The sequence below is a fragment of the Chenopodium quinoa genome, unplaced genomic scaffold, assembly GCF_001683475.1.
Source record: "Chenopodium quinoa cultivar QQ74 unplaced genomic scaffold, ASM168347v1, whole genome shotgun sequence".
Lineage (NCBI taxonomy): Eukaryota > Viridiplantae > Streptophyta > Magnoliopsida > Caryophyllales > Amaranthaceae > Chenopodium > Chenopodium quinoa.
The window spans coordinates 1-59,910 of NW_018745333.1; the positions used below are offsets into that span (position 1 = coordinate 1).

Sequence of the window (59,910 nt, forward strand, 5' to 3'; positions counted from 1 at the left end):
TTCTGTAATTGCTCGTAGAAAGATTGTAGGGGCGAAGCTTGCTGAATACATCTCAAGCGACGAGGATGAGAAGCCGACAAAGTGTTCTGGGTCTAAAAGGCCTGTTCCGCCATCGGCCTAGATCGGGAGGTTGTTTCCACCAAAGAGGGTGGATCTGCTGTGGTGGCTGTTCCAGCTGCTTCACCACCACTAGACGCCAATTCTGAAACTTGGTCTTCTTTGTTCCAGGAGCTGACTGCTGGGGAAGTCCTTCAGCCACCGTTCCCATCCCATGATGGGTGGGAGTACGTCTGGCCCTAGCGCTGGTACTAAGCGCCTGAGATCCGGCTTACCAAGGGGACAGGATCCAGATGACGTACTGGTGGCTTACCTCCAAATCTACTACCCCCAGTAGTCCTTTCCCCCATACTAATTGGGCAGCGTAATTTCTAATACCCTAATCTTCTTCTTTTGTTCCAATTTGTGGTTAATTATGCTATTGATGAGACCCTTGTTTTTTGTTATGCTATTTCTGCTAGTGTTGGTTGTTTGGGTATGAATTGATGAGTCCCCTGTTATGTTTGGATTTGTTGTTTGGGTATGAATTGTTGGTTGTTTGGGTATGAATTGTTGTTTGGATATGAATTGGTCTATTGGTTGACTTGATTAGTTGTGCTGGTGCGTTGGTGGAATGCTGGTATGATTTTGTTGACGAGTCCCCTTTGTGTGATGCATTGAGTCCCCTCCACACAACTTGCATCGTATTGAAACCCATCCAAAATGATGAAGGGACTCATCTGATAGCTATTTGAGTGTCATGGCTGCTCTAGTTACCTCTGTTTGAGGTTTCTATTGAGGTACCATAACTCATTGATGCCTTGAAAGATAACTGTAACCCTTTCTGATGGATGATTAGTGAGAAAAAAAGGTTATGTTTGCATTAATAACAAAAGGTTGTGTTTTTTACAAAACCAAACTTAAGTAGCATACAAGACTGTCTAAGAATGTGTAACTTAATTATGTACCAAAATACACCTAACCAATACCAACAAAAACAACAAAAAAACATGTTAAGATTGTACTGGTTATGTGTGGCAGTCTTTGCCTTAGCTGGTATGAGTTTGCTTCCATGTATTCTTCAATCTGCATCAACTTCCATTTGGAATTCATTTGCACCAGTACTTGGGATTGTGATTGAATTAAGATAGTTAACAACTTCTGCAATTAGTTCCTTGTCTACCTCTAGCAAATCTGGTAGAATACCTTGCCTGTATAGACTTCTTTTTTCATGTGTGATGGTGTGTAGTTGTTTCCTCCTTTTCTTGTTAATACCTCAATCATGCATGACTGTAGTGTAATCCAACTGTATTTGTTCAACTCTGGATCAAATCCTTTGAATGCTATTTCAACTTCTTTGATAAGATCATCTAAATTCTGAGGGAATGACTGATACTGCAGTGATTGAATGACATTGAAGAGTCCTTAGTCTAAACATTCATATCTGGTGATTGAGCTGGTTGAAAAACAAACTGTATGTTGAATCATATGCTTGACATGCTACTTGAAATTCTGGATCTTGTGGTATTTGGTGAGGCCTAGCATTGTCCCATTGAATAGTTATGTCCTTGGGCAGCTGTGGGGGCCATTGTGCATGTATTGTGGGCAACACATGATTAACTAGCATGTCCCTTATTTCCTCCTTGTTTATACTCTGGATTGCCTTAGCCTCTATGGTCCCCTGGCTTTGTCTCTGTTTTTACTCTTTTTCTTTGCTTCCTCATACTTCATAAAAGGGAATAGACCATACTTCCCATCATGTAAAAGTTGTTTATTTGCATCATACAATGGTTTCCCTATCATGCCCATAAACATAGCCTTCACCTTAAACCTTCTGGACTGTTGTGCTCTGTATGGATTGTCTTCTGTTGGAAGAAGATAGAATGTCCTTGTTTTCTGGGTTTATAAAAAACCACTTCTCATCAATGTGTATCCATTGTTGCATGTCTTCAAATGAAGGGTCCCTTCAGCTGGAATTGAGTGATGTGACTAAGAACCCATTTTAGTCTTGCTATTTTATGATTAACATCACAAAATAGCAAGACTAAAATATTTGCTAAGAAATTAAACATCACAAGATAATATGGCATTCGAATCCCCCTTGTAACATCACTCCTTTTTTTTTGGGGGTGTTTTATTTTAACCATACCACTCGACTACTCCCTTATTCCTATTTCCCAACCAAACCCAAATTACTTGATTGTGTACCCGTTTTTTTAAATAGGTTGATGTTAGTTGAATTATCGAAATTGTCCCCCATTGTCAAATTTCTAGGTCCACCACTGTCCTCTTGGTCTGCAATTCCCACGCACCAAACTCCATAGTTTTTCTTGTTTAAAATTAGGAAAATTTTCAAAAACCACCCAAAAATGTGTTGAATTTCTAACTAACCACCCAAAAAAAAATTTATTTTAAAATACCACCCATTAAATTAATTTTTTTGCTCAGATTCCCACCCAATTTGAAAATCCGGTGGTTTTTTTAGCTTAAGGGGCCCAGTTTAGTTATTTCCCTCTTTTTTTTTTTCCCTTTTCTCTCGACTTCACTGTCTTTCACTCTCTTTCTCATTCAATTCTCCCAACTAACCCTATTCTACAATCAAATTTCACTCCTTTTTTCAGCGAATTCCCCCTTTCTTCATAAATTGCTGTGCATTGTTCAATTCAGAACCCTAAATTCGACATTAAAACCCTAATTGTACTTGCAACAGGAATTAATCTAGAGTAATTGCTTGAAGTGGGGTTGTTTAATTGCAAAAAAGTCGCCATCTTTTGCTGTTTACCGGGGACCAGGAGCTCAGGTGAGGAACCTGACAATAGCTCAGTGCAATGGCGTCGAAAGAGGTAAGCAATTTTGTTGTTTGTGTTTAATGTTGAAGGTTGTTGGTTGTTGATGGTATATTTGCAATTATGTGGAACCCTAATTAATGAATCCCACAAATTCCCCCAATTAACATTTTGCAAGAACCCTAATTTTTCCAGATAATTGAGATTACCTTGTGCGAATTCAAGTGATGTCGTTGCTGCAGATGCAAATGCAATTAGAAGCAATCTTAATTTTGTGTAATTTGGGGAAAAAATTTTGTTTAGGAGCAAAAATTGAATAAGGAATACACTTGTATAGGAAAAATCGGGGAAGAAAATAAATAAAAGCATACACTAGCCGTTAATAGCCGTTATGTGGGCCCCACAAGCTAAAAAACCACCGGATTTTCAAATTGGGTGGGAATCTGAGCAAAAAATTAATTTAATGGGTGGTATTTTAAAATAAATTATTTTTTGGGTGGTTAGTTAGAAATTCAACACATTTTTGGGTTGTTTTTTGAAAATTTTCCTTAAAATTATACTGATTTTCATTCGACCATTTTTGCCATTGTTATGCAGTGTTTCTTCTTTGGCTTCCTTCATGTCTAATCCGCTGAAGTAAGCTGTTTTTAGAAGGGAATTTGTTTATGGTTTTACACTTCTATTTAGTACTGATGAGCTGGTGCCAAATATCTTGCATTATGCCATTATGGACACCCAGATGTTTTCGATAATATAACACGTGATGGTATAAGCAAGGCTTCTCGTGTTATAAATATCAGTGAAGATATATTCTCAGGTAGGTTTTCTAACAAGATTAGATACATTCAAAGATTTCAAACCCTTATCAGGAGTTGTACTTTATGAATCACTAGTTATACTAGTCTATTAGGTTAGGTTTATGTTATTTTTAAGGGTCTCTTACTAATAGCATACTTTTGGTCCATGTGTTTTGTTAAATAACTAGGGTTTGAATTTCAAAACATGTAACTTAATTAATTTTTATATACTCTTAAGACCTGTACCTTCAAAATTTCAAACTCATCATTTGTGTGTGTGATTTGTTCATTAATCAAGGTTTAAAATTCAAATTTGTATATTATCATATACCTTGTACTTTTAGGACGTGTACATTATAGATATAAGAAATGAACTCCTGAATTGTACCAAAATTTGTAATTTATAATTTTATTTATTTATTTATTTATTTATTATTATTATTATTATTATTATTTTGACACATTTACAGAACTACCTTATAATTGTTTGGTATACTTTTAAGATATATATTTTAATTTTATAGTTATGTGTGTGTGTGTGGTGGGACCCTTCCCCGGACCCTCACCTCGCGGGGATGCCAATGTGCACCGGGCTGCCCTTTTGTGTGTGTGTGTGTGTATAATTTGTTTCATAATCAAGGTTCAAAATTTCAAACTTGTACCTTACAACTTTATGATATGTACTTTATAAATTTAATTTTAGTTTATGACATGTAAATTGCAGCTCTATGGTATGTATGCATCTTATGTGGTTTCTATTGGCCTCTTTACTTATTTTGGCTTAGTACTCACTTTTCATGAATCTCCAACTGTCATTCTAATGTTCCATGTCAGATGACCTTTTGCCCTTTCCTCATTGAACTTCTACTGTCAAGTTGTGCAGCAACCTGCTGTTACTGAGTTATCTTTTTCCTTTCATTTTTCTGCAGTTGACGGTGCTGACAGTGTACATCTTTCTTTATCTGGTAGGTTGACAATTCTACTAGTGTCAATACCACATTTACCTGGCAGATATATCATGCTGTGTGTGACTGGCTGGATTTTATATTATAGTGTTTTTATATTAATTTTAAATAATACTTTTGATGGTTTTGTATTTACTTAGGCAACTTTATTTATATCATTTGTCATTATGACATGAATTGTTTTTTTAAAGCTTGAGATGAGGTTATTGATCTAGAAATTTCTTCACTCTTAAGATGGCATTTATAGAAAAACATTATTGTTAGAAAAAACAGTATCAAGCAACTGGGAGGGGTTTTGTTGTCCGGCATATAAAGTTGAGCGAAAGCTACAGGCTTTATTCTCGGAGTCATTTTGTCAAAGGGTATATCCTTTTCTCCTTGTCATGTTGCTCGTATAGTGTCTTGAACAGTCTTTGAGCTGTATGGCTTTCTCATTGCAGGCTTGAAGTTGTGCTTTTGTTGATTGTTTTTTCTTGCTTATGGCTATAATGATGGTGGTGCGATAGGCTACATTCTGCTTTCTATCAGCAGTTGGTTTATGGCCCTCTCTTGGCTATTTGCTCCCTACCTGTTCAATCCATCCGGTTTCGAGTGGCAAAAGTAAGTTGGGGGGTTTGTGACTTAAAAGCTATCTAGCTTTTGTGGACATCAACAACTTTGCTTAATTTAATTATACTAATTCATGTTTCCATTTGTTATGTCTAGGACTGTGGAAGACTTCAGTGATTGGACAGATTGGCTTCTTTATAGAGGTGGAATTGGTGTTAAGGGTGAGGAGAGTTGGGAAGCGTGGTGGGAAGAAGAATTGGTGATTTCTCTACATCTCTAAACTTGCCAAACTACTATTTCTTAAGCTGTATCATCTTAACTGTATACTTTGGCACCTAAACCCCTTTCCAATGGTGTCCATGTCAATTTTGCATAATAATTGAGTCCATGATGGTTAATTTCAATTTAAGCAGAATTCAGGAAGCATAGTGGCAGCCTGAAAGCAACTGATCCATTCTTCAGTACAGGTTGAAAAGTTTGTATGTAGGTTGTTTAGTCTTGAAGCTAGTTGATACGCCAGATATAGAATAATAGATCCAAAAGGTTGAACAAAGACATCTACCATATACCATCAGACCATCACCAATTCACCACCCACCAGACCACCACTTCCACCTCAAACTGAAGCATGGAGAATGGAACATAAAGCAAAGAAAGCTTAGTATGAACCTGAGAGATAGCATCATAACGAGCGATTCCCCAAGCAGCTTCCTTAACTGCCAAAGCAAAAGGTTCACATGGAATACGCCTACATTATCGCATCCAAACAAGCATAAGTCATTTGCAGAACACAGAAAAGTTGCATAATAAGAGAAATATCATATTCTTAATCAGAAAGACGTTTCAGGACATGTAAATGAAGATTAAATATCGCCAACCATTAATCTCATGGAGGCATAGGTCTAGTGGATCTGAGATGGCTTACCATTTTGCAAATCGAGCACCCTGATTATAATACTCAGCAGACCTTGAAGCCAGGCCATCTAACCCTTGGCACCAAGATTCATTGTTTGAGCCTGGCAGAGGAACCAACATCTGCAATGCAAAGAGTGAGGACATAAAATGAGGTCATTGATCAGTATTTACAAGTAACAATCGAATGTGGAAGACGTTCAAACTGTCATACCTTGTCGACCTTGATGACAGGCACGACATTCTCATCAAGTAAGCAGTCGACAATTTCTTGCCATCCGTTGTAGACTGGTAGAGTGTTTCCTCAAACAGAATGACACTAGAAATGTGTTCGCCAAGACCAGGAGTTGTCAGTAAGAGCTGCCTATACATCTGACGATTGTTCTCAGTGTTATCTAAGCCAATTGATGCCAGTCTCTTCCCACAAGTTGCATTCGATTCATCAATGGCAAGAATGCCACGTGCAGGAGAAGCAATAGATTTCTGCGAAGTTAAAATTCAGTATTTAAACATTAAACATGTAGAAGTATACTTGATCATGGAACATGATTAACTATCACATTGTCGATACAATAAAAACTTATGCAACATATATAGGGGATGTATACATCTAGGTGCAACTCTCAAGATCAAATATCACCATCAAATTGATGATACAAGTAAAAAAAAAAAGATATACTTGGTATGTCAGTACTCGAGATCACAAGCACCACCACATATAACCAAACCTAACATAAAGTAACCTTTTAAAGGGGGAGGATCATGCTGTCTAATTCAATAAATGTATAATTCGTTTATTCGTTATCCCCACACCCCGGAAATCACAATCACGAGCATATTGGCTTGTGGTACATTGTATAGTAGTACATTTTTGAACTGCCTTAGGGAATCAAATTTCAGAATCCAAAATTCCAATACCCATTCCGAGCACCAAAACTTATGGTCTGGTGTTCCAAGTGACATTCAACAACCAAACATAGGGACAATAATCTAGACTAGTACTAAAATTCCAGAGTAAGTTTAACAGAACACTGCTATTCAATTGAACCTAAGCTAATTTTGACTAGTATTATATACTCCCTCTACTCCTTGTTGTTCCCGTTTAGATTTGGTCACAAGATTTCAAACAGGAACAACTTTTGGGAACAAAGGGAGTACTTGCGATTGCTACAAGCCATTGCAATACAAATTCACAGTTTCTAATTCAGGCAGTTTTAGTTGGCTAACCAATTAGATATCAGCTACACTAACAGAAAACAATCAAAACAAGATAAACTGCAATTCTTAATGTTTATTTCTTTTTACAATATGATCAAAAGCTTTCATTAAATGAATCCAATTTTCAGGACCAAATTTCCTATATTCTATCACATCCACCATTCATATCTTATATCTTCTATTAAAGATATAGAACAACTTAGACAAATGATCAGTCCAAAATACAACAAAAGTGAAAAACCAAACCATCAAGCTTAAGAAAACAAGCAACAAATGAGATAAAAGCATAGACAACATACAGCAGTGCTAACAAGCTCATCTTAGCTTAGTTAAGTATAGGGAATAAGAAAAAGGCAGAAGAATTTTTGAGAAACTAGTTGCACGCCACGCGATGCGCACCGCGTTTCAACGTCGTTATGCTTAAATGTAATATGATTTTTTAGTAATCGCTCCGTTAGGATGATTATGAGAGAATTAAAGATGATCCTGAATACATAAGCATATAATATGAAGGAGATAGTGATTGTGTAAGGCTAATTATAATTGTGTCATAATATGAATTTGCAAGCAGGATAATAAGATATAGCATGTAGGTAGCATAACAAGTAGCATAAAGATGCTAATATGTCTTTGTGTCACGGTCCGGGAGTTTGGACCCCAAAACGTGCGGCGCGCTCTAGCCTTTTGGCGGCAAGAACGCTAGCCTTGAGCGGAAGAGGGGCTTGTGAGCACAAAGCAACACAAGCGGGCAATAGAATCTCAGGAGCACTCACGTCTATCTGGGCGACGGAGTGCGGGTGGTCGGGGCTTGTGACGGCCGATACTTCAAAGCGGGCACAAGCGGGTCCGAACCACGAGTCCTTAGCGCATCAAGTTGGGTTGGAGGGGAGCTAATATGCAAGTAAGACACAATATCTATAAAGGTCTAACAACAAACAAGCATAAAAGCAAGGCAACACTTGGTAGAAGGCTTTAAGATTTCATTAATCATTCGCCCTCTAAAGAGCTTTAAATGACATACAAAGAGAATCCCTAGTGAACACTGATCTGACAGTAACACAATAATGGGACCTCAAGCAAAGAAAACATAACCTAAACTCTAGGAAAGCACTTAAATGGAATCTAATACATCAAAAGGAGTTGGATTCTAACACTTTGACACGAAAATCTTTCTAGTTACTCATTTCACTATGATATTTTTCAAAAGACATTGAATCCTTATCATTAATCTTTGATTGAATAATCGAATGAACCTATAATTCATCCGGAATTTTGATCACAGCATAATTATAGCTTATACAAATAACATCAGAACAGACCCATCAGAATAGACTCATTCCTAAATTATGATCACAGCATAATAATAGCTTATACAAATATTATTATGACTTGTGCTAGATTCAGACCTTATCACAGACTAGAAAGGCATCACTTCTTTCCATCCACTCTAGAAGGCATGACAATTGAAAATCATGCTCACAATTTGTCAACATTCGAGGGTTTATACAACGCATTACTTTATAATAGAAAATCTAGTACCTTCAAGACAGATAAGACATGTATCCTTTCCTAAGGGACTAACTCATAAGCCTCAGTAGGTTTTGAAATTTCCACATCAGACTTTGACGGTGAGGCAAGCAATATATCAGCAAGAGTTTTTCCTTCAGATTTCCCAACATGATCAATAGGAGTCAATATATCAGAGTTATCGGCAACAACATTTTCAGCAATGCCTGCAGGTTTCAGCTGTTTGGTTGTATCAATTTTATTAGATGCTTGGTTTCCAAGAGTACAGAATGGAGTTTGTGGGAGCCCAAAAAGCACATTGAACGGAATGGGTGCAGGAGGAGATCAGAAAGTATCAGGGCTTGATGTGTCAAGATTTAATCCAACCAGCAGCCCTGTTGACAAACCAGAGGCTGTTCCGTGATATGCTCTCAAGTTTTCCTACTCTTCCAAGGATGGGGGACTCTGCATCAAACAGAATGAACAATGAGCCATCCAAAGTTGTAGTTAAGTGCTCAAACAACCAAAATTGTAACAAAATGATTTTTGAGCTAATTTACATGAATAGTGTTCTATTCAGAAGAAATCCCTGAACCAAAAGCATGATTGCCAGAAAAAATCATGCATATATGTTAATCAATTAAATTTTATAATGCAAGACAAAATTTCCAAAAGCTAGAGATTATAGGTTAAGAAAACGACTACTTAACACCGAGCTATTCGAAACTTGGAAATTTGGAGTATATTGCAGAAGTTGTTCGTGAGATAAAAATATTTAATCAGCTTGATGTACTTTTCTCGGAAGGCTAATGTGTGAAATTTTAGCTGAACGGCTAATTCTGAGCCTGATGAGTGAATGTGAAACTGTCTCAGATTATAGATTGATCACTTGACGATGCTTCTGATGTCTAACAAGCCAAAGGAAGTGATATATATAAGTTCATCATCAACATCAGAAGCATCATATTAAACTACTGTTTCCTTTGGCTTGTTTGACAGACTACAAGCAGTCAAGCAACCTAATTTACCAGAATACAGCTTAGAATTCAGAATCAAATGCATTTTCAACACAGATACATTTAATAGTCACAGATGTCACAGCCATATGTAAAGGGTATGCCATATACATATATACAGCTAAATACACCATCTATTCAAATAGAGACTACATATAGAAGAATTAAAATATAGAGTATATACCTAAAAATCAGAAGAATTCCAAAAATCTAATCACTAAATATTCATTCATCTCAAATATTCATTCATTCCACAAGGAATTGTTTCCAGAGTTGAAACCTTTAGACCATCATACGAAAAGGGTAATCTTAATGGTAACCTATGTAAACTCACCAAGATGGTCAATATTGCAATCATGAACACGAGAAAGCTCCTCCTCCGTGAGATTATGATAATATGAATTTGTCAAATCAATATTATGAAAAAGATTAACCCATCTGATGAAGTAATGGTATAAGTTCGACGCAAAGCATTATAAAGATAGGCATAGGTCATATATATATCAAATTCATAGATTGGGGGCCGATAATAGCAAGCGTATCCGTCTCCGTGAACTGCAATGCTTCAGGAAATGATTCATGTTTGTTTTACGATAAACCAAACTGCAAATTGCATCAACCTGTTTACTAAAAGTCTTGTATATACTAAATATCTAATATATAGTCTCCTATATTTTACTTCCTACAAAGCCATCAATTAAGCTTAATTTAATCAATCTCATCTTGACTCAAGATTTATCAGAATATAAACCAAAAATTATAAATCGATATTTCATGCGTGCAGATACTAATGTGGCTGAGCATGTTAAAAGTTGTTCATATATAATTTTTCCAACCGACTCATCCGCATTCGGTATTATATTCCTAGTAACAATCACATTATAATGCGATATGCCGTTGCTAACTCCAAAAGTCCAAAATGTGAAAGCACAACATTACACACATCTTCTTTAACTGCTATTATAAAGCTTGCTATTCATTAAATTTATAAGGTGTACTTGCTAGTGAAAGCATGTAAAAATACATTTTCGCGTACCTACTTGAATATACCATCTTCAGTTTCGCCCCAAAATGGACGTCTTCCACAGAGCAACATTTAGCCATTTAGGTGATGACACTAATACTCCAGACATCAGACTCTAGGCCTGACTTTCTTTTCAGTACTTCTGGGGCAACATAGTAGGCACTGCCAACAAAATCTTTGAATATTTTCTCTATAGGAAGCAAAATGTTTGTGCCACATTGTCAAACGTTTGCGATAAATCAAATATAAGTCAGGTTGGACAAGAGAAATGTCTACCCACAAGCAGCAAGTGCATATTGACATTCCCCTTTCTACTCACCAGGTTTTATGAAATCTGATAATCCAAAGTCTGTGGCCTTTCAACTTTTCAAGATGAAATCTCTTCAGGCGCTTTGAAAAAAAAAGTTCTACAAACAAGCAGCACATTGGAATAAAACATAAACTTCCATCATAATTCATCTACTGCAATTGAAATGTAAGGTCCATATTTTCAAAAGAAAATCTACCTCGGGCTTCATATCACGGTGCTACCAGACCATGTAAGTGGCAATGAGCAGCAACTTTCAGCAACTGACGGACCACCACAGTTGCATCTTTCTCTGAATATCGGTTATCCTTTCTGATTTTAGTAACATAAGAAATTAGCATTAGCACACATACATATTGTCACATCACCAGGTACAATCATGAATCGCTGGCAGAGTAGATTATTGCTTACTTGGCTAGTATGCAATTCAGCAACACTTCACCTTCACACAACCTGATGACAAATGATTATCAACGTCATATTCAAATAACATGGTGATAAAGGAATTAGGGGTAAACAATTACTCAAATTTTACTTTTATTGAAGATGAACTACCATCAATTTGTGATCCCCAAACTTTTATATATAATAATGAATTATATTTTTAGTGAAGATGAACTACCAAGAGATGTCATTAAAGACAATTCAATTACCAATTTGCTGATAGCATTAACACAAAATAATTACGATACACTCGTAACCTAGCATCTCCTCAAAATAATTATGATACACTTGTAACACAGCATTTCACACTTGATACACTTGTAACAAAGTAATTCAACAAACAAAGATAAATGTGTCCTAGTGGTTAGATATGGGCCTTGAGATGAACAAAGTTGCTAGGAATTAGCTCTCAAATCAGTAAGCAAGCAAGCTAATTAGATAGAAAAGGATAGCTAAGAGGGATAAGTTGTATTATCAAACTGATTGTTCAACAATACAATGCCTTCTTTCGAGAGGAAGGTGCTCTCCAACAAGTCAACAACAGACTTCTTAACTATATTCAACATGATGATTATTCCTCCTAATGAGGTCTATTTATAGAAAATACCCCTAACAAACCTCTAGCTTATTCCCCAAGTTACTACTAATAGACTATGACTAATGTGCCCTTCCCCTAAATATTGATTCCTTGCATTACCCGCCGCTCAAACTTTCACCTTGTCCTCAAGGTGGTTTATAATCGGAACTGGATTCCCGACCTCGGCAACAGTGACTGAGAGTGGGCTGCAATTCTCTCCAGAAATTGATGAAATACAAAGCTGGCTTTTATGGGTTAAAGAGTTGGGCCGTATAAGAAGTGAAGGGATGAGTTGAAAGGCTAGAGAATGGTAGTTGACTAATTGGGTAATAAGTGTTGGAGAAGGAAAGTTGGGCCTTAAGTCAGTAAGCCCATCTTTTGTACTTGGGTTAGTGTGCTGGCCTTTCATCACGTTTGTAGCAGGTGACCAAAGCTGATTTAAATCCTTTGTGTTTGCTATAAGTGGTATTACCAAAATACCCTTACTAGCATATTCCATTTTTGTCTTCCTCTCCAAGCTAGCACATGAATCATCAAGGCATCTCCCATTAACTTATCTTTCTGGGTACTTCTAGAAACCACCGTGAAACCACCTCCATTGCAACTTCCCACCATCAGTTTCACCGCCGGTAAAAAAGCCCAGTCCACCTCCGAACATTATCCCACCACCGGTAAAACCACTAGAAAAATCACCATCCCGTCCTCCAATCATCGAGGGAGACGAATTGATCGTTCCACCGTCTTCTCTTGCGAACCAACAGCCCGGACCACTAGAGCCGCTTGCTCCACACCCGCCCCTCATGAAGACACCTTCCCTGTTCAGGCCACCACCCGCTCCACTCCCTCACTGTGAAAACCACCCGTTCGCCCAAAATATCCACCACCCAGCTCGCCGACAATTTCCCTTGGACCTCCACCTGTAAACCCATCCCCGAAATCGCCAAGCCTTCCCCCATATTATAGTTCCCTTGCAAAACCCTCAACTCCGCAACCCATTTCACCATTAATTTTTCAGGGCCACCCAAAAAATCACCACCACCACTGCTACCAAACACGAATTCACTCAGAGAATGTCCAGATCTACTTGTCTTGGCATCCTTAAACCGAACTTCCGATCTCTCCGGTCCTCCAACTGTCATCACCACAACCGCACCACTGCAACAACCACCAAATAGGCCGTCGGCAGCAGAGCAAAAGTATTGTTCACAGTTGCTCATCTCCAAATCGGCTGTCTCCTCCATCATGATTTCTACATCACCGCTTGGAAGGTCAGTGGTGGTTGACTGCTTCTCATCACTGAGTTCACTTTCTTCCTCCTCAAGCCCTTCTCGAATCAGACTTAGCTCCACTCTAATTCGAGAAAATGCTTCTTCAAATATCTTCACCAGATTTCTTTGAAGGGTATCAACAATTCTCTTCGTGGATTCCTCCATCCTTTCGGAGAATTGCTCAAGTGATTGTGACCAAATCGGAGCTCCGGCGACTTCCATTCTCTCTCTTTTTTTTTTTTTTTTAATGGCTGAAAACAGAATTTCAGAGGCTGAATCTACCAGGACAGAACTGCTCTGATACCATTTGCAAGGAATTAGCTCTCAAATCAGTAAGCAAGCAAGCTAATTAGATAGAAAAGGATAGCTAAGAGGATAAGTTGTATTATCAAACTGATTGTTCAACAATACAATGCCTTCTTTCGAGAGGAAGGTGCTCTCCAACAAGTCAACAACAGACTTCTTAACTATATTCAACATGATGATTATTCCTCCTAATGAGGTCTATTTATAGAAAATACCCCTAACAAACCTCTAGCTTATTCCCCAAGTTACTACTAATAGACTATGACTAATGTGCCCTTCCCCTAAATATTGATTCCTTGCATTATTTCAACAAATTAGGATAATGAAAATACTTCTTAGAGATAAGATTAGATCAGTATGTCATGCTTTACGGGCATTGCTTTCCACGGATAACAAAAGTGACATAAACTTTTATAGAAATCCCAATTTAGCATATCATGGTAATGGAGTCCCAGATATCATGGTATAAACTTTACCCCTAATCCCAATGTAGATTTTAGAAATAGTGAGACTGCTTTAACATCTCTGAACGCTACTAAGTTAACAATATCCATCAAACCATGCATGCATATACATTATATGATCTGTAATTAAGGGAACAGATTCACTGCACTCAAAACATGGTTTATGATGTTTGTGTTGTTTCCATTATCATTATGATAAATATAGAATAATGTTTATGATATATATGGTTTATAATTATCAAGTTTTGATACCAGGCAATTGCTTTCCATCCTTAAGGGTTATAATTTTTATGATGGGTTTCCATAATATCCATTTTGACAATGCCATGATGCGATAAAGTTGTATATGGATACCACCAAACGAAGAAAAGAAGAAAAATATATACGAGTAAGACAAATAACCTCATAGATCATGTTATTTGGATCTATATTGTCATATGCCATTTAGCCTGCTTTGAAGAATTTATAGTCAAGTGAAAACATCCAAGCTTCATAATTTCAAAAGGTATTATTAATTATATGTAGTTAGATTATCTACAATGATGCTTAGAACAGTAGCTCGAAGTTATTTCAATAAATCCTTAAGGAGAAAGGCTCAAGAGCTTTTTAAGGAAATCAAAGGAGACAAAATGCTTTTTAAACTTCTATATAACTTCTTGACAAGTATATTTGATGCAATACGTTTCTGCTCACAGCATTACATACCAGTCTTTCTAGCTAATTATTCTCGTTTGTCCAACTCAAAAACGTTTCTTCTGTTTGTGTTCCCTTATTGCAGATAAGGCAGTTTTAAAAGCAACTACCAAAGGAATATGCAAATAAAGCAACTATCTACATTGTCAGATTTCTCAATCACAATGGAAATTGCATATCAGCACTTATAAGCTATAACTATTGCTAGCTCATGCTCTTCACCACATCTCTTAATTTCTTTTTCCGGGTATGCTAGTCATTTGAGGTTGAGAATAAGAAGCATGATTTGTTGAGAGTTATACAAGAAACTGAAAGGGGGCTCAAAACACCGCCAGGCCAACAATCTTTGATTGAAGAGGCCTTAGTATGTATATACTTTTACTTGGACTTAGTCAAACATTGATGTCTTTCAATATTGTATTTTGCATGGTTAAAATTGAAGTAATTGATTAGTTTGTCAAGCATATTTCATAGAATTAAATAAGATGAATAGTGTGGTGAGTAAATGGTTATACGATGTCAGTTTATATTCAGGTGAGTGCAGAGGGATATGATGCTGGTGAGCCAATTGATTTAGAAAAACTGGATGGTACATGGCGTCTTCAGTATAACTCTGCTTCTGATAATAGAATGTTTTATGCCGCCAATCCTTGAATTATCTTATCTTTAGCAAAATAACAATTTTACCTAACTCCCTCCCTCTCCATATCTTCATAACTTTCAGAAAGCAACTCAGTAAAACCCCAAACATCCACCCAGAACAATCTACGCCCAAACTCAAACATCCAAAACCCTAAACAACAATGAAGAAGAAGACCCAAGCCCAGCGCACCTCAAACATCCAAATAGCAACCAAAGCAACAAAAAAAAGAAAAACAATTGTAAATGAAAGATGACCTGTAAAAACAACAAAACAATGACCCTGAAGAAAAACACTATCAAGATGCAAAAAAAAAAAAGAGAGAAATGAGCAAAAACCAGGAAAATCACAAGAGAAGGGCATAAAGACAAAACCTTTTTAGACCCATCTTGGTTAGGGTTTAGGGTTCACGCATGAGGCTCCAACCACCGCATAAACAGTTCTGACCACTGCCACCACCGTTACCGGAAAAAAAAATGGAGAACATTAACAAAATGCAAATAAGCCACAAGAAAAAGAATAACCGCAATTGAACCCACAACAACAGAAAAAAGAGAAGCAGGAAACATTACCAAGCATCAAAAGCTAGCACTCGCCGCATCGAAAAACCGTGATTTGCTCTTGACAGAAAATTGAGAAGTAAATTCAGTGGGGGATATAGGTAGCCGGAAAAGGAGTGAGAAATGAAGGGAGGAGAGATAGGTAGCAGTAGAAGATGAGAGAGAAACGGAGAGAGGGGAGGTAGGAGCATGCAAAGAGGAGAGAGAAACAAAGGAAAAGAAGGGGAAAGGCAACGGTGTAATAAGGTAGAAGCAGCAAGGGCAAAAAAGGAACAACACTGTAGACATCAACAATTTAAACCCCCTATTGGCTTTTTTTTTTTTTTTTTTTTTTTTGATAGGGATAGATGATTTCATTCACACAATAGCCATCTCGGCATCTACATCATCATTTGAACATAACTGAAGCAGAAACTACACCCACAACACCTAAACTTGTTTCTATTCACGCTCATCTCCATTAAGGTGGTTCCAATCTTGAAACCATGTGAATTCTTCGATGTCATTGCATCTTTCAATAATTCCTTCACCAACGGCGCTGTAGATATTATGGAGTAAGCAACTGCACTACAGATTAGATCTTCTTGAGTCAAACTCATCTTCCCCAACACAACAACCATGAATACCAAACCCACCAAATGAACCAAAACTGAGATCAGGCGGAAACCCACAGTCGAAGCCCTTGGGTCCTTAGTCGGAAACTGCTCTATAAAGCCAGCCCCGTAGGTCCACTCATGGACGACCCGTCTTAAAACATTTGCCGCAGGAAGCGCTCGAACAACAGAGGAAGCAATGGTGGGTGGCTCCATAACTGACCCAAAATGAAAATTATTTATGAACAACTCAGAGATCATCAACTGGGTCTTATTCACCAAACAAAGATTAAACATTGAAAGAAGCATAAAATTAAAAGGACGAACATCCCCAAAAACACGAGTTGTAAAACTCGGTCAGAAGCCAGCGAAATCCAAACAAGCACCAGATCAGACTTAAGGATAACGGCACAAACCTAACCCGTTGCAAAAACCGGCAACCTTAAAACCAATCAACCAAGTCTAGACCTTGACTCGCACGAAACGGATGGATTCAGATCGCGCTTCTTCCGGCCGACAATAAACCGACGTTGATGAGGCCTAGGGTGGGTGACTCACTGGCGCACAAGGAAGGGCTATAACCCGACCTCGGCCGGCGAGCCCCCCCGATAAAACCAGCAGCAGTGAGAGAAAAGGACAGGGAAGGTGGGCGGGAGAAGTAAAGGGCGACAATTGATGAAAAGGCAGAACCAAGAAATGGATTAGGAAGTGGAGAGAAGAGGAAGAGAGAAAAGAGCCCACCCTAAAGGCAAGAAGCTTCGAATCAGAAGCACAAAACCCCTTCCAAGAGAGAAACCCTAGAAGGAACTTCTCTCTCTAGAATAGAGAGGCAGCACATTGAGAAACGCCCCCTATTGGCTTTTATAGTAGTAAAGATAAAGGTAAAGATGTCTTCACTTTTCAAATTTTCCGAGGGACAATTTCCTTATACTTAAATATCTCTATATAATGAGGTGAATTCAACGAGATACTAATTGTTATAGTATTTTTCTTTGTATAAATAATTGTTGCTAGTCAAAGTGAAATTGATTAATAATACTCTTTCAATCATTTAAACAAGTGAACATTTGTGTTTTTCCATTATGTAGTTTCTTATTTGATTCTTTTTTTTTTTTTTTTTTTTTTGACGAGGAAGAAACATTATCATTAATAATAAGCCATACGGCATCTCTACAATAATAACACAAATCTACAAACAATAGAATTAGAGAAAATACACAACTCTTACGGTCAAAACAATTACTAATAAGCCTTCTAAAGCACAACTCATACCCCACTGCTTCAGTCTTGACGTAGGCAGTAATTTTCGATGTCTTTGCATCGATGCAGGTATTCAATTGATGTCTTTACAGCTTTCAAAAATTCCTTCGCAAAATGAGCACAAATTCTTCTGAGCGAAAAGTTGATGAAAAACCCCAATTCTAAATGAATCCAGAGCATTTCCCAATTATTAAAACCCTAAAAAGAAAAGAAAAACTCTTCCATAGATGAAACAACAAGACCTTGAATATAGGAGGAACCCTAATAATAGGGACCAACCCAATCAAATTATTGGGACCAAAACACATTAAAAACACACACACACCAAAAAAAAAAAAAAAAAAAAAAAGATAGAAGAAAAGCGGCGGAAATAGACTATTTCTGCCTTAAAAAGGCTATGAAATTGGAACCCTAGGAGAGAATAAAGAACAGAGAAAGGAGGGAGAGAGAGGGGGCGGCTAAGTTGTTTGATTCATTTTCAATGAGATATATTATTCATCATATTCTAATTTTTAATGTGATGCAACTAAATACATAAATAACACAAAAAATATCTTCCAAGAAGTTACCTTTCTTGACTGAAAAGAGTAAAGAGGGTACATCGGAGCTGAGACAGAGACTTCCCACTGCACCTTCCACTACTTCATCGGCATTTTCTTCTTACCTTTTACTTTCTTCCTGAACTGTAAGAAATGTCAGTAGTAACAAAGAACTGAGTTAGATAAAATCTGAAAGAAGACAGAAGTAAGTCCAAAAGCATCAACAATAGAACATGAATAAAACAAATGTTAGTCTAAAACAATCCATCACAGGATTCTCTACTCTAGTCTGCCTTATAAAAACATTATCCCTAGTTGCATGAAGCAAGATCCTTTCAAATGCCATAGATTTCTCTATGGGTACCAAGCCTGCAAAGAACCCCCAGCTACACAGACTTTGATGGATCAATCGACTTGTCCTAAACACATATTAATTGAAATTTATGAAAAGGTATAAAAAAGGATAGAAGACATGAAAAGTACAACGCATATGACCAAATTAAGTATTCTCTGCATTTTGTTGTTCCAGTTCTCCATACTAAAAAGGCGCACTTCTTTGAGCTGGATAGAAGAATTCTCCAACCTGACGGACATATAAAAACACATAAGTTTCGATATTTGACCTAACCAATATAATTAACATATGAATAGTGATACAAATTAATTTACCTTGTTCCAAAAATAAAGGTGTGTCCAACGACTCTTCATTTTGCTAGAAGCCGCGCTACTTTGAGCTGAATGTAAGAAATCTCCAGCCTGAAGGATAAAAGAAACACACAAATTGACTTAACCAATAAAAATAACACAAGAATAATGATCCAGACTATGTATCCTGATCCTGCAAATTAAATAATTAACATTTTCCAGAAGTTTGCTGCAAAGGATAATAAGATGATGATGATAATACTAGTTTCATTTATCAGATAATCAAGTCTCTTATACTAAAGTCTAACCCCTTGAACTACTTCCTTTTAGATCTACAGACTACAGGATTAATAGACGTTATGTTGTTTGGCTTCAATTTGATCATCACAGTAACACACATGATCCTGCCACTTTAACCACTACACTCATATTTTGGTACTTAATCTATTTTATAAGAAAAAATAAATATAAAAAACCTTATATAAGAACGAGCTAATAGAATCATGATTAACTTACCTCCTGTAGTTTATACTTAGAAAGCTCCTTATAAGTGCACTATAACTTATCATTGCTTAAATTCATCTCAGAAATCACAATGAACAGCTTCTAGCTCGCGCAAGTTTCAACTAAGAACAAAATCAAACCCGCTAGTAGCTCAATTAGCAAAGCTTGTAATATTCCCTTCAAACACAAATGCTACAAGTATTCAAGAGAAGAGTAGAGCCATAAAAATGAATAAGAAGAAAGAAGGTTTCCCAAAATACCTCCAGATAATCCACTTTGATTTCAATATTCCAAGAGAAAGACTTGGTGGAGTCAAAACTTGTTTCTTGAAATATCGCAATCTAAGAGCCATCTCCGCACATCTTTTAATCTGTAGAAAAGAATCACCAAATCCAATCAATCAACATGCAGAAACACTACAATGAAAGTAACACACTTAGATATATTTATTCACCTGGAGCAGTTGGTTCACCAGTTGCCTTTCTGACCAAAGTCCAATAAAAAGACAGAAAGTATTCCCTTCAGCGAACCCGCTTGTAGCTCAATCAGCAAAGCTTGTTATATTCCCTAATACCTCCAGATAATCCACTTCAATTTCATTCCGAATGAAAGACTCAATTTAGTGTTTTGCCCATCTGTTGCAAGCAGCAGGCTGCTGATAAAGAATAAGCTACTGGGAGCATACTATCTGATCTGAAGGAGAACTTATACTTAGCAGCGATGATCTGAATCAGGTGTAAAGTCTGTGGACAGTGAAGAAGAGAGTGTTTCATCCAAGTGAGTTTCACAGCAACTGGACAATGGAACCACCTACTGATTCATTCCTTGGAACACATTGGATCGTCCAGGACTGATAGAGGGCGGCAGAAGACATATAAGAACTCATTCTAGCCAGCACCGGCCAAGAAATTAAATCATGTGCATACTATACACCAGCACACCTGTGTGGAATTGTTCTGTGTCGCTCTACTTACTAGTTACTAATGCCTCCATTTTGGCCTTCTTGAAATGAGAAAAGCAGTAAAATACATTAAGACATCAATCTAATCTCCAATTCCCACATACATTAAATTGTTGAGTACAAAGTGATCAGTAACAACAAATGGGGGAAGAGAAGTACAAATAACTTACATGATGATGTCAATCAAGTCTACATCAAATTGTAAACATTAGGTCCAAGCGACCTGAACAACAATTTTTTAATTTTTTTTTGGGGGGAGGGGGGGGGGGGGGGGGGGGGGGGGAAGGGGGTGAATAATATTTAACTTAAACAGCAACGTCAAATTTGTTGAGTCTCCATATCCACATGCATGTATCCATCGAACTACACAACACTTGCACTTCATTTCTTCAAAGTGATCGCCGTTCCACGTACAACTAGAGATTCTTCAGTGATAGCAAGCTGTTTACGTGAAGATGTGGGAAGTCAAAATATCTTCGCCACCTAGGGGGAGGTGACCAAACACTTCCCGTCTTCCAATTATAACAAACCAACGCAAAGGACATGCTATGCTTGGTTTCCACAAAGCCAAAAAACCAAAACTCCCCAGTTTTCAAGCTCATATAAAGAGGTATAGCGACTCCAAACTTTGAGGGATTGAAATGTCTCTGAAGCGCCAAATACATACCAGCTGCATCGAAATTCATACATCTACCCCAAGGGCCAGTTTTTGGTCCTATCATTTCCCAGACTTTCCAAAACTTACTAGGGTTTTGCCAATATATTATACCTGCACCACCGGTGTCCATTGGTATACAGTAAGTCTTCACCTTGCTGTTGATAACGCTATCTTCTGGCGCTTCGAATTGATACATGGTTTCAGCATCTATATCCAAGGCAAAACCAAGAGAGTGACATATATCAAACCAATAGACATACCCCGCTGCAATAGAAAACGGATGACTCAGTAGTGTCTGCTTTGCCTTGTTACTCATAGTAATGCCTTGACAGTCAATGTCAATAGCCCTCCAAGTTTCATCAACAGCTACTGTCCATACCATAACCTTAACTTCAAATCTGGCAAGATGATCATCATTTTTTTCACGTTGACGATATGGTGAACGTGGATATTTGGGGACGAAACAAGGACAAAAGACTTTGTATCGACCAGAAGAAGGTGCAAATGCTAGAACAGCAGAAGGTTTACGATAAATGCATACCTTTGGCAGGGTGAGGGACAGGGGAGGGAGACTGATGTTGGCTTTAGTTACAAGATTCACTACAGACAATTCTTTTGGAATGAAGGCATTTTGAAGCAAGAGTAGTCCGTTACAAGAAGCCAAAATGAAGGCCTCAAATGGAAGCTTAAGTATACTGACAACACGATCATATGGGTGAACATAATAGGCCTGTTTTAGCTTAGCATCATCCAGGTCATTGTCTTGAATAAGGAAACCAGTAGTAGCAGGAGATGACATGGACTGAAGAAGGTGGGCTCTAATAAAGTGCGGGTCAGAGATTATAGCATTCCACTCCTTGCAAACGAACCTCACAATCTCCTGAAGAAGTGAAGCACGAAGAAATAAAAAGATGTGAAACATAATTTCTCTGGGAATAGACCAAGACCAACTCGGCCTCTTGCTGCAAGGAGCAAGTGTTGGATATTTTCCTGAAACCTGAAAATTTTGATAAATTCACCCATTCAATCATCGATTCGTTCTATGATATAATGTTAGTTTAATTACATTACATGGTTGGATATGGTGGTTGTATATTGCCGTTGCCACATACTCATATGCATGCCTAGTTTCATATTGTGTTATAATTTTACTTTTTAATAATATTAGGATTAATACTCATATGCGGCCTAAATTCACCAGGATATATGAACAATTTAGGCCCCTCCTGCCCGGCCTCAGGGACGGGCCTGTAGATGCTTTTGCTAATATTAATTCAATTGTTCTAGAACCACCCAGTTGAAGCTAAATATTAATCATGTGATTCAGTAGCTTATTGTTATAATACAAAAAGTCAAGATATTCCCATACAATTGAAATCAACCTTGATATTACTTTTATTCTTAAATACAAAAAGAACTCAAATTGAGCAGATAATGTTTATAAAAGAAAGCACTTTCCATTTTGCCAAAGTATTCATTGTGCATCCAAAACAAACCCAAAATTGATCAACATGAATAACAATAAACATGCCAAAAAATACAGATATTCCAAAACACCATTAACATGATACATACCTCCAAAGCCCCAGACCCGGTGGCGCGTTCATTCCCACCGTTAACAAGACGGCCAACAAACACCTGACCAAACCCACCTTTCTTCCTTTCTACTTTATAAATAGGAAAAGCACCCACTTGAACCTACAAAAACAACAGCAAAACCAAAAACATCGATCAAAAAATCACACCATCATTCATATAAAATCGACTCGATTCACAAATTCAATTCAAATCAACATATATCAATCAAAAAACCACAAAATCATTATTCAAAATCAACTCATTTAACAAAATCAAATGAAATTCGTTTTAAAAAAGATTACCCTTTCAGGAAAAGGGGATTTATTTCCATCATCATCATGTCCAGTTCCCTTATTATTAGCACTTAAACCACCACTATCATCTCCCAACATTTCTTCTCTGACTTCTGATTCTCTCTCGTTTAACTCACTTTCCTTCTCCGATATCACAACCACTGGTACAACCTTATCAACAACCTTCTTCTTCTTTCCACTATTATTCTTAGTATTATTGATTACCCTTTTGTTGTTGTTTGTTGTTTGTTCCTTAAATTTGCCCTTTTTCACAGCTAACCTAGTTCTCGGAGGATCCTTAACAACTTTTTCTCTCTCCTCTTCAACAACACCAACTACTGCTACTGCTTCTGCTTCTCTCGCAACAGCTGCGCGAGTTCGAATGTAGTTACCAACCAAATGAGTCGATTTCTTCTGATTATTATCAACGATATTCTTCTGCTTCTTATTCGTCGTCGTTTTGACTGAATTTCCACGTTGAAGCTCTGGCATTTTCGTCTTCCCATACAATCGAAATTTTTGTGATTCTGTGTTTTCGCTAGTGTTACCCATCATTCGATCTATTACCTCAAATTTGAATAGGATTCCGATTGCTTTTTTTTTTGAGTTCGATTCGAAATTTCGATTGAAAAACGAAAATGTAGGGTTTTGAAGAGTGATTTGGGGGAAAAGAAGTTTCGAATTGGAATTGGAATCGGAATTTGGGAGATTTAATGAAAGGGTGAGTTTTTGCTAATTAGGGTTTGTACTTTGTAAGTTCGAGTGTGTACGATGATGAGAGAGAACGGAGATGAAGTCTGATTTTTCTTTTTTCTTTAATTATTATATACTACCTCCGGTTCATTTTACTTGCAACAATTTTCATTTTGGGTGGTTCAAATTACCTACAACAAATTTTTTGTTTTCCCTTATTTGGTAACTTTTGGGTTGTAAAATGACATATATGCCCTTACTTTTTTCCTAATCTATCTTATTAACACTCCTAATTTCATTTGCTTAGGGTTTGTTTGGCATCATTTTTAGTTTTCAGTTTCCTGTTTTTTTTTTAAACTAAAAACCAAAAACAGGAAATAAGAAAAAGGTGTTTCCACTTTTCTGTTGTCAGTTTTCAAAATTATCATGATTTTAATAAGTCTAAATATTTTTTGATTCATTATGTGACATATATAATATACTTTTAAAATACAAAAAAACCAAAAAAACAGAAAACCACAGCGATGCCAAACGAACCCTTAGTTTTATGTTTTAATTAATTAACCTAACTATTCCCACCAAATTTACCCATTCTCCTTTAAATTCCTTCATCACTCAACTACCTTCATTGAATCTGCATTCAATTTAGATTAAAAATGGTTGAGTCAATTAAATTCTGGAATTTTTTTCCAGAAACCCCACCTCCCCAAACCCTACCTTTTTAAATTTGTCACTCTCTTACTCTCTCTCCTCTTCGCCTCCTCTTTCTCCTCAAAAATTCTGGGTTTTTTCCTCTTTCTCTCTCTTCGTTTTCTAGGTTTTCAACTACGATTCACCTTAATTCACCCTTAAAATGTCTTCTTCTCAACCAAAAATTATAGATCTGGTAAGCCATGAGTCCCTTTCTTCTGGATCCACACGATCCCCACCTAAACCTGGTGCTACCACGTGTATACCTCGTCGTGGTTCTGGTGTGATGAAGCCACTCCGTCGTGCTTCTGTAATTGCTCGTAGAAAGATTGTAGGGGCGAAGCTTGCTGAATACATCTCAAGCGACGAGGATGAGAAGCCGACAAAGTGTTCTGGGTCTAAAAGGCCTGTTCCGCCATCTCTCGGCCTAGATCGGGAGGTTGTTTCCACCAAAGAGGGTGGATCTGCTGCTGTGGTGGCTGTTCCAGCTGCTTCACCACCACTAGACGCCAATTCTGAAACTTGGTCTTCTTTGTTCCAGGAGCTGACTGCTGGGGAAGTCCTTCAGCCACCGGTTCCCATCCCATGATGGGTGGGAGTACGTCTGGCCCTAGCGCTGGTACTAAGCGCCTGAGATCCGGCTTACCAAGGGGACAGGATCCAGATGACGTACTGGTGGCTTACCTCCAAATCTACTACCCCCAGTAGTCCCTTCCCCCATACTAATTGGGCAGCGTAATTTCTAATACCCTAATCTTCTTCTTTTGTTCCAATTTGTGGTTAATTATGCTATTGATGAGACCCTTGTTTTTTGTTATGCTATTTCTGCTAGTGTTGGTTGTTTGGGTATGAATTGATGAGTCCCCTGTTATGTTTGGATTTGTTGTTTGGGTATGAATTGTTGGTTGTTTGGGTATGAATTGTTGTTTGGATATGAATTGGTCTATTGGTTGACTTGATTAGTTGTGCTGGTGCGTTGGTGGAATGCTGGTATGATTTTGTTGACGAGTCCCCTTTGTGTGATGCATTGAGTCCCCTCCACACAACTTGCATCGTATTGAAACCCATCCAAATGATGAAGGGACTCATCTGATAGCTATTTGAGTGTCATGGCTGCTCTAGTTACCTCTGTTTGAGGTTTCTATTGAGGTACCATAACTCATTGATGCCTTGAAAGATAACTGTAACCCTTTCTGATGGATGATTAGTGAGAAAAAAAGGTTATGTTTGCATTAATAACAAAAGGTTGTGTTTTTTACAAAACCAAACTTAAGTAGCATACAAGACTGTCTAAGAATGTGTAACTTAATTATGTACCAAAATACACCTAACCAATACCAACAAAAACAACAAAAAAACATGTTAAGATTGTACTGGTTATGTGTGGCAGTCTTTGCCTTAGCTGGTATGAGTTTGCTTCCATGTATTCTTCAATCTGCATCAACTTCCATTTGGAATTCATTTGCACCAGTACTTGGGATTGTGATTGAATTAAGATAGTTAACAACTTCTGCAATTAGTTCCTTGTCTACCTCTAGCAAATCTGGTAGAATACCTTGCCTGTATAGACTTCTTTTTTTCATGTGTGATGGTGTGTAGTTGTTTCCTCCTTTTCTTGTTAATACCTCAATCATGCATGACTGTAGTGTAATCCAACTGTATTTGTTCAACTCTGGATCAAATCCTTTGAATGCTATTTCAACTTCTTTGATAAGATCATCTAAATTCTGAGGGAATGACTGATACTGCAGTGATTGAATGACATTGAAGAGTCCTTAGTCTAGAACATTCATATCTGGTGATTGAGCTGGTTGAAAAACAAACTGTATGTTGAATCCATATGCTTGACATGCTACTTGAAATTCTGGATCTTGTGGTATTTGGTGAGGCCTAGCATTGTCCCATTGAATAGTTATGTCCTTGGGCAGCTGTGGGGGCCATTGTGCATGTATTGTGGGCAACACATGATTAACTAGCATGTCCCTTATTTCCTCCTTGTTTATACTCTGGATTGCCTTAGCCTCTATGGTCCCCTGGCTTTGTCTCTGTTTTTACTCTTTTTCTTTGCTTCCTCATACTTCATAAAAGGGAATAGACCATACTTCCCATCATGTAAAAGTTGTTTATTTGCATCATACAATGGTTTCCCTATCATGCCCATAAACATAGCCTTCACCTTAAACCTTCTGGACTGTTGTGCTCTGTATGGATTGTCTTCTGTTGGAAGAAGATAGAATGTCCTTGTTTCTGGGTTTATAAAAAACCACTTCTCATCAATGTGTATCCATTGTTGCATGTCTTCAAATGAAGGGTCCCCTTCAGCTGGAATTGGAGTGATGTGACTAAGAACCCATTTTAGTCTTGCTATTTTATGATTAACATCACAAAATAGCAAGACTAAAATATTTGCTAAGAAATTAACATCACAAGATAATATGGCATTCGAATCCCCCTTGTAACATCACTCCTTTTTTTTGGGGGGTGTTTTATTTCAACCATACCACTCGACTACTCCCTTATTCCTATTTCCCAACCAAACCCAAATTACTTGTATTGTGTACCCGTTTTTTTTAAATAGGTTGATGTTAGTTGAATTATCGAAATTGTCCCCCCATTGTCAAATTTCTAGGTCCACCACTGTCCTCTTGGTCTGCAATTCCCACGCACCAAACTCCATAGTTTTTCTTGTTTAAAATTAGGAAAATTTTCAAAAAACCACCCAAAAATGTGTTGAATTTCTAACTAACCACCCAAAAAAAAATTTATTTTAAAATACCACCCATTAAATTAATTTTTTGCTCAGATTCCCACCCAATTTGAAAATCCGGTGGTTTTTTTAGCTTAAGGGGCCCAGTTTAGTTATTTCCCTCTTTTTTTTTTCCCTTTTCTCTCGACTTCACTGTCTTTCACTCTCTTTCTCATTCAATTCTCCCAACTAACCCTATTCTACAATCAAATTTCACTCCTTTTTTCAGCGAATTCCCCCTTTCTTCATAAATTGCTGTGCATTGTTCAATTCAGAACCCTAAATTCGACATTAAAACCCTAATTGTACTTGCAACAGGAATTAATCTAGAGTAATTGCTTGAAGTGGGGTTGTTTAATTGCAAAAAAGTCGCCATCTTTTGCTGTTTACCGGGGACCAGGAGCTCAGGTGAGGAACCTGACAATAGCTCAGTGCAATGGCGTCGAAAGAGGTAAGCAATTTTGTTGTTTGTGTTTAATGTTGAAGGTTGTTGGTTGTTGATGGTATATTTGCAATTATGTGGAACCCTAATTAATGAATCCCACAAATTCCCCCAATTAACATTTTGCAAGAACCCTAATTTTTCCAGATAATTGAGATTACCTTGTGCGAATTCAAGTGATGTCGTTGCTGCAGATGCAAATGCAATTAGAAGCAATCTTAATTTTGTGTAATTTGGGGAAAAATTTTGTTTAGGAGCAAAAATTGAATAAGGAATACACTTGTATAGGAAAAATCGGGGGAAGAAAATAAATAAAAGCATACACTAGCCGTTAATAGCCGTTATGTGGGCCCCACAAGCTAAAAAACCACCGGATTTTCAAATTGGGTGGGAATCTGAGCAAAAAATTAATTTAATGGGTGGTATTTTAAAATAAATTATTTTTGGGTGGTTAGTTAGAAATTCAACACATTTTTGGGTTGTTTTTTGAAAATTTTCCTTAAAATTATACTGATTTTCATTCGACCATTTTTGCCATTGTTATGCAGTGTTTCTTCTTTGGCTTCCTTCATGTCTAATCCGCTGAAGTAAGCTGTTTTTAGAAGGGAATTTGTTTATGGTTTTACACTTCTATTTAGTACTGATGAGCTGGTGCCAAATATCTTGCATTATGCCATTATGGACACCCAGATGTTTTCGATAATATAACACGTGATGGTATAAGCAAGGCTTCTCGTGTTATAAATATCAGTGAAGATATATTCTCAGGTAGGTTTTCTAACAAGATTAGATACATTCAAAGATTTCAAACCCTTATCAGGAGTTGTACTTTATGAATCACTAGTTATACTAGTCTATTAGGTTAGGTTTATGTTATTTTTAAGGGTCTCTTACTAATAGCATACTTTTGGTCCATGTGTTTTGTTAAATAACTAGGGTTTGAATTTCAAACATGTAACTTAATTAATTTTTATATACTCTTAAGACCTGTACCTTCAAAATTTCAAACTCATCATTTGTGTGTGTGATTTGTTCATTAATCAAGGTTTAAAATTCAAATTTGTATATTATCATATACCTTGTACTTTTAGGACGTGTACATTATAGATATAAGAAATGAACTCCTGAATTGTACCAAAATTTGTAATTTATAATTTTATTTATTTATTTATTTATTTATTTATTATTATTATTATTATTATTATTATTATAATTTTGACACATTTACAGAACTACCTTATAATTGTTTGGTATACTTTTAAGATATATATTTTAATTTTATAGTTATGTGTGTGTGTGTGGTGGGACCCTTCCCCGGACCCTCACCTCGCGGGGATGCCAATGTGCACCGGGCTGCCCTTTTGTGTGTGTGTGTGTGTATAATTTGTTTCATAATCAAGGTTCAAAATTTCAAACTTGTACCTTACAACTTTATGATATGTACTTTATAAATTTAATTTTAGTTTATGACATGTAAATTGCAGCTCTATGGTATGTATGCATCTTATGTGGTTTCTATTGGCCTCTTTACTTATTTTGGCTTAGTACTCACTTTTCATGAATCTCCAACTGTCATTCTAATGTTCCATGTCAGATGACCTTTTGCCCTTTCCTCATTGAACTTCTACTGTCAAGTTGTGCAGCAACCTGCTGTTACTGAGTTATCTTTTTCCTTTCATTTTTCTGCAGTTGACGGTGCTGACAGTGTACATCTTTCTTTATCTGGTAGGTTGACAATTCTACTAGTGTCAATACCACATTTACCTGGCAGATATATCATGCTGTGTGTGACTGGCTGGATTTTATATTATAGTGTTTTTATATTAATTTTAAATAATACTTTTGATGGTTTTGTATTTACTTAGGCAACTTTATTTATATCATTTGTCATTATGACATGAATTGTTTTTTTAAAGCTTGAGATGAGGTTATTGATCTAGAAATTTCTTCACTCTTAAGATGGCATTTATAGAAAAACATTATTGTTAGAAAAACAGTATCAAGCAACTGGGAGGGGTTTTGTTGTCCGGCATATAAAGTTGAGCGAAAACTACAGGCTTTATTCCCGGAGTCATTTTGTCAAAGGGTATATCCTTTTCTCCTTGTCATGTTGCTCGTATAGTGTCTTGAACAGTCTTTGAGCTGTATGGCTTTCTCATTGCAGGCTTGAAGTTGTGCTTTTGTTGATTGTTTTTCTTGCTTATGGCTATAATGATGGTGGTGCGATAGGCTACATTCTGCTTTCTATCAGCAGTTGGTTTATGGCCCTCTCTTGGCTATTTGCTCCCTACCTGTTCAATCCATCCGGTTTCGAGTGGCAAAAGTAAGTTGGGGGGTTTGTGACTTAAAAGCTATCTAGCTTTTGTGGACATCAACAACTTTGCTTAATTTAATTATACTAATTCATGTTTCCATTTGTTATGTCTAGGACTGTGGAAGACTTCAGTGATTGGACAGATTGGCTTCTTTATAGAGGTGGAATTGGTGTTAAGGGTGAGGAGAGTTGGGAAGCGTGGTGGGAAGAAGAATTGGTGATTTCTCTACATCTCTAAACTTGCCAAACTACTATTTCTTAAGCTGTATCATCTTAACTGTATACTTTGGCACCTAAACCCCTTTCCAATGGTGTCCATGTCAATTTTGCATAATAATTGAGTCCATGATGGTTAATTTCAATTTAAGCAGAATTCAGGGAGCATAGTGGCAGCCTGAAAGCAACTGATCCATTCTTCAGTACAGGTTGAAAAGTTTGTATGTAGGTTGTTTAGTCTTGAAGCTAGTTGATACGCCAGATATAGAATAATAGATCCAAAAGGTTGAACAAAGACATCTACCATATACCATCAGACCATCACCAATTCACCACCCACCAGGCCACCACTTCCACCTCAAACTGAAGCATGGAGAATGGAACATAAAGCAAAGAAAGCTTAGTATGAACCTGAGAGATAGCATCATAACGAGCGATTCCCCAAGCAGCTTCCTTAACTGCCAAAGCAAAAGGTTCACATGGAATACGCCTACATTATTGCATCCAAACAAGCATAAGTCATTTGCAGAACAAGAAAAGTTGCATAATAAGAGAAATATCATATTCTTAATCAGAAAGACGTTTCAGGACATGTAAATGAAGATTTAATATCGCCAACCATTAATCTCATGGAGGCATAGGTCTAGTGGATCTGAGATGGCTTACCATTTTGCAAATCGAGCACCCTGATTATAATACTCAGCAGACCTTGAAGCCAGGCCATCTAACCCTTGGCACCAAGATTCATTGTTTGAGCCTGGCAGAGGAACCAACATCTGCAATGCAAAGAGTGAGGACATAAAATGAGGTCATTGATCAGTATTTACAAGTAACAATCGAATGTGGAAGACGTTCAAACTGTCATACCTTGTCGACCTTGATGACAGGCACGACATTCTCATCAAGTAAGCAGTCGACAATTTCTTGCCATCCGTTGTAGACTGGTAGAGTGTTTCCTCAAACAGAATGACACTAGAAATGTGTTCGCCAAGACCAGGAGTTGTCAGTAAGAGCTGCCTATACATCTGACGATTGTTCTCAGTGTTATCTAAGCCAATTGATGCCAGTCTCTTCCCACAAGTTGCATTCGATTCATCAATGGCAAGAATGCCACGTGCAGGAGAAGCAATAGATTTCTGCGAAGTTAAAATTCAGTATTTAAACATTAAACATGTAGAAGTATACTTGATCATGGAACATGATTAACTATCACATTGTCGATACAATAAAAACTTATGCAACATATATAGGGGATGTATACATCTAGGTGCAACTCTCAAGATCAAATATCACCATCAAATTGATGATACAAGTAAAAAAAAAAAGATATACTTGGTATGTCAGTACTCGAGATCACAAGCACCACCACATATAACCAAACCTAACATAAAGTAACCTTTTAAAGGGGGAGGATCATGCTGTCTAATTCAATAAATGTATAATTCGTTTATTCGTTATCCCCACACCCCGGAAATCACAATCACGAGCATATTGGCTTGTGGTACATTGTATAGTAGTACATTTTTGAACTGCCTTAGGGAATCAAATTTCAGAATCCAAAATTCCAATACCCATTCCGAGCACCAAAACTTATGGTCTGGTGTTCCAAGTGACATTCAACAACCAAACATAGGGACAATAATCTAGACTAGTACTAAAATTCCAGAGTAAGTTTAACAGAACACTGCTATTCAATTGAACCTAAGCTAATTTTGACTAGTATTATATACTCCCTCTACTCCTTGTTGTTCCCGTTTAGATTTGGTCACAAGATTTCAAACAGGAACAACTTTTGGGAACAAAGGGAGTACTTGCGATTGCTACAAGCCATTGCAATACAAATTCACAGTTTCTAATTCAGGCAGTTTTAGTTGGCTAACCAATTAGATATCAGCTACACTAACAGAAAACAATCAAAACAAGATAAACTGCAATTCTTAATGTTTATTTCTTTTTACAATATGATCAAAAGCTTTCATTAAATGAATCCAATTTTCAGGACCAAATTTCCTATATTCTGTCACATCCACCATTCATATCTTATATCTTCTATTAAAGATATAGAACAACTTAGACAAATGATCAGTCCAAAATACAACAAAAGTGAAAAACCAAACCATCAAGCTTAAGAAAACAAGCAACAAATGAGATAAAAGCATAGACAACATACAGCAGTGCTAACAAGCTCATCTTAGCTTAGTTAAGTATAGGGAATAAGAAAAAGGCAGAAGAATTTTTGAGAAACTAGTTGCACGCCACGCGATGCGCACCGCGTTTCAACGTCGTTATGCTTAAATGTAATATGATTTTTTAGTAATCGCTCCGTTAGGATGATTATGAGAGAATTAAAGATGATCCTGAATACATAAGCATATAATATGAAGGAGATAGTGATTGTGTAAGGCTAATTATAATTGTGTCATAATATGAATTTGCAAGCAGGATAATAAGATATAGCATGTAGGTAGCATAACAAGTAGCATAAAGATGCTAATATGTCTTTGTGTCACGGTCCGGGAGTTTGGACCCCAAAACGTGCGGCGCGCTCTAGCCTTTTGGCGGCAAGAACGCTAGCCTTGAGCGGAAGAGGGGCTTGTGAGCACAAAGCAACACAAGCGGGCAATAGAATCTCAGGAGCACTCACGTCTATCTGGGCGACGGAGTGCGGGTGGTCGGGGCTTGTGACGGCCGATACTTCAAAGCGGGCACAAGCGGGTCCGAACCACGAGTCCTTAGCGCATCAAGTTGGGTTGGAGGGGAGCTAATATGCAAGTAAGACACAATATCTATAAAGGTCTAACAACAAACAAGCATAAAAGCAAGGCAACACTTGGTAGAAGGCTTTAAGATTTCATTAATCATTCGCCCTCTAAAGAGCTTTAAATGACATACAAAGAGAATCCCTAGTGAACACTGATCTGACAGTAACACAATAATGGGACCTCAAGCAAAGAAAACATAACCTAAACTCTAGGAAAGCACTTAAATGGAATCTAATACATCAAAAGGAGTTGGATTCTAACACTTTGACACGAAAATCTTTCTAGTTACTCATTTCACTATGATATTTTTCAAAAGACATTGAATCCTTATCATTAATCTTTGATTGAATAATCGAATGAACCTATAATTCATCCGGAATTTTGATCACAGCATAATTATAGCTTATACAAATAACATCAGAACAGACCCATCAGAATAGACTCATTCCTAAATTATGATCACAGCATAATAATAGCTTATACAAATATTATTATGACTTGTGCTAGATTCAGACCTTATCACAGACTAGAAAGGCATCACTTCTTTCCATCCACTCTAGAAGGCATGACAATTGAAAATCATGCTCACAATTTGTCAACATTCGAGGGTTTATACAACGCATTACTTTATAATAGAAAATCTAGTACCTTCAAGACAGATAAGACATGTATCCTTTCCTAAGGGACTAACTCATAAGCCTCAGTAGGTTTTGAAATTTCCACATCAGACTTTGACGGTGAGGCAAGCAATATATCAGCAAGAGTTTTTCCTTCAGATTTCCCAACATGATCAATAGGAGTCAATATATCAGAGTTATCGGCAACAACATTTTCAGCAATGCCTGCAGGTTTCAGCTGTTTGGTTGTATCAATTTTATTAGATGCTTGGTTTCCAAGAGTACAGAATGGAGTTTGTGGGAGCCCAAAAAGCACATTGAACGGAATGGGTGCAGGAGGAGATCAGAAAGTATCAGGGCTTGATGTGTCAAGATTTAATCCAACCAGCAGCCCTGTTGACAAACCAGAGGCTGTTCCGTGATATGCTCTCAAGTTTTCCTACTCTTCCAAGGATGGGGGACTCTGCATCAAACAGAATGAACAATGAGCCATCCAAAGTTGTAGTTAAGTGCTCAAACAACCAAAATTGTAACAAAATGATTTTTGAGCTAATTTACATGAATAGTGTTCTATTCAGAAGAAATCCCTGAACCAAAAGCATGATTGCCAGAAAAAATCATGCATATATGTTAATCAATTAAATTTTATAATGCAAGACAAAATTTCCAAAAGCTAGAGATTATAGGTTAAGAAAACGACTACTTAACACCGAGCTATTCGAAACTTGGAAATTTGGAGTATATTGCAGAAGTTGTTCGTGAGATAAAAATATTTAATCAGCTTGATGTACTTTTCTCGGAAGGCTAATGTGTGAAATTTTAGCTGAACGGCTAATTCTGAGCCTGATGAGTGAATGTGAAACTGTCTCAGATTATAGATTGATCACTTGACGATGCTTCTGATGTCTAACAAGCCAAAGGAAGTGATATATATAAGTTCATCATCAACATCAGAAGCATCATATTAAACTACTGTTTCCTTTGGCTTGTTTGACAGACTACAAGCAGTCAAGCAACCTAATTTACCAGAATACAGCTTAGAATTCAGAATCAAATGCATTTTCAACACAGATACATTTAATAGTCACAGATGTCACAGCCATATGTAAAGGGTATGCCATATACATATATACAGCTAAATACACCATCTATTCAAATAGAGACTACATATAGAAGAATTAAAATATAGAGTATATACCTAAAAATCAGAAGAATTCCAAAAATCTAATCACTAAATATTCATTCATCTCAAATATTCATTCATTCCACAAGGAATTGTTTCCAGAGTTGAAACCTTTAGACCATCATACGAAAAGGGTAATCTTAATGGTAACCTATGTAAACTCACCAAGATGGTCAATATTGCAATCATGAACACGAGAAAGCTCCTCCTCCGTGAGATTATGATAATATGAATTTGTCAAATCAATATTATGAAAAAGATTAACCCATCTGATGAAGTAATGGTATAAGTTCGACGCAAAGCATTATAAAGATAGGCATAGGTCATATATATATCAAATTCATAGATTGGGGGCCGATAATAGCAAGCGTATCCGTCTCCGTGAACTGCAATGCTTCAGGAAATGATTCATGTTTGTTTTACGATAAACCAAACTGCAAATTGCATCAACCTGTTTACTAAAAGTCTTGTATATACTAAATATCTAATATATAGTCTCCTATATTTTACTTCCTACAAAGCCATCAATTAAGCTTAATTTAATCAATCTCATCTTGACTCAAGATTTATCAGAATATAAACCAAAAATTATAAATCGATATTTCATGCGTGCAGATACTAATGTGGCTGAGCATGTTAAAAGTTGTTCATATATAATTTTTCCAACCGACTCATCCGCATTCGGTATTATATTCCTAGTAACAATCACATTATAATGCGATATGCCGTTGCTAACTCCAAAAGTCCAAAATGTGAAAGCACAACATTACACACATCTTCTTTAACTGCTATTATAAAGCTTGCTATTCATTAAATTTATAAGGTGTACTTGCTAGTGAAAGCATGTAAAAATACATTTTCGCGTACCTACTTGAATATACCATCTTCAGTTTCGCCCCAAAATGGACGTCTTCCACAGAGCAACATTTAGCCATTTAGGTGATGACACTAATACTCCAGACATCAGACTCTAGGCCTGACTTTCTTTTCAGTACTTCTGGGGCAACATAGTAGGCACTGCCAACAAAATCTTTGAATATTTTCTCTATAGGAAGCAAAATGTTTGTGCCACATTGTCAAACGTTTGCGATAAATCAAATATAAGTCAGGTTGGACAAGAGAAATGTCTACCCACAAGCAGCAAGTGCATATTGACATTCCCCTTTCTACTCACCAGGTTTTATGAAATCTGATAATCCAAAGTCTGTGGCCTTTCAACTTTTCAAGATGAAATCTCTTCAGGCGCTTTGAAAAAAAAAGTTCTACAAACAAGCAGCACATTGGAATAAAACATAAACTTCCATCATAATTCATCTACTGCAATTGAAATGTAAGGTCCATATTTTCAAAAGAAAATCTACCTCGGGCTTCATATCACGGTGCTACCAGACCATGTAAGTGGCAATGAGCAGCAACTTTCAGCAACTGACGGACCACCACAGTTGCATCTTTCTCTGAATATCGGTTATCCTTTCTGATTTTAGTAACATAAGAAATTAGCATTAGCACACATACATATTGTCACATCACCAGGTACAATCATGAATCGCTGGCAGAGTAGATTATTGCTTACTTGGCTAGTATGCAATTCAGCAACACTTCACCTTCACACAACCTGATGACAAATGATTATCAACGTCATATTCAAATAACATGGTGATAAAGGAATTAGGGGTAAACAATTACTCAAATTTTACTTTTATTGAAGATGAACTACCATCAATTTGTGATCCCCAAACTTTTATATATAATAATGAATTATATTTTTAGTGAAGATGAACTACCAAGAGATGTCATTAAAGACAATTCAATTACCAATTTGCTGATAGCATTAACACAAAATAATTACGATACACTCGTAACCTAGCATCTCCTCAAAATAATTATGATACACTTGTAACACAGCATTTCACACTTGATACACTTGTAACAAAGTAATTCAACAAACAAAGATAAATGTGTCCTAGTGGTTAGATATGGGCCTTGAGATGAACAAAGTTGCTAGGAATTAGCTCTCAAATCAGTAAGCAAGCAAGCTAATTAGATAGAAAAGGATAGCTAAGAGGGATAAGTTGTATTATCAAACTGATTGTTCAACAATACAATGCCTTCTTTCGAGAGGAAGGTGCTCTCCAACAAGTCAACAACAGACTTCTTAACTATATTCAACATGATGATTATTCCTCCTAATGAGGTCTATTTATAGAAAATACCCCTAACAAACCTCTAGCTTATTCCCCAAGTTACTACTAATAGACTATGACTAATGTGCCCTTCCCCTAAATATTGATTCCTTGCATTACCCGCCGCTCAAACTTTCACCTTGTCCTCAAGGTGGTTTATAATCGGAACTGGATTCCCGACCTCGGCAACAGTGACTGAGAGTGGGCTGCAATTCTCTCCAGAAATTGATGAAATACAAAGCTGGCTTTTATGGGTTAAAGAGTTGGGCCGTATAAGAAGTGAAGGGATGAGTTGAAAGGCTAGAGAATGGTAGTTGACTAATTGGGTAATAAGTGTTGGAGAAGGAAAGTTGGGCCTTAAGTCAGTAAGCCCATCTTTTGTACTTGGGTTAGTGTGCTGGCCTTTCATCACGTTTGTAGCAGGTGACCAAAGCTGATTTAAATCCTTTGTGTTTGCTATAAGTGGTATTACCAAAATACCCTTACTAGCATATTCCATTTTTGTCTTCCTCTCCAAGCTAGCACATGAATCATCAAGGCATCTCCCATTAACTTATCTTTCTGGGTACTTCTAGAAACCACCGTGAAACCACCTCCATTGCAACTTCCCACCATCAGTTTCACCGCCGGTAAAAAAGCCCAGTCCACCTCCGAACATTATCCCACCACCGGTAAAACCACTAGAAAAATCACCATCCCGTCCTCCAATCATCGAGGGAGACGAATTGATCGTTCCACCGTCTTCTCTTGCGAACCAACAGCCCGGACCACTAGAGCCGCTTGCTCCACACCCGCCCCTCATGAAGACACCTTCCCTGTTCAGGCCACCACCCGCTCCACTCCCTCACTGTGAAAACCACCCGTTCGCCCAAAATATCCACCACCCAGCTCGCCGACAATTTCCCTTGGACCTCCACCTGTAAACCCATCCCCGAAATCGCCAAGCCTTCCCCCATATTATAGTTCCCTTGCAAAACCCTCAACTCCGCAACCCATTTCACCATTAATTTTTCAGGGCCACCCAAAAAATCACCACCACCACTGCTACCAAACACGAATTCACTCAGAGAATGTCCAGATCTACTTGTCTTGGCATCCTTAAACCGAACTTCCGATCTCTCCGGTCCTCCAACTGTCATCACCACAACCGCACCACTGCAACAACCACCAAATAGGCCGTCGGCAGCAGAGCAAAAGTATTGTTCACAGTTGCTCATCTCCAAATCGGCTGTCTCCTCCATCATGATTTCTACATCACCGCTTGGAAGGTCAGTGGTGGTTGACTGCTTCTCATCACTGAGTTCACTTTCTTCCTCCTCAAGCCCTTCTCGAATCAGACTTAGCTCCACTCTAATTCGAGAAAATGCTTCTTCAAATATCTTCACCAGATTTCTTTGAAGGGTATCAACAATTCTCTTCGTGGATTCCTCCATCCTTTCGGAGAATTGCTCAAGTGATTGTGACCAAATCGGAGCTCCGGCGACTTCCATTCTCTCTCTTTTTTTTTTTTTTTAATGGCTGAAAACAGAATTTCAGAGGTTGAATCTACCAGGACAGAACTGCTCTGATACCATTTGCAAGGAATTAGCTCTCAAATCAGTAAGCAAGCAAGCTAATTAGATAGAAAAGGATAGCTAAGAGGGATAAGTTGTATTATCAAACTGATTGTTCAACAATACAATGCCTTCTTTCGAGAGGAAGGTGCTCTCCAACAAGTCAACAACAGACTTCTTAACTATATTCAACATGATGATTATTCCTCCTAATGAGGTCTATTTATAGAAAATACCCCTAACAAACCTCTAGCTTATTCCCCAAGTTACTACTAATAGACTATGACTAATGTGCCCTTCCCCTAAATATTGATTCCTTGCATTATTTCAACAAATTAGGATAATGAAAATACTTCTTAGAGATAAGATTAGATCAGTATGTCATGCTTTACGGGCATTGCTTTCCACGGATAACAAAAGTGACATAAACTTTTATAGAAATCCCAATTTAGCATATCATGGTAATGGAGTCCCAGATATCATGGTATAAACTTTACCCCTAATCCCAATGTAGATTTTAGAAATAGTGAGACTGCTTTAACATCTCTGAACGCTACTAAGTTAACAATATCCATCAAACCATGCATGCATATACATTATATGATCTGTAATTAAGGGAACAGATTCACTGCACTCAAAACATGGTTTATGATGTTTGTGTTGTTTCCATTATCATTATGATAAATATAGAATAATGTTTATGATATATATGGTTTATAATTATCAAGTTTTGATACCAGGCAATTGCTTTCCATCCTTAAGGGTTATAATTTTTATGATGGGTTTCCATAATATCCATTTTGACAATGCCATGATGCGATAAAGTTGTATATGGATACCACCAAACGAAGAAAAGAAGAAAAATATATACGAGTAAGACAAATAACCTCATAGATCATGTTATTTGGATCTATATTGTCATATGCCATTTAGCCTGCTTTGAAGAATTTATAGTCAAGTGAAAACATCCAAGCTTCATAATTTCAAAAGGTATTATTAATTATATGTAGTTAGATTATCTACAATGATGCTTAGAACAGTAGCTCGAAGTTATTTCAATAAATCCTTAAGGAGAAAGGCTCAAGAGCTTTTTAAGGAAATCAAAGGAGACAAAATGCTTTTTAAACTTCTATATAACTTCTTGACAAGTATATTTGATGCAATACGTTTCTGCTCACAGCATTACATACCAGTCTTTCTAGCTAATTATTCTCGTTTGTCCAACTCAAAAACGTTTCTTCTGTTTGTGTTCCCTTATTGCAGATAAGGCAGTTTTAAAAGCAACTACCAAAGGAATATGCAAATAAAGCAACTATCTACATTGTCAGATTTCTCAATCACAATGGAAATTGCATATCAGCACTTATAAGCTACAACTATTGCTAGCTCATGCTCTTCACCACATCTCTTAATTTCTTTTTCCGGGTATGCTAGTCATTTGAGGTTGAGAATAAGAAGCATGATTTGTTGAGAGTTATACAAGAAACTGAAAGGGGGCTCAAAACACCGCCAGGCCAACAATCTTTGATTGAAGAGGCCTTAGTATGTATATACTTTTACTTGGACTTAGTCAAACATTGATGTCTTTCAATATTGTATTTTGCATGGTTAAAATTGAAGTAATTGATTAGTTTGTCAAGCATATTTCATAGAATTAAATAAGATGAATAGTGTGGTGAGTAAATGGTTATACGATGTCAGTTTATATTCAGGTGAGTGCAGAGGGATATGATGCTGGTGAGCCAATTGATTTAGAAAAACTGGATGGTACATGGCGTCTTCAGTATAACTCTGCTTCTGATAATAGAATGTTTTATGCCGCCAATCCTTGAATTATCTTATCTTTAGCAAAATAACAATTTTACCTAACTCCCTCCCTCTCCATATCTTCATAACTTTCAGAAAGCAACTCAGTAAAACCCCAAACATCCACCCAGAACAATCTACGCCCAAACTCAAACATCCAAAACCCTAAACAACAATGAAGAAGAAGACCCAAGCCCAGCGCACCTCAAACATCCAAATAGCAACCAAAGCAACAAAAAAAAGAAAAACAATTGTAAATGAAAGATGACCTGTAAAAACAACAAAACAATGACCCTGAAGAAAAACACTATCAAGATGCAAAAAAAAAAAAAGAGAGAAATGAGCAAAAACCAGGAAAATCACAAGAGAAGGGCATAAAGACAAAACCTTTTTAGACCCATCTTGGTTAGGGTTTAGGGTTCACGCATGAGGCTCCAACCACCGCATAAACAGTTCTGACCACTGCCACCACCGTTACCGGAAAAAAAAATGGAGAACATTAACAAAATGCAAATAAGCCACAAGAAAAAGAATAACCGCAATTGAACCCACAACAACAGAAAAAAGAGAAGCAGGAAACATTACCAAGCATCAAAAGCTAGCACTCGCCGCATCGAAAAACCGTGATTTGCTCTTGACAGAAAATTGAGAAGTAAATTCAGTGGGGGATATAGGTAGCCGGAAAAGGAGTGAGAAATGAAGGGAGGAGAGATAGGTAGCAGTAGAAGATGAGAGAGAAACGGAGAGAGGGGAGGTAGGAGCATGCAAAGAGGAGAGAGAAACAAAGGAAAAGAAGGGGAAAGGCAACGGTGTAATAAGGTAGAAGCAGCAAGGGCAAAAAAGGAACAACACTGTAGACATCAACAATTTAAACCCCCTATTGGCTTTTTTTTTTTTTTTTTTTTTGATAGGGATAGATGATTTCATTCACACAATAGCCATCTCGGCATCTACATCATCATTTGAACATAACTGAAGCAGAAACTACACCCACAACACCTAAACTTGTTTCTATTCACGCTCATCTCCATTAAGGTGGTTCCAATCTTGAAACCATGTGAATTCTTCGATGTCATTGCATCTTTCAATAATTCCTTCACCAACGGCGCTGTAGATATTATGGAGTAAGCAACTGCACTACAGATTAGATCTTCTTGAGTCAAACTCATCTTCCCCAACACAACAACCATGAATACCAAACCCACCAAATGAACCAAAACTGAGATCAGGCGGAAACCCACAGTCGAAGCCCTTGGGTCCTTAGTCGGAAACTGCTCTATAAAGCCAGCCCCGTAGGTCCACTCATGGACGACCCGTCTTAAAACATTTGCCGCAGGAAGCGCTCGAACAACAGAGGAAGCAATGGTGGGTGGCTCCATAACTGACCCAAAATGAAAATTATTTATGAACAACTCAGAGATCATCAACTGGGTCTTATTCACCAAACAAAGATTAAACATTGAAAGAAGCATAAAATTAAAAGGACGAACATCCCCAAAAACACGAGTTGTAAAACTCGGTCAGAAGCCAGCGAAATCCAAACAAGCACCAGATCAGACTTAAGGATAACGGCACAAACCTAACCCGTTGCAAAAACCGGCAACCTTAAAACCAATCAACCAAGTCTAGACCTTGACTCGCACGAAACGGATGGATTCAGATCGCGCTTCTTCCGGCCGACAATAAACCGACGTTGATGAGGCCTAGGGTGGGTGACTCACTGGCGCACAAGGAAGGGCTATAACCCGACCTCGGCCGGCGAGCCCCCCCGATAAAACCAGCAGCAGTGAGAGAAAAGGACAGGGAAGGTGGCCGGGAGAAGTAAAGGGCGACAATTGATGAAAAGGCAGAACCAAGAAATGGATTAGGAAGTGGAGAGAAGAGGAAGAGAGAAAAGAGCCCACCCTAAAGGCAAGAAGCTTCGAATCAGAAGCACAAAACCCCTTCCAAGAGAGAAACCCTAGAAGGAACTTCTCTCTCTAGAATAGAGAGGCAGCACATTGAGAAACGCCCCCTATTGGCTTTTATAGTAGTAAAGATAAAGGTAAAGATGTCTTCACTTTTCAAATTTTCCGAGGGACAATTTCCTTATACTTAAATATCTCTATATAATGAGGTGAATTCAACGAGATACTAATTGTTATAGTATTTTTCTTTGTATAAATAATTGTTGCTAGTCAAAGTGAAATTGATTAATAATACTCTTTCAATCATTTAAACAAGTGAACATTTGTGTTTTTCCATTATGTAGTTTCTTATTTGATTCTTTTTTTTTTTTTTTTTGACGAGGAAGAAACATTATCATTAATAATAAGCCATACGGCATCTCTACAATAATAACACAAATCTACAAACAATAGAATTAGAGAAAATACACAACTCTTACGGTCAAAACAATTACTAATAAGCCTTCTAAAGCACAACTCATACCCCACTGCTTCAGTCTTGACGTAGGCAGTAATTTTCGATGTCTTTGCATCGATGCAGGTATTCAATTGATGTCTTTACAGCTTTCAAAAATTCCTTCGCAAAATGAGCACAAATTCTTCTGAGCGAAAAGTTGATGAAAAACCCCAATTCTAAATGAATCCAGAGCATTTCCCAATTATTAAAACCCTAAAAAGAAAAGAAAAACTCTTCCATAGATGAAACAACAAGACCTTGAATATAGGAGGAACCCTAATAATAGGGACCAACCCAATCAAATTATTGGGACCAAAACACATTAAAAACACACACACACCAAAAAAAAAAAAAAAAAAAAAAAAAAAAAAAAAAAAGATAGAAGAAAAGCGGCGGAAATAGACTATTTCTGCCTTAAAAAGGCTATGAAATTGGAACCCTAGGAGAGAATAAAGAACAGAGAAAGGAGGGAGAGAGAGGGGGCGGCTAAGTTGTTTGATTCATTTTCAATGAGATATATTATTCATCATATTCTAATTTTTAATGTGATGCAACTAAATACATAAATAACACAAAAAATATCTTCCAAGAAGTTACCTTTCTTGACTGAAAAGAGTAAAGAGGGTACATCGGAGCTGAGACAGAGACTTCCCACTGCACCTTCCACTACTTCATCGGCATTTTCTTCTTACCTTTTACTTTCTTCCTGAACTGTAAGAAATGTCAGTAGTAACAAAGAACTGAGTTAGATAAAATCTGAAAGAAGACAGAAGTAAGTCCAAAAGCATCAACAATAGAACATGAATAAAACAAATGTTAGTCTAAAACAATCCATCACAGGATTCTCTACTCTAGTCTGCCTTATAAAAACATTATCCCTAGTTGCATGAAGCAAGATCCTTTCAAATGCCATAGATTTCTCTATGGGTACCAAGCCTGCAAAGAACCCCCAGCTACACAGACTTTGATGGATCAATCGACTTGTCCTAAACACATATTAATTGAAATTTATGAAAAGGTATAAAAAAGGATAGAAGACATGAAAAGTACAACGCATATGACCAAATTAAGTATTCTCTGCATTTTGTTGTTCCAGTTCTCCATACTAAAAAGGCGCACTTCTTTGAGCTGGATAGAAGAATTCTCCAACCTGACGGACATATAAAAACACATAAGTTTCGATATTTGACCTAACCAATATAATTAACATATGAATAGTGATACAAATTAATTTACCTTGTTCCAAAAATAAAGGTGTGTCCAACGACTCTTCATTTTGCTAGAAGCCGCGCTACTTTGAGCTGAATGTAAGAAATCTCCAGCCTGAAGGATAAAAGAAACACACAAATTGACTTAACCAATAAAAATAACACAAGAATAATGATCCAGACTATGTATCCTGATCCTGCAAATTAAATAATTAACATTTTCCAGAAGTTTGCTGCAAAGGATAATAAGATGATGATGATAATACTAGTTTCATTTATCAGATAATCAAGTCTCTTATACTAAAGTCTAACCCCTTGAACTACTTCCTTTTAGATCTACAGACTACAGGATTAATAGACGTTATGTTGTTTGGCTTCAATTTGATCATCACAGTAACACACATGATCCTGCCACTTTAACCACTACACTCATATTTTGGTACTTAATCTATTTTATAAGAAAAAATAAATATAAAAAACCTTATATAAGAACGAGCTAATAGAATCATGATTAACTTACCTCCTGTAGTTTATACTTAGAAAGCTCCTTATAAGTGCACTATAACTTATCATTGCTTAAATTCATCTCAGAAATCACAATGAACAGCTTCTAGCTCGCGCAAGTTTCAACTAAGAACAAAATCAAACCCGCTAGTAGCTCAATTAGCAAAGCTTGTAATATTCCCTTCAAACACAAATGCTACAAGTATTCAAGAGAAGAGTAGAGCCATAAAAATGAATAAGAAGAAAGAAGGTTTCCCAAAATACCTCCAGATAATCCACTTTGATTTCAATATTCCAAGAGAAAGACTTGGTGGAGTCAAAACTTGTTTCTTGAAATATCGCAATCTAAGAGCCATCTCCGCACATCTTTTAATCTGTAGAAAAGAATCACCAAATCCAATCAATCAACATGCAGAAACACTACAATGAAAGTAACACACTTAGATATATTTATTCACCTGGAGCAGTTGGTTCACCAGTTGCCTTTCTGACCAAAGTCCAATAAAAAGACAGAAAGTATTCCCTTCAGCGAACCCGCTTGTAGCTCAATCAGCAAAGCTTGTTATATTCCCTAATACCTCCAGATAATCCACTTCAATTTCATTCCGAATGAAAGACTCAATTTAGTGTTTTGCCCATCTGTTGCAAGCAGCAGGCTGCTGATAAAGAATAAGCTACTGGGAGCATACTATCTGATCTGAAGGAGAACTTATACTTAGCAGCGATGATCTGAATCAGGTGTAAAGTCTGTGGACAGTGAAGAAGAGAGTGTTTCATCCAAGTGAGTTTCACAGCAACTGGACAATGGAACCACCTACTGATTCATTCCTTGAAACACATTGGATCGTCCAGGACTGATAGAGGGCGGCAGAAGACATATAAGAACTCATTCTAGCCAGCACCGGCCAAGAAATTAAATCATGTGCATACTATACACCAGCACACCTGTGTAAAATTGTTCTGTGTCGCTCTACTTACTAGTTATTAATGCCTCCATTTTGGCCTTCTTGAAATGAGAAAAGCAGTAAAATACATTAAGACATCAATCTAATCTCCAATTCCCACATACATTAAATTGTTGAGTACAAAGTGATCAGTAACAACAAATGGGGGAAGAGAAGTACAAATAACTTACATGATGATGTCAATCAAGTCTACATCAAATTGTAAACATTAGGTCCAAGCGACCTGAACAACAATTTTTTAATTTTTTTTTGGGGGGAGGGGGGGGGGGGGAAGGGGGTGAATAATATTTAACTTAAACAGCAACGTCAAATTTGTTGAGTCTCCATATCCACATGCATGTATCCATCGAACTACACAACACTTGCACTTCATTTCTTCAAAGTGATCGCCGTTCCACGTACAACTAGAGATTCTTCAGTGATAGCAAGCTGTTTACGTGAAGATGTGGGAAGTCAAAATATCTTCGCCACCTAGGGGGAGGTGACCAAACACTTCCCGTCTTCCAATTATAACAAACCAACGCAAAGGACATGCTATGCTTGGTTTCCACAAAGCCAAAAAACCAAAACTCCCCAGTTTTCAAGCTCATATAAAGAGGTATAGCGACTCCAAACTTTGAGGGATTGAAATGTCTCTGAAGCGCCAAATACATACCAGCTGCATCGAAATTCATACATCTACCCCAAGGGCCAGTTTTTGGTCCTATCATTTCCCAGACTTTCCAAAACTTACTAGGGTTTTGCCAATATATTATACCTGCACCACCGGTGTCCATTGGTATACAGTAAGTCTTCACCTTGCTGTTGATAACGCTATCTTCTGGCGCTTCGAATTGATACATGGTTTCAGCATCTATATCCAAGGCAAAACCAAGAGAGTGACATATATCAAACCAATAGACATACCCCGCTGCAATAGAAAACGGATGACTCAGTAGTGTCTGCTTTGCCTTGTTACTCATAGTAATGCCTTGACAGTCAATGTCAATAGCCCTCCAAGTTTCATCAACAGCTACTGTCCATACCATAACCTTAACTTCAAATCTGGCAAGATGATCATCATTTTTTTCACGTTGACGATATGGTGAACGTGGATATTTGGGGACGAAACAAGGACAAAAGACTTTGTATCGACCAGAAGAAGGTGCAAATGCTAGAACAGCAGAAGGTTTACGATAAATGCATACCTTTGGCAGGGTGAGGGACAGGGGAGGGAGACTGATGTTGGCTTTAGTTACAAGATTCACTACAGACAATTCTTTTGGAATGAAGGCATTTTGAAGCAAGAGTAGTCCGTTACAAGAAGCCAAAATGAAGGCCTCAAATGGAAGCTTAAGTATACTGACAACACGATCATATGGGTGAACATAATAGGCCTGTTTTAGCTTAGCATCATCCAGGTCATCGTCTTGAATAAGGAAACCAGTAGTAGCAGGAGATGACATGGACTGAAGAAGGTGGGCTCTAATAAAGAGCGGGTCAGAGATAATAGCATTCCACTCCTTGCAAACGAACCTCACAATCTCCTGAAGAAGTGAAGCACGAAGAAATAAAAAGATGTGAAACATAATTTCTCTGGGAATAGACCAAGACCAACTCGGCCTCTTGCTGCAAGGAGCAAGTGTTGGATATTTTCCTGAAACCTGAAAATTTTGATAAATTCACCCATTCAATCATCGATTCATTCTATGATATAATGTTAGTTTAATTACATTACATGGTTGGATATGGTGGTTGTATATTGCCGTTGCCACATACTCATATGCATGCCTAGTTTCATATTGTGTTATAATTTTACTTTTTAATAATATTAGGATTAATACTCATATGCGGCCTAAATTCACCAGGATATATGAACAATTTAGGCCCCTCCTGCCCTGCCCCAGGGACGGGCCTGTAGATGCTTTTGCTAATATTAATTCAATTGTTCCAGAACCACCCAGTTGAAGCTAAATATTAATCATGTGATTCAGTAGCTTATTGTTATAATACAAAAAGTCAAGATATTCCCATACAATTGAAATCAACCTTGATATTACTTTTATTCTTAAATACAAAAAGAACTCAAATTGAGCAGATAATGTTTATAAAAGAAAGCACTTTCCATTTTGCCAAAGTATTCATTGTGCATCCAAAACAAACCCAAAATTGATCAACATGAATAACAATAAACATGCCAAAAAATACAGATATTCCAAAACACCATTAACATGATACATACCTCCAAAGCCCCAGACCCGGTGGCGCGTTCATTCCCACCGTTAACAAGACGGCCAACAAACACCTGACCAAACCCACCTTTCTTCCTTTCTACTTTATAAATAGGAAAAGCACCCACTTGAACCTACAAAAACAACAGCAAAACCAAAAACATCGATCAAAAAATCACACCATCATTCATATAAAATCGACTCGATTCACAAATTCAATTCAAATCAACATATATCAATCAAAAAACCACAAAATCATTATTCAAAATCAACTCATTTAACAAAATCAAATGAAATTCGTTTTAAAAAAGATTACCCTTTCAGGAAAAGGGGATTTATTTCCATCATCATCATGTCCAGTTCCCTTATTATTAGCACTTAAACCACCACTATCATCTCCCAACATTTCTTCTCTGACTTCTGATTCTCTCTCTTTTGACTCACTTTCCTTCTCCGATATCACAACCACTGGTACAACCTTATCAACAACCTTCTTCTTCTTTCCACTATTATTCTTAGTATTATTGATTACCCTTTTGTTGTTGTTTGTTCCTTAAATTTGCCCTTTTTCACAGCTAACTTAGTTCTCGGAGGATCCTTAACAACTTTTTCTCTCTCCTCTTCAACAACACCAACTACTGCTACTGCTTCTGCTTCTCTCGCAACAGCTGCGCGAGTTCGAATGTAGTTACCAACCAAATGAGTCGATTTCTTCTGATTATTATCAACGATATTCTTCTGCTTCTTATTCGTCGTCGTTTTGACTGAATTTCCACGTTGAAGCTCTGGCATTTTCGTCTTCCCATACAATCGAAATTTTTGTGATTCTGTGTTTTCGCTAGTGTTACCCATCATTCGATCTATTACCTCAAATTTGAATATGATTCCGATTGCTTTTTTTTGAGTTCGATTCGAAATTTCGATTGAAAAACGAAAATGTAGGGTTTTGAAGAGTGATTTGGGGGAAAAGAAGTTTCGAATTGGAATTGGAATCGGAATTTGGGAGATTTAATGAAAGGGTGAGTTTTTGCTAATTAGGGTTTGTACTTTGTAAGTTCGAGTGTGTACGATGATGAGAGAGAACGGAGATGAAGTCTGATTTTTCTTTTTTCTTTAATTATTAGGTTAATTTGCAAATTACCACCCAAAAATAGTATCAATTTCTAACTAACCACCCATTAAAAATTTTATTTTAAATTACCACCCATTAAATTAAAAAAACGCTCAGATTACCACCCATGTTGCAATTCCGGTGAATTTCCGTCGGTGGGCCCCACTTTTTTTTTATTTTTTCCCTTTTTTTTTCTTCTATTTTACGATTTCTCACTCTCTCTCCTCGATTTCACTCTTCTTCTTCCTACCTCCTTCTTTCTTTCTTCTTCCCAACCATCACCACCACCATTGCTCCACCTTTTCCAGCAAAAATCTAGGGTTTACTCCCACTCTAAATGACGGTTCTAGCCCTGATTTCTCCATGGTTATCCCCAATTTAGCTCTGAAAACCTCCATTTTCAACTGGGCTAAGCCCTGATTTCCCTCCTCTTTTTTTTTCGTTCCATTTCGACTTCCCTCACTGAACTTTGTATCCTTGCCTTTTCACCGCACCTTCACCACCAACAACTCCTAAACCACAAACTACCGGCTGCCTGCAACCTAGCAACTCGCCGCTGCCGCACCACCTAGCAGCAAAACAACTACCTCCAACCGTCGAACAGCAGAGCAGCCACCAGTCCCCTCTCGCCGCTCCACCCATCGCACTAATACAGCAACCCAGTTTGCCGCATCCTTCAGCCTCGCAATCAATCATCATCGCCCAGCTCTCAACCGCACAACAACACCATTTTCAGTCACCAACGCAACCACCACCTTCATATCCACACTTCAATTCACCAACACCAAAACGCAGCAGCAATTGCGACAATTAGAACCTCCAATCCACCATCAATTACAACAATTCGCCACCCAATTACAACAATTCCGACCTTCAATAGCAACAACAACTTTGAATTGTGCTCCAATTGAAGATCCAGAAGGTGCGTTCATGGAAGCAGATTCGAAATAACTTAAGCACCCCAATTTTCCCCAATTGTACAAACAATTAACTAATCAGCCCAATTAATTATTGCGTTGAAATCAAATAATTCGTGCTAAAAAACAAACCCTAACTAACAATTCCGCCAATTTTCCCCAAATTAATTGCAATAAGAACCCTAATTTTAAAAATTCAGAAACCATAACTGCTGTATGTATGGGGGATTCGTCTGCAACTAGGGGATTTGATTTCGCTGCAAATTTTGAAGAAATTGAAGGAGATTTGTGGGTTTAATTTTGGGGAAGTGTTTACTCTGAAAAAATCGTGAACAATTTCAATTACAAAGGGAAAAGTAGCCGTAATTAGCCGTTGGGTGGGCCCAATGTCTTAAATTTCCACCGGATTTTCAAAATGGGTGGTCATCTGTGTGAAAATTTAATTTAATGGGTGGTTATTTAAAATAAAATTTTTTATGGGTGGTTAGTTAGAAATTGATACTATTTTTGGGTGGTAATTTGCAAATTTTCCTAATTATTATATACTACCTCCGGTTCATTTTACTTGCAACAATTTTCATTTTGGGTGGTTCAAATTACCTACAACAAATTTTTTGTTTTCCCTTATTTGGTAACTTTTGGGTTGTAAAATGACATATATGCCCTTACTTTTTTCCTAATCTATCTTATTAACACTCCTAATTTCATTTGCTTAGGGTTTGTTTGGCATCATTTTTAGTTTTCAGTTTCCTGTTTTTTTTTTAAAACTAAAAACCAAAAACAGGAAATAAGAAAAAGGTGTTTCCACTTTTCTGTTGTCAGTTTTCAAAATTATCATGATTTTAATAAGTCTAAATATTTTTTGATTCATTATGTGACATATATAATATACTTTTAAAATACAAAAAAACCAAAAAACAGAAAACCACAGCGATGTCAAACGAACCCTTAGTTTTATGTTTTAATTAATTAACCTAACTATTCCCACCAAATTTACCCATTCTCCTTTAAATTCCTTCATCACTCAACTACCTTCATTGAATCTGCATTCAATTCAGATTAAAAATGGTTGAGTCAATTAAATTCTGGAATTTTTTTCCAGAAACCCCACCTCCCCAAACCCTACCTTTTTAAATTTGTCACTCTCTTACTCTCTCTCCTCTTCGCCTCCTCTTTCTCCTCAAAAATTCTGGGTTTTTTCCTCTTTCTCTCTCTTCGTTTTCTAGGTTTTCAACTACGATTCACCTTAATTCACCCTTAAAATGTCTTCTTCTCAACCAAAAATTATAGATCTGGTAAGCCATGAGTCCCTTTCTTCTGGATACACACGATCCCCACCTAAACCTGGTGCTACCGCGTGTATACCTCGTCGTGGTTCTGGTGTGATGAAGCCACTCCGTCGTGCTTCTGTAATTGCTCGTAGAAAGATTGTAGGGGCGAAGCTTGCTGAATACATCTCAAGCGACGAGGATGAGAAGCCGACAAAGTGTTCTGGGTCTAAAAGGCCTGTTCCGCCATCTCTCGGCCTAGATCGGGAGGTTGTTTCCACCAAAGAGGGTGGATCTGCTGCTGTGGTGGCTGTTCCAGCTGCTTCACCACCACTAGACGCCAATTCTGAAACTTGGTCTTCTTTGTTCCAGGAGCTGACTGCTGGGGAAGTCCTTCAGCCACCGGTTCCCATCCCATGATGGGTGGGAGTACGTCTGGCCCTAGCGCTGGTACTAAGCGCCTGAGATCCGGCTTACCAAGGGGACAGGATCCAGACGACGTACTGGTGGCTTACCTCCAAATCTACTACCCCCAGTAGTCCCTTCCCCCATACTAATTGGGCAGCGTAATTTCTAATACCCTAATCTTCTTCTTTTGTTCCAATTTGTGGTTAATTATGCTATTGATGAGACCCTTGTTTTTTGTTATGCTATTTCTGCTAGTGTTGGTTGTTTGGGTATGAATTGATGAGTCCCCTGTTATGTTTGGATTTGTTGTTTGGGTATGAATTGTTGGTTGTTTGGGTATGAATTGTTGTTTGGATATGAATTGGTCTATTGGTTGACTTGATTAGTTGTGCTGGTGCGTTGGTGGAATGCTAGTATGATTTTGTTGATGAGTCCCCTTTGTGTGATGCATTGAGTCCCCTCCACACAACTTGCATCGTATTGAATCCCATCCAAATGATGAAGGGACTCATCTGATAGCTATTTGAGTGTCATGGCTGCTCTAGTTACCTCTGTTTGAGGTTTCTATTGAGGTACCATAACTCATTGATGCCTTGAAAGATAACTGTAACCCTTTCTGATGGATGATTAGTGAGAAAAAAAGGTTATGTTTGCATTAATAACAAAAGGTTGTGTTTTTTTACAAAACCAAACTTAAGTAGCATACAAGACTGTCTAAGAATGTGTAACTTAATTATGTACCAAAATACACCTAACCAATACCAACAAAAACAACAAAAAAACATGTTAAGATTGTACTGGTTATGTGTGGCAGTCTTTGCCTTAGCTGGTATGAGTTTGCTTCCATGTATTCTTCAATCTGCATCAACTTCCATTTGGAATTCATTTGCACCAGTACTTGGGATTGTGATTGAATTAAGATAGTTAACAACTTCTGCAATTAGTTCCTTGTCTACCTCTAGCAAATCTGGTAGAATACCTTGCCTGTATAGACTTCTTTTTTTCATGTGTGATGGTGTGTAGTTGTTTCCTCCTTTTCTTGTTAATACCTCAATCATGCATGACTGTAGTGTAATCCAACTGTATTTGTTCAACTCTGGATCAAATCCTTTGAATGCTATTTCAACTTCTTTGATAAGATCATCTAAATTCTGAGGGAATGACTGATACTGCAGTGATTGAATGACATTGAAGAGTCCTTAGTCTAGAACATTCATATCTGGTGATTGAGCTGGTTGAAAAACAAACTGTATGTTGAATCCATATGCTTGACATGCTACTTGAAATTCTGGATCTTGTGGTATTTGGTGAGGCCTAGCATTGTCCCATTGAATAGTTATGTCCTTGGGCAGCTGTGGGGGCCATTGTGCATGTATTGTGGGCAACACATGATTAACTAGCATGTCCCTTATTTCCTCCTTGTTTATACTCTGGATTGCCTTAGCCTCTATGGTCCCCTGGCTTTGTCTCTGTTTTTACTCTTTTTCTTTGCTTCCTCATACTTCATAAAAGGGAATAGACCATACTTCCCATCATGTAAAAGTTGTTTATTTGCATCATACAATGGTTTCCCTATCATGCCCATAAACATAGCCTTCACCTTAAACCTTCTGGACTGTTGTGCTCTGTATGGATTGTCTTCTGTTGGAAGAAGATAGAATGTCCTTGTTTCTGGGTTTATAAAAAACCACTTCTCATCAATGTGTATCCATTGTTGCATGTCTTCAAATGAAGGGTCCCCTTCAGCTGGAATTGGAGTGATGTGACTAAGAACCCATTTTAGTCTTGCTATTTTATGATTAACATCACAAAATAGCAAGACTAAAATATTTGCTAAGAAATTAACATCACAAGATAATATGGCATTCGAATCCCCCTTGTAACATCACTCCTTTTTTTTGGGGGGTGTTTTATTTTAACCATACCACTCGACTACTCCCTTATTCCTATTTCCCAACCAAACCCAAATTACTTGTATTGTGTACCCGTTTTTTTTAAATAGGTTGATGTTAGTTGAATTATCGAAATTGTCCCCCCATTGTCAAATTTCTAGGTCCACCACTGTCCTCTTGGTCTGCAATTCCCACGCACCAAACTCCATAGTTTTTCTTGTTTAAAATTAGGAAAATTTTCAAAAAACCACCCAAAAATGTGTTGAATTTCTAACTAACCACCCAAAAAAAAATTTATTTTAAAATACCACCCATTAAATTAATTTTTTGCTCAGATTCCCACCCAATTTGAAAATCCGGTGGTTTTTTTAGCTTAAGGGGCCCAGTTTAGTTATTTCCCTCTTTTTTTTTTTCCCTTTTCTCTCGACTTCACTGTCTTTCACTCTCTTTCTCATTCAATTCTCCCAACTAACCCTATTCTACAATCAAATTTCACTCCTTTTTTCAGCGAATTCCCCCTTTCTTCATAAATTGCTGTGCATTGTTCAATTCAGAACCCTAAATTCGACATTAAAACCCTAATTGTACTTGCAACAGGAATTAATCTAGAGTAATTGCTTGAAGTGGGGTTGTTTAATTGCAAAAAAGTCGCCATCTTTTGCTGTTTACCGGGGACCAGGAGCTCAGGTGAGGAACCTGACAATAGCTCAGTGCAATGGCGTCGAAAGAGGTAAGCAATTTTGTTGTTTGTGTTTAATGTTGAAGGTTGTTGGTTGTTGATGGTATATTTGCAATTATGTGGAACCCTAATTAATGAATCCCACAAATTCCCCCAATTAACATTTTGCAAGAACCCTAATTTTTCCAGATAATTGAGATTACCTTGTGCGAATTCAAGTGATGTCGTTGCTGCAGATGCAAATGCAATTAGAAGCAATCTTAATTTTGTGTAATTTGGGGAAAAATTTTGTTTAGGAGCAAAAATTGAATAAGGAATACACTTGTATAGGAAAAATCGGGGGAAGAAAATAAATAAAAGCATACACTAGCCGTTAATAGCCGTTATGTGGGCCCCACAAGCTAAAAAACCACCGGATTTTCAAATTGGGTGGGAATCTGAGCAAAAAATTAATTTAATGGGTGGTATTTTAAAATAAATTATTTTTGGGTGGTTAGTTAGAAATTCAACACATTTTTGGGTTGTTTTTTGAAAATTTTCCTTAAAATTATACTGATTTTCATTCGACCATTTTTGCCATTGTTATGCAGTGTTTCTTCTTTGGCTTCCTTCATGTCTAATCCGCTGAAGTAAGCTGTTTTTAGAAGGGAATTTGTTTATGGTTTTACACTTCTATTTAGTACTGATGAGCTGGTGCCAAATATCTTGCATTATGCCATTATGGACACCCAGATGTTTTCGATAATATAACACGTGATGGTATAAGCAAGGCTTCTCGTGTTATAAATATCAGTGAAGATATATTCTCAGGTAGGTTTTCTAACAAGATTAGATACATTCAAAGATTTCAAACCCTTATCAGGAGTTGTACTTTATGAATCACTAGTTATACTAGTCTATTAGGTTAGGTTTATGTTATTTTTAAGGGTCTCTTACTAATAGCATACTTTTGGTCCATGTGTTTTGTTAAATAACTAGGGTTTGAATTTCAAACATGTAACTTAATTAATTTTTATATACTCTTAAGACCTGTACCTTCAAAATTTCAAACTCATCATTTGTGTGTGTGATTTGTTCATTAATCAAGGTTTAAAATTCAAATTTGTATATTATCATATACCTTGTACTTTTAGGACGTGTACATTATAGATATAAGAAATGAACTCCTGAATTGTACCAAAATTTGTAATTTATAATTTTATTTATTTATTTATTTATTTATTATTATTATTATTATTATTATTTTGACACATTTACAGAACTACCTTATAATTGTTTGGTATACTTTTAAGATATATATTTTAATTTTATAGTTATGTGTGTGTGTGTGGTGGGACCCTTCCCCGGACCCTCACCTCGCGGGGATGCCAATGTGCACCGGGCTGCCCTTTTGTGTGTGTGTGTGTATAATTTGTTTCATAATCAAGGTTCAAAATTTCAAACTTGTACCTTACAACTTTATGATATGTACTTTATAAATTTAATTTTAGTTTATGACATGTAAATTGCAGCTCTATGGTATGTATGCATCTTATGTGGTTTCTATTGGCCTCTTTACTTATTTTGGCTTAGTACTCACTTTTCATGAATCTCCAACTGTCATTCTAATGTTCCATGTCAGATGACCTTTTGCCCTTTCCTCATTGAACTTCTACTGTCAAGTTGTGCAGCAACCTGCTGTTACTGAGTTATCTTTTTCCTTTCATTTTTCTGCAGTTGACGGTGCTGACAGTGTACATCTTTCTTTATCTGGTAGGTTGACAATTCTACTAGTGTCAATACCACATTTACCTGGCAGATATATCATGCTGTGTGTGACTGGCTGGATTTTATATTATAGTGTTTTTATATTAATTTTAAATAATACTTTTGATGGTTTTGTATTTACTTAGGCAACTTTATTTATATCATTTGTCATTATGACATGAATTGTTTTTTTAAAGCTTGAGATGAGGTTATTGATCTAGAAATTTCTTCACTCTTAAGATGGCATTTATAGAAAAACATTATTGTTAGAAAAACAGTATCAAGCAACTGGGAGGGGTTTTGTTGTCCGGCATATAAAGTTGAGCGAAAGCTACAGGCTTTATTCTCGGAGTCATTTTGTCAAAGGGTATATCCTTTTCTCCTTGTCATGTTGCTCGTATAGTGTCTTGAACAGTCTTTGAGCTGTATGGCTTTCTCATTGCAGGCTTGAAGTTGTGCTTTTGTTGATTGTTTTTCTTGCTTATGGCTATAATGATGGTGGTGCGATAGGCTACATTCTGCTTTCTATCAGCAGTTGGTTTATGGCCCTCTCTTGGCTATTTGCTCCCTACCTGTTCAATCCATCCGGTTTCGAGTGGCAAAAGTAAGTTGGGGGTTTGTGACTTAAAAGCTATCTAGCTTTTGTGGACATCAACAACTTTGCTTAATTTAATTATACTAATTCATGTTTCCATTTGTTATGTCTAGGACTGTGGAAGACTTCAGTGATTGGACAGATTGGCTTCTTTATAGAGGTGGAATTGGTGTTAAGGGTGAGGAGAGTTGGGAAGCGTGGTGGGAAGAAGAATTGGTGATTTCTCTACATCTCTAAACTTGCCAAACTACTATTTCTTAAGCTGTATCATCTTAACTGTATACTTTGGCACCTAAACCCCTTTCCAATGGTGTCCATGTCAATTTTGCATAATAATTGAGTCCATGATGGTTAATTTCAATTTAAGCAGAATTCAGGAAGCATAGTGGCAGCCTGAAAGCAACTGATCCATTCTTCAGTACAGGTTGAAAAGTTTGTATGTAGGTTGTTTAGTCTTGAAGCTAGTTGATACGCCAGATATAGAATAATAGATCCAAAAGGTTGAACAAAGACATCTACCATATACCATCAGACCATCACCAATTCACCACCCACCAGACCACCACTTCCACCTCAAACTGAAGCATGGAGAATGGAACATAAAGCAAAGAAAGCTTAGTATGAACCTGAGAGATAGCATCATAACGAGCGATTCCCCAAGCAGCTTCCTTAACTGCCAAAGCAAAAGGTTCACATGGAATACGCCTACATTATCGCATCCAAACAAGCATAAGTCATTTGCAGAACACAGAAAAGTTGCATAATAAGAGAAATATCATATTCTTAATCAGAAAGACGTTTCAGGACATGTAAATGAAGATTAAATATCGCCAACCATTAATCTCATGGAGGCATAGGTCTAGTGGATCTGAGATGGCTTACCATTTTGCAAATCGAGCACCCTGATTATAATACTCAGCAGACCTTGAAGCCAGGCCATCTAACCCTTGGCACCAAGATTCATTGTTTGAGCCTGGCAGAGGAACCAACATCTGCAATGCAAAGAGTGAGGACATAAAATGAGGTCATTGATCAGTATTTACAAGTAACAATCGAATGTGGAAGACGTTCAAACTGTCATACCTTGTCGACCTTGATGACAGGCACGACATTCTCATCAAGTAAGCAGTCGACAATTTCTTGCCATCCGTTGTAGACTGGTAGAGTGTTTCCTCAAACAGAATGACACTAGAAATGTGTTCGCCAAGACCAGGAGTTGTCAGTAAGAGCTGCCTATACATCTGACGATTGTTCTCAGTGTTATCTAAGCCAATTGATGCCAGTCTCTTCCCACAAGTTGCATTCGATTCATCAATGGCAAGAATGCCACGTGCAGGAGAAGCAATAGATTTCTGCGAAGTTAAAATTCAGTATTTAAACATTAAACATGTAGAAGTATACTTGATCATGGAACATGATTAACTATCACATTGTCGATACAATAAAAACTTATGCAAACATATATAGGGGATGTATACATCTAGGTGCAACTCTCAAGATCAAATATCACCATCAAATTGATGATACAAGTAAAAAAAAAAAGATATACTTGGTATGTCAGTACTCGAGATCACAAGCACCACCACATATAACCAAACCTAACATAAAGTAACCTTTTAAAGGGGGAGGATCATGCTGTCTAATTCAATAAATGTATAATTCGTTTATTCGTTATCCCCACACCCCGGAAATCACAATCACGAGCATATTGGCTTGTTGGTACATTGTATAGTAAGTACATTTTTGAACTGCCTTAGGGAATCAAATTTCAGAATCCAAAATTCCAATACCCATTCCGAGCACCAAAAACTTATGGTCTGGTGTTCCAAGTGACATTCAACAACCAAACATAGGGACAATAATCTAGACTAGTACTAAAATTCCAGAGTAAGTTTAACAGAACACTGCTATTTCAATTGAACCTAAGCTAATTTTGACTAGTATTATATACTCCCTCTACTCCTTGTTGTTCCTGTTTAGATTTGGTCACAAGATTTCAAACAGGAACAACTTTTGGGAACAAAGGGAGTACTTGCGATTGCTACAAGCCATTGCAATACAAATTCACAGTTTCTAATTCAGGCAGTTTTAGTTGGCTAACCAATTAGATATCAGCTACACTAACAGAAAACAATCAAAACAAGATAAACTGCAATTCTTAATGTTTATTTCTTTTTACAATATGATCAAAAGCTTTCATTAAATGAATCCAATTTTCAGGACCAAATTTCCTATATTCTATCACATCCACCATTCATATCTTATATCTTCTATTAAAGATATAGAACAACTTAGACAAATGATCAGTCCAAAATACAACAAAAGTGAAAAACCAAACCATCAAGCTTAAGAAAACAAGCAACAAATGAGATAAAAGCATAGACAACATACAGCAGTGCTAACAAGCTCATCTTAGCTTAGTTAAGTATAGGGAATAAGAAAAAGGCAGAAGAATTTTTGAGAAACTAGTTGCACGCCACGCGATGCGCACCGCGTTTCAACGTCGTTATGCTTAAATGTAATATGATTTTTTAGTAATCGCTCCGTTAGGATGATTATGAGAGAATTAAAGATGATCCTGAATACATAAGCATATAATATGAAGGAGATAGTGATTGTGTAAGGCTAATTATAATTGTGTCATAATATGAATTTGCAAGCAGGATAATAAGATATAGCATGTAGGTAGCATAACAAGTAGCATAAAGATGCTAATATGTCTTTGTGTCACGGTCCGGGAGTTTGGACCCCAAAAACGTGCGGCGCGCTCTAGCCTTTTGGCGGCAAGAACGCTAGCCTTGAGCGGAAGAGGGGCTTGTGAGCACAAAGCAACACAAGCGGGCAATAGAATCTCAGGAGCACTCACGTCTATCTGGGCGACGGAGTGCGGGTGGTCGGGGCTTGTGACGGCCGATACTTCAAAGCGGGCACAAGCGGGTCCGAACCACGAGTCCTTAGCGCATCAAGTTGGGTTGGAGGGGAGCTAATATGCAAGTAAGACACAATATCTATAAAGGTCTAACAACAAACAAGCATAAAAGCAAGGCAACACTTGGTAGAAGGCTTTAAGATTTCATTAATCATTCGCCCTCTAAAGAGCTTTAAATGACATACAAGGAGAATCCCTAGTGAACACTGATCTGACAGTAACACAATAATGGGACCTCAAGCAAAGAAAACATAACCTAAACTCTAGGAAAGCACTTAAATGGAATCTAATACATCAAAAGGAGTTGGATTCTAACACTTTGACACGAAAATCTTTCTAGTTACTCATTTCACTATGATATTTTTCAAAAGACATTGAATCCTTATCATTAATCTTTGATTGAATAATCGAATGAACCTATAATTCATCCGGAATTTTGATCACAGCATAATTATAGCTTATACAAATAACATCAGAACAGACCCATCAGAATAGACTCATTCCTAAATTATGATCACAGCATAATAATAGCTTATACAAATATTATTATGACTTGTGCTAGATTCAGACCTTATCACAGACTAGAAAGGCATCACTTCTTTCCATCCACTCTAGAAGGCATGACAATTGAAAATCATGCTCACAATTTGTCAACATTCGAGGGTTTATACAACGCATTACTTTATAATAGAAAATCTAGTACCTTCAAGACAGATAAGACATGTATCCTTTCCTAAGGGACTAACTCATAAGCCTCAGTAGGTTTTGAAA

At 37.3% G+C, this 59,910-nt stretch overlaps 4 protein-coding genes and 1 long non-coding RNA gene across 19 annotated transcripts; all 5 read right to left on the reverse strand.

Annotated features, from left to right (window-relative positions):
- Positions 1-5,538: 5,538 nt before the first annotated feature.
- On the reverse strand, positions 5,539-7,582 carry LOC110712767 (fructose-bisphosphate aldolase 3, chloroplastic-like). The gene is made up of 5 exons (XM_021891215.1): positions 7,505-7,582; positions 6,220-6,528; positions 6,059-6,168; positions 5,732-5,881; positions 5,539-5,569 (listed from the first exon to the last, which is right to left on the reverse strand). The coding sequence occupies exons 1-5, from the start codon at positions 7,580-7,582 to the stop codon at positions 5,539-5,541; spliced, it is 678 nt and encodes a 225-aa protein (XP_021746907.1).
- Positions 7,583-18,680: 11,098 nt separating this feature from the next.
- Positions 18,681-24,132, reverse strand: LOC110712770. 5 transcript variants are annotated; one of them, XM_021891221.1, is made up of 7 exons: positions 23,109-24,132; positions 22,804-22,926; positions 20,064-22,108; positions 19,870-19,979; positions 19,622-19,786; positions 19,130-19,216; positions 18,681-19,043 (listed from the first exon to the last, which is right to left on the reverse strand). In XM_021891221.1, the coding sequence occupies exons 1-3, from the start codon at positions 23,652-23,654 to the stop codon at positions 20,987-20,989; spliced, it is 1,791 nt and encodes a 596-aa protein (XP_021746913.1). In that variant the 5' UTR covers positions 23,655-24,132; the 3' UTR covers positions 18,681-19,043; positions 19,130-19,216; positions 19,622-19,786; positions 19,870-19,979; positions 20,064-20,986. The 5 variants fall into 5 exon arrangements, with proteins under 5 accessions (XP_021746913.1, XP_021746911.1, XP_021746909.1 ...); XM_021891219.1 differs by having other exon boundaries at positions 19,622-19,731; positions 20,064-22,225; positions 23,109-24,131; XM_021891217.1 differs by having other exon boundaries at positions 20,064-22,225; positions 23,109-24,131.
- A 6,215-nt stretch (positions 24,133-30,347) lies between these two features.
- LOC110712768 (fructose-bisphosphate aldolase 3, chloroplastic-like) lies at positions 30,348-32,233 on the reverse strand. The gene is made up of 5 exons (XM_021891216.1): positions 32,159-32,233; positions 31,028-31,336; positions 30,867-30,976; positions 30,541-30,690; positions 30,348-30,378 (listed from the first exon to the last, which is right to left on the reverse strand). Exons 1-5 carry the CDS (start codon positions 32,231-32,233, stop codon positions 30,348-30,350), a joined length of 675 nt encoding a protein of 224 aa, XP_021746908.1.
- Positions 32,234-33,407: 1,174 nt separating this feature from the next.
- Positions 33,408-48,699, reverse strand: LOC110712773. 11 transcript variants are annotated; one of them, XM_021891227.1, is made up of 14 exons: positions 47,911-48,699; positions 47,606-47,728; positions 44,878-47,027; positions 44,684-44,793; positions 44,436-44,600; positions 43,944-44,030; positions 43,305-43,857; positions 40,890-42,920; positions 40,692-40,766; positions 36,336-36,377; positions 36,124-36,236; positions 35,937-36,024; positions 35,630-35,779; positions 33,479-34,042 (listed from the first exon to the last, which is right to left on the reverse strand). In XM_021891227.1, exons 1-3 carry the CDS (start codon positions 47,998-48,000, stop codon positions 45,789-45,791), a joined length of 1,452 nt encoding a protein of 483 aa, XP_021746919.1. In that variant the 5' UTR covers positions 48,001-48,699; the 3' UTR covers positions 33,479-34,042; positions 35,630-35,779; positions 35,937-36,024; positions 36,124-36,236; positions 36,336-36,377; positions 40,692-40,766; positions 40,890-42,920; positions 43,305-43,857; positions 43,944-44,030; positions 44,436-44,600; positions 44,684-44,793; positions 44,878-45,788. The 11 variants fall into 11 exon arrangements, with proteins under 11 accessions (XP_021746921.1, XP_021746922.1, XP_021746925.1 ...); XM_021891224.1 differs by having other exon boundaries at positions 35,630-35,807; XM_021891229.1 differs by having other exon boundaries at positions 33,408-34,042; positions 35,630-36,024; positions 42,735-42,920.
- A 7,902-nt stretch (positions 48,700-56,601) lies between these two features.
- On the reverse strand, positions 56,602-57,584 carry LOC110712769. Its single transcript, XR_002509696.1, has 3 exons — positions 57,294-57,584; positions 57,093-57,202; positions 56,602-56,915 (listed from the first exon to the last, which is right to left on the reverse strand). It is a non-coding gene; the product is annotated as an uncharacterized LOC110712769 (long non-coding RNA).
- Positions 57,585-59,910: the final 2,326 nt, after the last annotated feature.

Bases quoted from the DNA above. Each gene is read 5' to 3' on its own strand.
- LOC110712767 (XM_021891215.1), bottom strand. From the start codon at position 7,582: ATGAGCTTGTTAGCACTGCTGTATGTTGTCTATGCTTTTATCTCATTT. The intron at 5,882-6,058 runs GTAAGCCATCTC...GCGATAATGTAG, and splicing joins GGTGCTCGATTTGCAAAATG to GCGTATTCCATGTGAACCTT. The intron at 5,570-5,731 runs GTGGGTGGTGAA...AGTTGCTTTCAG, and splicing joins GAGGTGGAAGTGGTGGTCTG to GCTGCCACTATGCTTCCTGA.
- LOC110712770 (XM_021891220.1), bottom strand. From the start codon at position 23,654: ATGATGGGTAACACTAGCGAAAACACAGAATCACAAAAATTTCGATTG. The intron at 22,927-23,108 runs GTAATCTTTTTT...TTGTTTTTGTAG, and splicing joins AATCCCCTTTTCCTGAAAGG to GTTCAAGTGGGTGCTTTTCC. The intron at 22,226-22,803 runs GTATGTATCATG...CAAAATTTTCAG, and splicing joins CCGGGTCTGGGGCTTTGGAG to GTTTCAGGAAAATATCCAAC.
- LOC110712768 (XM_021891216.1), bottom strand. From the start codon at position 32,233: ATGGTGGATGTGACAGAATATAGGAAATTTGGTCCTGAAAATTGGATT. The intron at 31,337-32,158 runs GTAAAAAGAAAT...TTAACTTCGCAG, and splicing joins TGAAAGCTTTTGATCATATT to AAATCTATTGCTTCTCCTGC. The intron at 30,977-31,027 runs GTAAATACTGAT...TTTGCATTGCAG, and splicing joins TCCACATTCGATTGTTACTT to ATGTTGGTTCCTCTGCCAGG.
- LOC110712773 (XM_021891233.1), bottom strand. From the start codon at position 48,000: ATGTTGGGAGATGATAGTGGTGGTTTAAGTGCTAATAATAAGGGAACT. The intron at 47,729-47,910 runs GTAATCTTTTTT...TTGTTTTTGTAG, and splicing joins AATCCCCTTTTCCTGAAAGG to GTTCAAGTGGGTGCTTTTCC. The intron at 47,028-47,605 runs GTATGTATCATG...CAAAATTTTCAG, and splicing joins CCGGGTCTGGGGCTTTGGAG to GTTTCAGGAAAATATCCAAC.